At 41.6% G+C, this 72,089-nt stretch overlaps 1 protein-coding gene across 1 annotated transcript; it reads right to left on the reverse strand.

The window, feature by feature from the left end:
- Positions 1 to 2,904: 2,904 nt before the first annotated feature.
- Rgmb (repulsive guidance molecule BMP co-receptor b) lies at positions 2,905 to 28,955 on the reverse strand. Its single transcript, XM_085686854.2, has 5 exons — positions 28,824 to 28,955; positions 27,812 to 27,887; positions 24,155 to 24,414; positions 18,744 to 19,252; positions 2,905 to 6,185 (listed from the first exon to the last, which is right to left on the reverse strand). The coding sequence occupies exons 2-5, from the start codon at positions 27,814 to 27,816 to the stop codon at positions 5,526 to 5,528; spliced, it is 1,434 nt and encodes a 477-aa protein (XP_085542980.1). The 5' UTR covers positions 27,817 to 27,887; positions 28,824 to 28,955; the 3' UTR covers positions 2,905 to 5,525.
- Positions 28,956 to 72,089: the final 43,134 nt, after the last annotated feature.

Consider the following 72,089-nt stretch of genomic DNA (forward strand, 5'->3'; position numbering starts at 1 on the left):
ACATGGTTTAGAATGCATCAGGAGGCACAATGAGTAAAGGAAGTGTATTGAAATTTTATCCTTGGCATGCTGCCTCCCAAGTAGACTATATAAAAGTCTTTGGTCCTGCGGCTCACAGTAACCAGAAAGCATCCATATCTGCAATTTTGATCTGCAAGCTTTTCCTATCTCTTCCCAGGTAATCTTTAACCTCTTTCTTGAACTTCAAATGTCATTTAAATTTCCAATTTGATAGGAGCTAACGATCTTGTATTTGTACTATACTGACCCTTTTAGTGTTCTCTCTATCCCAACAAGAAAGTAATATTCACAAGACACAGGCTTGGTTTTTCTTTTGCTTAGAGCAAGGCAATCAACACCTCTCCTGTCTTCATGATATTGGTAATTGTCTTAGTTAGGGTTTCAATTGCTGAGACAAAACACCATGACCAAAAAGCAAGTTGAGGAGCAAAGGGTTTGCTTGACTTACACTTCCAGATCAGAGTTCATCATTGGTGGAAGCCAGAATGGGAGTTCAAGGAGGCCTGGAATCTGAAGGCAGGAGCTGATACAGAGGGCATGGAGGGGAGATGCTTACTGCTTTCTGTCTTCTGGCATGTGCAGCCTGTTTTCTTATAGAACCCAGGATCATCCTTCCAGGGATGGTATCACCACCATGGGCTTGGCCCTCCCCCATTGATCACTAATAGAGAAAAATGCCTCACAGCTGTATCTCATGCATTTCTTCAACCAAGGCTCCTTCTCTGATGACTCTAGCTTGTGTCAAGTTGACACATAAAACCAGCCAGTACATGAACCAATGAAATGTTAACAGCACCATTTCCCTTGGTGGTGTCATATTATTGACTGGAATGTTCCTAGACTTCTCTTACTTTCTTACTACTGTGAAGAGACACCATGACAAAGACAACTTATAGAAGAGTTTATTGGGGGGTTTGCTTACAGTTCCAGAGGGTTGAGTCTATGACCATCATGGCAGAATACAGCAACAGATAGGCAGATATAGTGCTGGAACAGAGGCTGAGACCTTACATCTGACCCATAAGCAGGAGGCAGAGAGAGCAAGAGAATGGAAAGGCCTGGGCTTTTAAAACCTCAAAGCCCAGTGACATACCTCCTAACTCTTCCTAAGCAGTTCCATCAGCTGTGGATCAAGCATTCACATGTATGTGTCTATGGTGGTCATTCTTACGTGTACCATCAGTTTTTTCTTGGTGTGTGGTATATGTAGTGTTCTGTAGATGTGTATGGACATGCATGTAATGACCAGAGGTAACACTAGGTGTCACCCTCTACGGCTTATTATCGTCATTTGCAACAGCATCTTTCACTAAACATGGAGCACACCAATTCAGTGAGGCTGGCTGGTCCGTTCAGAGTTAATCCTGGCCTCATGTCCCCAGAACTGGAATCATCAACATGAGCCACTGCATCTGATCTGAACCCAGGTCCTCATGACTGTGTGGCAAACACTTGACTATCTTCCCAGGCCTTGAAATAGCCCTAGTTGTAAAGATTGCTTATTCTGTCAGGTGCATTTTTACTTTGCCAATCATTTGTGGAGTTTTCATTTTTTCACTTGTGAAGTTTTAATTTTTGAATTAAAAAAAAAGACCACAGATGTATTACCCATTTAAAAAAATAAGTTAGGGGTTGGAGAGATAGCTCAGTCATTAAAGGGCTGGGCTCACAAACATAAAGAAAAGACCCTTCAATTAGGAAATATTGGTACATGTTTATTGTCTTCTAATGGTAGTGTGACAGATCTACATTAATATGTTTTGGTTAACAGAATCAGTTTGCTCAGTTGATTTGATATCATTCTAATGAAAACAGAGTGAGACCTGACCATGTGTAGTATGTCCTTCTGGCCCTGTTTGCCAGTCTCTGTTAATCTGCAAGCCATTCACAAACATCACCACTCCAAACACACTGGCAACACATTCAAAGGTGGAGGGGACACTGTATTATTTAGTTGACGGTTTGAAACATCTTACTAGAGGTTCTCTGGGGCGGTGGGTGGGGTGGGGAGAATAGTGAATTAAAAAAAAACACTATTGAATTAATTTCTTGTTTTAAGACATACAGAAAACAGAAGTAGAAATAGAATTTTGAACTTCTTTTGTTTACCTTCTTGGGGGTGTAGAGGCATTGCTTGATTCACAGAGAAACAGACATTTGGTTACAAGAACACAGGGGAAGTCTGTATGAATCAAAGACTGTTTTACCCTTGTCCACTCTAGGCTATAAAATAGCATCAATATACTTTTTTTTTTTTTAAAATAAATTAGGCAACTAACAGAATTTTTGGATTTTTTAAGGAAACTCAAAATCACTTGTTTAAGAAAATGGAAATCTGTCTTGAGTTTTTAAGAATTTCTCTAGTTTTGGTCTCTGGAAAGCTGGAGGTCAGATGTGAACGGAATTGTGGAAGTATGAACTCTTGTTATACAGATGGCATCTATTCAGCACCCAGAAACTGTAGCCCTGGTTTCTGTAGCTCGCATGATCCAGCTGACATAAGGCTTCCCATTTCCGTGCTCTGAACTGTTATACACACAGCAAGCACTCTAGTCAAGAATTATGTGTCTCCCTCCACCCTGACAACCCCCAGGTTTACTGCATTTAGGATACTGCCTAGTGAGAGCAGGTGCTTTCCTGAGTTTTTGTTTCCAGACTCTTCTACCCTCCATTTATTTAACACAATTAATTTATAATCACATGGCACCTCCCTTTAAAACACCCAGGAAGTAAGGGTTAGCAAGGTTTCAAGGACCAAAAATAGCCTTACCTCCCACATCTTTCCATCATGGTTAAGTTGTGCATCCCAGATGTTCAGAAGACCCAGCGTGCAGCGTCAAGGGGCAAAGCTACTCATTACAGACAGAACTTTAGGACGAGCGGTCAGTCTCACAGACACTGCTTTATTTGTAATTGCTTAAAAGTTATAAAAGGAAAAAAGAACTACAGTAGCAGTCAAATGAGCTACAGGGGCAAGGAGTCCATGTTGTCGAAAACTATGGGGATTTTAACTCCCTTACTCCTTGGCTTCTGCAGAGGCTCCTCAGCTCTTCCAGCAGGTGTCACTACCACCACAGAACAAACATTCGACAGCACGGTCTGTAACTTTATTTTTTTCTAGCATAATAATTTAAAGTATTTACACACTGCACACTCACTGTTTTTACAGATACTCATACGCCTACAAACCACGTCTACAGGTTTCTCTGGAAAGACTCGGCACAATGTGGGAAGTTTCCAAGCACAGTGAAGGGGGAAAAGGTGTTTTTTGAGTCTTCTCTAAAGTAGCCACATGGCTCTGTGAAAAACCAGTGCTGTAGCCCATTAAGCTCTCCCAGGAGATCTGTGGCAAGCTGTAGCCTATTCATATGCTGGCATGGTCTGTAGCCTATTCGTATGCTGGCATGGTCTGAAATTCTTTTGGCTAAGGACTTCACGAAGCAAGTGCAAGCAGTGTGTTCTTAGAAACCCCAAAGAAAACCTGGCCCTTCTCGACAGAAATACTTTACTTTTAAAAGTTATCTGTGGGGACTGTCAAGGTCATATAGACACTTATTATTAGGGAGAACAACGCACCAGACTCTATTACTAATACTACTGTTGTAGTACATCTCACGGGCACCCTTTCCCGCTAAGCAAACTTCCATTCCCAAACTATGAGTAGAGGTGGTGGTCTTGTTCTCCTCGCAAAAGGATAAGGGTATATCTATCAATCACACTCTAAAGCCAGACACTGTAGAAACTTCTATTTTTTTTCCTTTATACTATTTGCACAAAAATAGTGGTTAAAAGTAGCTGACATCTCTCCTTCCTTGTTCTACTCAATTACAAGTTACTAGCTAGTGATGGATTCTGGTTAATGACTCGACAGATGAACAAAAGTGGCCATGCTTTCAGGGTTGGAAGGTCCTAATCTAGCTTTCTTAAAAAGACCCCCCCCCCCCTTTTTTAAACAGGGTTAGATTCCAGCTCTCTGGAGTTCAGCTTTTAAGGATGCCTTCATAATTTCACCCAAGGTAAGGGTTTGCCGCTTCTAGATAAACACACAATCCCACTCTGTGACGATTATCACTTCTCTAGGAAATACAACTTTACAACGTGATACCCTTTCCTAATGCCAGCCTGAGCGTGTCAACAGGACATGGCAAAAGGTATCACCATGGCCTAAATCACTCCAGTATTTAAAGTTCGTATCTTTTGCTTGCATTAATGTAAACCTTAAATATTGGAACACAAATTGTATTACTTCTTGGAACCAAACACTCACATTTAGATATAATAATACAAACCTATCTATTCAGGAGTTAACTCTGCTACTCTCACAGCCCTTAACAGTTGGTACCAACAATGGGGTGGCAGAGGCAAGGAGAGACTTTACCATATGGGGATTTCACTAAGTGACTACAGGTGTTACGATGGCAGAGCTGAAAAGACAGAGGCTACTTGGGCAGTACAATGCCTAGTTAACAAACATCAGACTCACCAGCATCCACAGGCAAGTGGAAGATTTCCTGTTCTCAAGGCCCTACACTTGGACCTTATATCAGAGGAAGACTAACAGCCAGAGTTTAGAATCCTGAAGTGTGGTGAAGGAGACATTGGGGTGGAGCAGGAGAGCACCATTAGGATTTCAAGTAGCCAGGGAGGAGGGAGTTAAGAACATGATTTCTACAAGCTGCAGAGAGGGAGAGCAAGGCATGAAATCTACTAAGTTATGATTCGGTTTTCCTTAAAGAGTTAAAGGAGGGGAAATTACGATTTAAACAGGGATGGGGGCTAGATCGGGCGTAGCAAGATGCCTGGGATCTACTTGAAACAGCCATCCCCAGAACCGTGCTTCACTAACGGCAGTTTTAGAAGGGTCAACCTCAGAGGCCACATGTGCTCAAATGTCATAATCAGAGTAAGAAGGACTGCAGCTGTAGCAATACTGTCCCCATGTTCTGAGAAAGTGAGCTGCTAGAAACAGGGCTCTTAAGTGAGATCCGTGTTTTAAGAATCAAAAGTACTTACTTTCCTCTCAAATTGACACTTCAGGAAGGGAGACAGCTCCATCAGGAACTGTGTACCTTGGCAAATCAGTAGCAATGGGAAGTGCAGGAGGAACACCCAGAGTAGCTACAAACTGGTCACCTTCAAATGGACTGTTGTGGTGTCTGTGTATATGTACTGTACATATTAGCCAGGTACACACATAAATATTTAATATATAAAAAATAAAGTGCTTTCTAAGAGGTCCCTACGCAGGGACATTATAAAACATTTCACAAAACTGCAAAATAAAATTGATACAATCAAAAAAACACTACAACCAACATATGTGAAAACAGCCAAACACATAATGTACAATCTGGTGTTCCAGGACAAACATCTGTCATATACATGGTATATACATATATATACTCTTTCACTCAATATATTATGACAATATATATTTAAAATTTTGTTATAGACAAAAAAAACCAGAAAAAACAAAACAAACCAAAACAAAAAACAAACAACCCCTACAAAAACACAATAAGGACCAGGCATGTGAGTCCAAGACCAACAGACAAATCAGAGCGTCCTGCGCGGCTGCTGCTGGGGAAGATGTGCCAGCGTTCCTTCCTGGGGTGCAGGGCTTCCACGTCCGCCAAGGCACTGTGGGCTGCAGCAGTAAAGTTGGCATCACCAGTGGTGAGCAGGTCAAAGACACAAGACTGGAAGTAGATGTCCTTCACCGGCATCTTCTCATGGCATTGGGTGCTGGCAGTCTCCAGTGTGTAGCCAGGCCAGGCCTGTGCTGAGGTGGTGTGTGGCAAGCTGTGCCCCAGGATAGCAGACACCTGGCCTTGTCCATCATCAATGCATTCACTCGTGGGGCAGCCGTTCACACACAGCTGCAGGTCCTGGCTTTCCTCATAGGACATGGCCAAGTCTTCGGGCATTCGGATGGCAAGGGTTAGGTAGCGACCCAGCTGCCTTACAAACACTGTGGTGCCTATGTAGCGGGCATGCATCTCTACGTAACGGCCACTCTCCCTCTCCACGATGTGAAGGCTCTTGATATCACCATCCCCGCCACTGGTGGTGCCGTCCACAAAGGCCGCTGGCAGGTCATCTGTCACAGCTTGGTACACTTTCTGATCCGTACACTCGTGGTGTGCTTTGAAGATGATAGTGATCTGTGGAATGGAGGGCGGACAGGTTAACACGACTGAGGGGGAGGGGGAGCTGAACAGTGCACTCCACAGTAGCAGGGAGCTCTCCAAAGTTGTCACTTACCTTTCCCGACACAGAGAGCACCCCTGTTGGGAAACAGTCCACTTTTGTTGATAATTTTTATTTATCTCCCATATCAGGCATAGTGTAGCTGGGGTGGGGGCTGGGAGTTCCTTCTTAAGCAATACAGAAGCTCTGAGGGACTTCATTACCGATATATCCAAGTCTTACCGCTAAAGAGATCCTTCATTGGACCATGATGAGTTCCCAGGACTCACCACTATAAATTGAATATAAACACTGAGAGATGAAACAGGCTCAGGGGCTGGGGGGCATCTGCAACAACTACCAATCATGTGCCTCGTGAGAGATTTCTTTTAAGACTCTTAATCAAATGCTTTGCATCACTGGTTAATCCCTGCGACAGGGAATTACTGGCAAGCACAGCTCTCAAGCACTGGCAGAGATAACATGCCCCAGACCTAGTAACGAAGATGTTTTCCCAAACAGCACCAGGGGCCTCGGACTCCACATCTTTTCTCAGTCAGCTCTCAATTTTCCAAAGGAAGCAAACAGTTCAGGGAGAAAAAAAAATGCACTGATAATACATCAAACCTTCCTTCTGTCGGGCCATTTCCTTCCCTGCAGAATCCTTCCTCTGTAACAGTTATAAACACAACTGAAGAAGTAAGCCTGCTGCCATTTCTGCAGCCGACATGCGAAGAGGCTGAGGGAGGGGCTGAGGGTCTCTGGCCCAAAGTAGGAGCAGTTCCCCAGAGCCATCTGAGGGAGCAGCTGAGATCTGGCTTATTGTCTGTCAGTCATGTAACAGGGTTTTTTTTTTTTTTGTTGTTGTTGTTGTTGTTTTTTTTTTTTTCAAATGAAAAAAAAGAATAAAGGTCTGGGTGATTTGGGTCCAGAGGGCAGAAGGACAAGCCACACACTCTGTAAGTCACTCTGATGGCAGCACCTCTAAGCTCATGCAAAAGAACTAGTCAAAACAATGGACCCTTGTTAAAAAGCCAGAAATGGCCCCCCAAACCTCACTACCACCCTCAAGCTTATGTCTGAAGTTTTTCCCCAACCCAGTCAGCATTTGCTCACACTATTTAATTCCACACGTTCCCACTGGTGTTAACTTGACTGGAATTTTCCAGCCATTTCATTTTACTTCAGCCAGTTACAAAGCCAGAGCTGAGCCAGCTGCACTGCAGCGAGCGACTGGTTAGGTTCATATCCGCTGTTTGCAGCTGCAGCTGAAAGCCAGACAAAGTGCTGTGAAAACCCTGGGCTTTCTCTCCTAATTACCCCCGAGCCACAATTTGATTTCACTACCAGCCCTTCTCACATTTCAACACCTTCTTAACAATCCAGAGAAGGTGACCAGAGAGAGATGACTTCAGGAGAACCAGGGAACCTTCCACTGTGAGGGGTTCTGAGGTGGGTGGGTATCTAAAAGAGACTATAAAACGGATTTATTTGGTGGCTCTAAAGTCAGTTTGACAAGTCCTCCCTTAAGACATGATGGGATTGCTAGGACGTGGAAAGATTAATTCAAGTAAATTCTGCCCTGAAAACACAGGAGGAAGGTTAGAAAACACCAAGGGCCAACAATGCGGATGGCTAAAGTAAGTGTCAGTAAGACCTTTTCATAGTCGTCATCCTTGTAAAACAGAAGATTTAATAGCCCAGTCATGTGTCTTTCTAGTCTAACAAACTTCAAGTTTAACTAACTTGGCATTGCATGCAGTAACTGTGAACATTTTGTTTGCATTAGGAAGAGTGAAAAGAATTCACTTTTGTTGGGGCAACAAAGCAGAGATGTCCAACTGCAAACAAGTTACCAAAAAAGACACACGGGGATCAATATTAAGATGAGTGGAATAATTTCACCTTTAATCTGCTTTTTGTTTTTTGTTTGCTTGTTTTTTTGCATTGAACAATGCAGGACTCACTCTAACATCTTACACACTCTGCTATTCCGGACACACTTACACACTCTGCTATGCAGGACACACTTACACACCTTACACACTCTGCTGTGCAGGACACATGGGGAACTGGCGTCCTCAAGGATCTGCACCCGTTAAATATTCTCCTCTACTTTACAGATTTTTGTTTACTCATTGTTTGAAGTTGACTTCCTCTCTGATAAAACTGTAGTATTTCTTTCTTGGGGATGTGTGTAGAACGATCTGCTGAATCCACACGCGGAGAAGATGAGACAATCTCAAAGCACGGGTAAGGGTTCCTGAGAGGGCCTTGTATGTAAGCGTACAGAGCAGGGACCTAGATGTAGAAAACTCTGGGTAACAGTTGCACATGACTTGAGTTTTGAAGTGCAATGTCATTCCTCAGGACAATTCCAACACAAGCTCTTGACAAGCGAGCAGTCAGCCATGAACAGCATGAAATTCATTTCAGATTGTCTACCTTTCCAGAAAAGCAAACTCATGCATCCATAATAATTCACACTTCAAAAATATACAAAATTTCATTGGAATTTTTTGTAAATTCCAAACTTTAAAAATTTCCATCTAGCAGCCATCAAGAGCCTAAAATGGACATTTAAATTTGTACAGCTGTTCTCACTATGCGCTGTAAACACCGGCTCTGCTGTATGTTTCCCCTCCACTAACTGATCCATACGCAGTAATAACTCAATTTGGCACATCTGTTCAATGCCACACCATTTATTATTGATGGGTGGCATTTTTGTGCATTTAAAACATCAATGCCTTTTGTTAAACCTCCCCCACCTAGTCTCTCTCAATCCCACCTTAGACAAACTACTCTAGCTCTCCTCATTAATTTTTAATCTCACTCCTGAGATCTTTACCACCCACAGGTCTATGAGGAAGAGAAAGTTAGTCGTTACGACAAATCAACCTTTGCACATATGAACAGCAACAAGACCTTAAGATTTGTTGTAAAATTAAGAGCAGTGGTTCTCAACCTTCCCAACGCTGAAACCCTTTAGTAAATTATAGTTCCACATGTTGAGGTGACCCCCCCAACCATAAAATTATTTTGTTGTTACTTCATAATTGTAATTTTGTTACTGTTATGAATAATAATGTAAATATCTGTGTTTTCCATGGTCTTAGGCAACCCCTGCGAAAGGGTCATTTGACCACTGAAGGGGTCATGACCCACCAGCTGAGAACCACTCATTGATTAAGAGGCACTCCGCCTGCCTCTCCTTCCAACCAGCAAGAAAAGGAAATAAATGAAATTGAACAAGTCCATGAGGAAAACGCAGGCCCTGCCTCACCAGGATACAGAGAAAACTTCCCAAGGCACAACAGACTGTAAAACACCACACACGGGTTTTAGAACCCAACCCTCCAAAGACTTAGCAGTCGGCTCTCCGTATACACCCACACCATACTCTGTACATATTCTGGAAGGAACGTTTACCAGTGTTCAGTCAGACAGTTAGCACTGCAAGTGCAAAGAACTTTCTGGAATGAATCCTCAACAGGAGAACTGGACTTTCAGAGCTAATCATGGGGTTGGAAGCAAAGAAATGGGCTTCGAAGGCAACTTGATTTGTATCTGGTTAAAATTCTGCCCATGTACAAGGAAGTGAAAATAAATGTTACTTCATATAATCAGTTGCTATGTGCATACTGTCAAACTGTCTAGGTGTAGTTATGATGAAAACACGGCAGACCCTCAAGGACACCACGACTAGGCTGAGAGCCTCTTTCATGTCTGCACATGTAGGTGGAAGACAACCTTGACACTCAGTCCTCCAGACAGAACAGCAAGACCATCCCAACAGCTCACGCTTCACCACACTGGCTGTCTCCACCCCTAACACCTCCAAATTCTACTCTGGATGGCCAATTTTTCTAGATGTTGAAAAGCTGGCTGAGGAAGCTCTGAAACACAGCTTACTTCACCTCCAGGGCCACCAGAGTGTGGACTGTAGCTGGGGCAGGCCTCCTCTGTGCAGGCAAAGAGGAAACTGATCTTCGGTTATATAAAAATAAGGGTAACTCTCTCCCTTTTGTGAAACTGGGAAAAAATTCACACACACTTAGATTAATGTCTGTCTGAACAATTTTATGCAAAGCCCAGACATGACTTTATATGTAGCATTCTACATGCTGGGCTGGGGTACACATCGTCACTAACGACTTCCCCCAAAGTGTTGGGGAGGTGATCTGTTAGGAAGCTGTAAACCCAATAAGCCGGGAAGCAATTGTACAACTACTATTCAGCTTAGATAGAATACTATACTCACAGAAAGTATAAGAACTTGCAGAAGTGCAAGGTGTTAACTGCTTTTATTGGACTAAAACAGTGCACTACAGTTAAGACAGCACACTAAAAAGGTGAGCAGTGTATCAAAAATCTTACCCTGGACTCCTTTTAGCGTTTAGATGACACTAAGAAATACACCGCCTTCTAAACAGTTATCAAAAGTATGCTTCTCTACTCCCAAGTCCTTTCCTACAGAGTTCTGTGTTCAGAGCACTTAACAGAATGCAGAGAATTGGAATGGCTCATGCTCAAGTCTTCAGTATTGCCCTAGGTAATGAACACAAGCAAGAACAGGGGCTGTTTTGGCTGCTGAAGGGGTACTTGGCAGCAGACAGAGAATTAAGAAGCCAAACCAGAGAGGAAGGACACCCACAGCTCAAGGCTGCTAGGGTGGTCCAGAGAAGCACCAGGCCCAAGGCTGGAAAAGCTCAGAGAATGAAAGCAGTCTGGCCCAGGGATAGCACACGAGAGGGACAGGCACAGAAACGCCAACTTTCAAAAACCAGTTTCTATATAATTAAAAAAAGGAAGGCGGGAAGCATACACAGGCACAGAGACGGGGAAGCCAGCCAACTTCCTTCTGCACCCCAGCGAGCACCATGCTGAGCATGAGGGGGCAAGCCCTTCAGCCTGTACACCTCAGCAACTTCCCAAACTTTAAACTTCGGGCTCAGAATCTGCACGTCTCCCTTGGTTCAGGCTCAGACTTTGTGCTGTGATGAGGCCAATACGACCATGCTTTTAGATGAGAAAGTGAACCACTGTGGTTTGCAGACTGATGGAGAACCAGGAAACCATGGCCTCCCTGGTTACTTCTAAGCATTAGGAAGGGGATAGAAAGCTTCAACTTCTTCACAATATACACAGACCTTGCCAGCTCTAGGTTCAATTTCAAGTACCCAAAGATATAAAAAAGAAAAGGATCGACATGGTTAGAATTGGTGAGCATGTGTTTTAAAAACCAGTAACTGGCCAAAAATATCCATTTGCCTGGGCAGGAAAAGGGGAAAATGTTAGTATCTGCCAAGTGTCTATAAGTTCAGATTGAACCCTGAATCCCTTTCAGGAGTACTTGCATGGGAGATAAGAAATTTATGTTTAAATGCTGTGGCATCCATTCCATCGGCAGTGTAGACACTGTGTACTAACATGAAGGAACCACCCCGCCCCCACCCCGGCCCATGTTTTGGAATAATCAGTTCAGTGGAGCAGAAAGGGCTCCATTCTCTAGCAAGCGGGTTTCACTTGAGTTCTTCTACCTAGGATCCGACAGTATCATAGCTTCACTTCAAGGCTGTCTAGTTAAAATAAAATCCAGCTTAGGTGTGTTAGTTCTTGTCCCTCACCACTCACGGACAGGCTGAGCATTTTGTTAAGTTACCCCACCCACAAGAACACAAAATCCAAACACTGGAAGAGCAAGTTTTACTGCAGTCAAAACAAATAAAGACAAAATGGGAAGGGAGCATTTTTCATTGTTGTGCACTGTAGGTAACTCTCTCAGGCCACACTCCAGAGGCAGAAAGTGTTTGGCTAGCATTAACTGAAGCCAACAACAACAGTAACAACAAAAAAGAGCACCAACCACCCAACATCTCCTTCTCACCACTGCCCCTTAAAATAAAACTAAACGGGGGGGGGGGGGAGGGGAGGAGGGAGGGAGGGAGAGAGAGAGAGAGAGAGAGAGAGAGAGAGAGAGAGAGAGAGAGAGAATTTGGAAACCTGACAGGAAACAAGTTCTGACTCTCAGCTGTGTCTCTGACTCTTGGATTTCTGCCGCTCGCTGCCTTAAACTGTGGAGGAGTGTGGATTTGTTTTGAAGCAGCAGAGGCCTACAGCATTCAAGGAATCAAGGAACCCTGCCCGGTGTGGACAAGCCACGGGTTAATTTCACTTACCAAGGGGGATTTTTGGAAGGCCTCCTCCTTCCAAGGACATCTGGGACTCAGGGAGTTGGCAGTGTCAGGAAGATTAGAAGATGGTAAAGAATATTTTACCCAGGGTGTTTTAAGACATGTGGGAATAAACAAAGGGATACTGTATTTGAAAAGCAAGCATAAAGAATAACCAAGGAGCCCGTCCATGTTACAGAACGCTCTGCTCCTTCACAGTGTGGATCGATCATCCAGTGAAGATTTCCCTTTCCCCCTCTCCCTCAACAGGAGCGTGGAAATCTTTCTACCTCCAGGCAATTTACTGAAACTACCAACAGCAGTTCCTGGGCCTAACACTTTATAATCCAGCACAAACAACAGCCTTACAGGAAATTGAAGAAGACAACACACCCAGTCCCACCCAGAAGCAGAGCAGTGTTTTGTAAAACCCATTCTCTAACATTTCTGTGCTATTTCTGAAATAAATTCAGGGATGACAAAAATGTGCAACACATGACTTAACAAGGGTTTTAAAAATGGGACCCTGAAAAATTAATTAAGGCTGGTGGTTGTGGAAATACAGATGTAGGCGAGGGGGCACACTGACCGTGGGGGGTGGGAAGTTAAACCCTGGAGCAAGCAAGGCAGGAGGAACAAGCCTTGGGTGAGGGAGGCTGTGACAGGCTTCCAGGGCAGCTGTCCTCTCTGTATGGCTTCCTGACACCTGTCTCTTCCTGCTAACTAATGTCACTGGGAATCGATGCATTTTACCAAGGAGCTCTGAAGATGCACCAATATCCCACACTTTCCCACTACTGGGCATACCAGGTTGGTAGCTAAGTGCAGAGGTTACATTCCTCCCTACAATTCTGACATGTAGATTTTTTTATGTAGCAGCACCAAATTAATGACATTTAATCAGAATTATTACACCAAGGGAGCTACAACTATAAACTTCTTTCTTATCTGTGCCTAGTGTGATCCAATACCGACCAGTCTTAGAACTCTGTAGCACCTTTGTAGGAAAGAAGGACCACAAGGATCAAATCTCAAAGAATGGAGATATATATATCTCCAATGATGGCAAATCTCAGAATAAGGGTTAGATGCTTTTCTAGACAACGTGCCCCACACCACCACAAGCAGGAAAAGGTTCCAAATATCCAAACACAATTCAACCAAAGGGAAGGAAGAATATCTTCACTGATAAAAGATCACTATTGTATAGCTTACAGGTATCCAGCAGCTAAAACAGAGCGCTGTAAAAACTTCTCTGCAGGAAAAAAATGTACTAGGCATGAGGTGAAGAGAGGACAGATTTCCAAACCTCGCTACAGAGATGCACTCAGAGTAACAGCTGGAACTCTACGATGTAGACATGTCTAGATTCAATTCTTTCTTCTTCTTCTTTTTTTTTTTTTCCAAGACAGGGTTTCTCTGGAGTTTTGGAGCCTGTCCTGGAACTCACTGTGTATGCCACATTGGCCTAGAATTCACAGAGATCCACCTGCCTCTGCCTCCCGAGTGCTGAGTTAAAATGAAAGGCGTGCATCACCACCACCCAGCATGCTCCAATTCTATAAGCAGTAGAAAATGACTAGGGTGGTTTTCATGTTCACTGTTGCTGTACAAGTGTCTGAGGCGATCAGAAAAAAGTGACCACGACATGGTCCAGTACTTACAAGGACTGGTTGATTTTATCAAAATACATAGCTCAAGGATTAACCAAAGAGAAAGACAACCAAGCTGTCTCCAGCTCTGGTGGAACCTCTCAGGAACTCCAAGAAAGCAGTTACAGAATTTGAAATTTAGAGATATTATGGATTATAAAATGATAAACAAAAGTAACCCCGAGGGGCCGGGCATCCTATTACACTCTGGAGGGGCACTGGGTGCTGCCCACAGGGTTACAGGAGCTGGTAGCCACTATCATCTGGCCATACAACTCATCTGGGTCGGGCAAGGAGGGAGACTAGGATGTGTGGTTCCCAATTTTCCCTACTTCTATTTTGTTTTAATGAGATATAAGTATGGTATAGGAAAGCCAAAAGCGATGGGAAAAACATGATTTTACATAAAAATGAAAGGGAACACAAAGCAACAGGGTACTTGTAAAAATCATGATTAAAAATACAGCCATTGTTTTTAAACTGAAAGCATTTTGAAAAGTTAGTGAGAATGTACTTGAGACTGACTTACTTTTAATTTTTTCAAATTATATTTTATCTATGCATTGTGTGTTTGTATGTGTGCGAGCTCGTCTGGGATCAAAGAACAATCTGTAGAGTCGATTCTCCCCTACCACGTGAGTTCCTGGAACTAGCCAGGTGGTGAGGCCTGGCTTCCGTGTTCCACCAGCTAGCTGGAGACTAATGTTTTAAAAGCCCTACTCTCAATCTCACTGTTTTGTGGATCTGAGGAGGTAACTCAGTTACTCTCCTCACGTGGGGCAAGCCTTCTCCCACTGATCCATGCTACGGTCTCAGCGACCACCAAGGGAAAGGATCAATGCTTTACTCTTTAGCCATCTTTTGTGACCATGCATTTAAACATCCTCGCTAACGACCTTTATTTAAAAACAGAGACACAGCCCATTAAATGCACGGGTTGAGTCTGAAAGTGCCAAAGGAAATGTGGAAGCAGAAGCACAAGCAGCCATCCTCACAGACAGGTAACCTGGCTTCTTTGGCGCATGTGAGGTACAGGATACCATTGCAACATGTTTCTCTGGCACGGTCAGGGTGTGACTACCTCCTCCACAGTAGGAAAGCTGCCTTTCCACTGTGCCCCTAACACTGCCAGTTCTAATGAAGTTCCCCTCATTTCACTTTCTCAGTGTCTGCATGCCTGCATCTGCCTCTCAGCCAAAGGTGGGGAAGATTGTATCTGAGATGAGGTGAGGTGTGTAGGTGTGCCAGAAACTCTTGCAGCCCCAGGGGGGAGAGATGAAAAACTTGCCCTGGCTTCTCACCTTCAGTAACACATCTACCTGGCAAGCTGGCCTCCTAGTACAGACTCTTCCAGAGAGGAAGAGAATGGCCGGCGAAGGGTATTCGTGAAAACATGGAAGCCCCAAGAAAGCATACTTGTGCACACCATGACCATGTAGAAAAACAAGTCCTTCTTTCCCATGTGAAGGGGAGGGCCTGTGTGTGGAGAGGACAGTGGATAGGGAGATAAATCACACTCCAGGCCCATCTGTCCTAACTCACTCACTGCTTACACGTGGAAAAAAAGTTTAGTTAATAAACGCCCCTTGAGTCCAGTGACTTCATCTTGTTTTACTCTGTCTAGGTATCCTTTGGTGACAGGCTGGAAGTACTTTGGAACCGAGAGACCTCGCAGGAGCCTGCCTCAGGCTTCCAGAACCCAGCATTTCTCTTTAGGAGTGAAGGCGGCGGCACGCACGGGTGTTTCTGTATCACAGCTGGCCTTCCACATCAGTTAGTGTTTATGCACAGTGACGCAGCACACAGGTCTTTTGAAATACCTGACCGCGCGAGCAAGGTTCGCTATCGGCAACGTACAATGCTGAGGTTCTTGAGGTTAGCCCGGGTATATCCAGAAATTCTCAGTAAGAAAATAAAGTATGCCTCCAAAAGACTAGATGGATTCACAGTAGGACAGCATTTAGGGAGGAAGGGAAAGCGTGTGGGACCTAGGAAGGGGGGGTAGGCCACCTCCCCAGGCAGACACCTTGGCCTTAGTCTCCCCTCTTGCATTCTCTTTCTTTGCCTTTTTCTGGCCAGCCTGTGGTAAATACCCTCTCTGACTTGCTCCCACCATCCTGGTATCCTGCCTTGCCCCGAGGCTCAAAGCAAAGAACCCTGTCAAGCTAGGACTGATACCCAAGTTTTCAGACTGAAACCTCCTTTCACCTGCTCCAGTATTTGTCACAGATAAAAAGGTAAGGCAGCTGATGAGCATTGGGTGAGATTCACACAGAGAAAATCTTTCCAAAAGTTTTTTTTTCCTTCTGTGTAACAGTCCTAGCTGTCCCTGAATTCGGAGATTAGCCTGCCTCTACCGCCAGAGTGCTGGGACTAAAGATGTGTCCCACCATACCCGTCAACTGTTTTTATTTTCATCTCTAACTTTTTCCTGATGCTTTAAGTCCTCAAAGGTAAGATTTTGTAGCAATGTTAGGCCTTTGCGGATTTCAGCAACACATATCCTATAGCTCTTGAGACAGGTCATCAAAACCAGCCTTTCATCTACCTGAACACCCTGGAAATACAGATATAAATAAAGGAGTCTAGTAACTGCTGGGAGTGCAGGACCACAGAGGAACTCGCTGAGCGGCATGGCCAGTAGAGGAGGCAAAGCACAAATGTGCAATTAAAAAACCACACATCCCAGATGTCCTTTTGACTTCTTTTCTGAGGACCACCCTTTTCTCCATTTTGAAAGAACAAAATCTTTGAAGAAAACACACCTGTGGTTTTTTCTTTTTAATTAATTTTCTAATCTTAATGTGCTGTAAATTATTCCATATATGTAATTATATATAGCATATATTACTATATATATAATAATCATACACTATTTATACTTTAATTTGACCAAGAGTCTTCCAAATCCTCAACTCTCTGAACAATGGATAACTTTCCCATTCCCAATGGAATGCCTCATCGAATCCTCATAGAATCTTCAGTTATCCAGTAACTATTCCCATTTTTGAAGTGTCTGATGACTGTTATAATCCTGGATTTTTGGCAATGGTCTGCCCTACAACCTCAAAATCATTTATCTTAATACACACACACACACACACAAACACATACAAGTGTGTATAAATACACACATATATATGTGTGCACGCTCGTGCCTTGAGTTCATGGGCACCAAGTGCATGTGAATACACGCAAGTGCCTTTAGAACCCAGAAGGGGGCATCAGATCAAGGACCCGGAGCTGAGCAGCCATGTTGGTGCTGGTAACGGAACTCAGGGCTTCTGCAGGAGCAGGAGGAGCTGTTTAACAGCTGGGCATTCTCATAGGCCATAATTACGGATCTTTATAACCTAACTTTTACCAAGTACACACTCTGAGATCTACATAAGAAAAGTTATTTATAAATGCATAAGAACCAGGGAAAGAAAAGTTAATTCCAAGATGCAGAGTTTGCCAAGGCAGAAGGCAAGCCTGAGATTTTACTGGGTTGAAGTAGAAACATTTCGGAGACCCCTAAAATGTCTGCTTTAGTGTGACAGTCTTCTTTGTTCAAGAGCAATGGCTTCTATTTTTAGATTTGTGACACTCCTGGGTGTCTCCAGATATCTCCTGAGGTGTTGTAAAGTTCCCTTCACAAAATGCCAAGTAAAATAATTTAAACTCACTAAAAAATATGCCACACATTTGGAGGCAAGGGAGGGAACCAAATGAGCAGGCACAGGACTTCAAAGCCTGATTCTTGTCAATTATATTTAGTCTATGACAACGAAGGAACAGATTAATAAATACAGGAAATTAAAGCAAGATGAGACTGTGGGTTTGTGGCTGGGGAAGACAGGAAAGGGAGCAGTTTAGCTGGGACACCAGGGGAAACTCCTTTATTTACTAAGTTAAGTTACTTAGCAATGACTGGTAATTGGAAACCCACACTCTCCTACCTTGTACTAAAACATCAGTGCCTGCCTTATGGTTGGCATCAAAGGTCTCTATATACGATCAGTTTCTTCAAAATAAACAAACATAGAGCACAGACACTGGACCTGCATAAGAATAACTTAGTTTTGCCAACTTTCCTCTTAGCTTCTGGCTTAGACTGTTAATATGAGGGTGTGAGATTACACAGGTGTTATATCGCACTGCTCGGCAAGAGCCAATCCCTAACTTCCTTGGTTACCAAAAGGTTACTAACTAAAGCCCCATTGTGGGTTTGCCACTGGGAAGCTTGGCTTACAGCCATTCCATTTACTATAGTTTCTAAATCTCCAATAAAGTACGTTTCCTGATGGGCCACTGCCCCGGGCTTCACAGCTTGCTTCATAGAACACCCACTTCACTTATGTGATTAATCTGACCGTGGATCTCTCCAGGAAGAGTCACACACACACACACACACGAGCACTCACAAGACAGCGCCAGAGAAGGCACACATTTTCCTCATTAAACAGGCCTGCTGTTTCTCGCTGGAGAACTTGATTTCAGTGTTTACATTTATTCTTCATATCATTGCCTATTTAGAACCACATTTTGTATGCCAGAAAAATTCCTTATTAAATAATCTCAAACTTTTACCAACCCCGTTAAATAACTAAAGGATATACAAATGGTCCCTCTAAACGAAGCCTTTATAACATACTCCACAGCTGTATGAAGGACCAAACATGAAAGGGAGGGGGTAGAAAGAGGGACAAAGAAGCATACTTGCCTTGTTGGTGGCAGTGGCGCTGGATCCAGGGACCACCGGCACATTCGTCACTTGAACAGAAAGGTAATTATTGTCTATGAGGGGCCAGGCCCCTTCCACTTTGCATGTCTGGAAGTGGTCCTTGAAAGTTCTAAGATGAGGGTCTCCAAATAAGCCGCAGAAAAGGTAATTGGGAGGGCTCTGGTCCCCTCCCCTGTGTTCTCTGACTCCTCCGTGGCCGTGGTAGTTACAAGGGTCATGGGTCACTTCTGGGTTGGTAGAGGATGTGGGTCCATCCTTGGAACAGTTCCGCTGGCTCATGAGGTCACTGATACCTAGCACAGCAGAGTGGTACACCAGGTTGCCGCGGCAGGCTTTTGAAGTTCGCTGGGTGCAGCCGGCATAGGCACGGAGGGCCTTGCAAAACTCGGAGTCAAAGCCATCAGCGGCAGAGTTCAGGTGTGAAGTGAGGGACACAAAATCCGTGGTACATTTCTGGATTCGACACTGAGCTGGCTGCTGGCAATCACCTGTGGGAAAAAAGACCAAGCACGTAAACGCTTCATCACTTCCAGGTATCATGAGAAGATGCCATTCTCCCCTGGGAACTGTCTAGTCTATCTCAGACTCCTATTTAAGGCTGTAGTGAGTTGCCATGTCTTGCAAATTAAGCCACCAGGAGAAAAACTGGATATGGTTAACTGAAAACTTTAAAGCTTGGGGTTTGGTGACTGAGCATGAGTCTAGTCTAGGAATGTCTCTAGGTTAGGACTGCAAATGAAATAAATATTGTTTCTTGTTTGCTATTTATTTATAGATTTTTGACAAAGATTCCTCTGTTTTGATTTTTAAAGCTGTATGAGTAATTTGCTTTGGAAAGCACTGGGAGAGATATACTTATGCACATAGCTATGATTAAAGCTTATACAACAGAAGAAGGGCTAAAATTCTAAATTATAGTATGTTTAAAGTATCTCTACCTGATTCTCGTATAGCCACAGGGTATGAAAATCAAGGGGAAAAAATCCAAGTAGTAAGTCATTCTTTTTCCTGAGGTACATTACGAACAAACTACATGCACAGCCTCAACACCCTAGCTTCTGTAAAACCCAAGTACTCTGCTAAAAAAGTGATTCACTTGACCAAGATCCAATTTTACTTCTCTTAACATGTCTGTCATACAGATCTCAAGCAAACCACAAAGCATAAAAAACTTTAAAAAAAGTATGCAACACAAATATATTTCAGAACATGAGTCAGAGACCTATAAAGTCAAGAATTCCTAGTGTGTGTGTGAACACACACATACACACATGCCTCACTTTCTCTCTTCTTAACAGCTCAGTTGATTAACAGCTTGAAGAAAAAGCTAAAATGAAAGCTCAAGGATGACTGTCCTGTATTAACAAAATTTCCAAATTATCTTGTCACTTGTCTCTCATGACAATTCATGAAACCTCCCAAGTACAAGACAATGGGACAAAACAACACTAGGCCAGTCATGTGTAGCCATCGACTTCATGCTGTATCAAAAGGCGAGACTAGGTTTACTGAAACACTGATTGGGTATTTCAAGTTGGGTAAAATGAACTGCAGTGTACACCTGAGATTCCTTATAGGCGCCTGACCTATGGAAAAGTCTTATTGGTCTTTCACTTTTTAGCAGCTTCCTCTTCTGAAAAACGAGGAAATTGTTATAACAGTTTTGTGGTTTTTCTTCAGGCATAAAATATCTCACATTGTGTATTCTAGAGGGGGGAAAAAGACATCAACATTGCTGGACCATTCATTGACTTTTGGCTAGTTTTTGTGTGTTTGTTATATTATGTGTATGAGGGTTCTGTCTGCAGGCATGTCTGTGCACATGCATGCCTGGTGCCCTCAGAGGCCAGATGATGGTGTTGGATCTCCTGCAACTCGAGTTACAGAGGATTGAGCCATTATGTAGGTGGGAATCAAACTAGGAAGCTTGGACGAGCAGTCAGTGCTCTTAACTGATGAGCCATCTCCCTAGGTCCTATTTTTTTTGTTTGTTTGTTTTTCTGAGACGAGGCAGGTCTCATTGACCTGTAGCCCAGACTGACTTTGAACTTGCAATCCTGCATCAGCTTCCAGAATGTTGGATTGCAGGTATATGCCACCAACTACGTCTAATTAAAATCAGTGGGTTATTTAAAAACATATAACTATTTCAATATGTGGATACAGTAAACTTTAGGGTATCGACACCTAAAACTTCATCTGATAAAAGATATCATGTAGTAATCCCTATATTGACTTAGAAAGGTGATTCAGAATGGATATTTTTAAATTTTACTGAAATGGTAAACTGTTTCTCGCTTTAGTTGGGGAGAAGTGTTGGGAGATAGCAGCCTGACATCTTTGTGAGATTCCAAAGACCTGGAGAAGGAAAAGAATCAGTTGAATCTTCATTTTTCACTTTTACCAGAATAAAGGAGATTAAAATTACTTTACTATTTTGGAGCCATGGACTTATAGCAACCACCAGACCACTTTAGAAAAAAAACATCTTCATGTATTTGATCCATTTAAGACTTGTTCAGTGCAACGCTAACCAAGGAAGCTCAATTTATAGGACTCCTTTCCCTCAAACAGATTTATTTACTTTCAACTACTTTTACTGAACGACAAGACAGATCAACAACAATAATCAAGCAAATTCACTCTCCCAGAAGCCTTCAAGCCATTTATCAAGGGAAAGGTTTACAAGACCTTGCCTTGTCCTGGTGGGATTGCACACAACTAACTAGTGTTAGTTAAGGTCCTTCTCTTCAATTCCTGACTAGCACAGTAATCACTGATAGCTGGAAAAAAAACCAAAACAACAATGGGATGACAATTATACCACTATTCTTCTCAAATCAGACGCACAGCAAGCACAGAACAAGAGGAGGGTCAAGATCACTCAGTAATGAACAGCTAGCCCTTGGACTACAAGTAATGACCGCACTAGAACTTTCCGCTAAACTTGTGGGGCCTATTTGTTCTTTTTATGGTCTATAAAATCTATCCGAGCATACAGTTACTTATAATTATTTCAAATAGCCATAAAATATCAAAAGTAAGAAAAGCACGGAGATGCACCATGCGAGCGTGGAAGAGGGAAGAGATGCAGCATTTATTCTCAGTGGGTTCTTTCCCCAGCCCCTGACTCTTAAGGGCTCCCCTTTTAGTGGAGGTAGGTGCTGACTGCTTTGAGAAATCACATACAAAGCTGCTCTTTTGCTTCGGATTAGGGTCCCAACAACCCTTGGCTGTAGATATGATCAGCGGGAGGGAGATAACTGGAGAGAAAAAGCTTTGAGGTTAGCATTCTCAGCCTTACTGCAGGCTCCTGTATAATGACTAATTTGCAGCATACACCCAGAAATATCGAGGCTTCATGAATTAATAAAGACAGTGCACACTTTGCCTGTGAGAAGCCGTAAAGTGAGCCTCTTGTCAAAATGCCAAGACAAAGCAGAAGAGAAACACACTCCAGGATGTGGCCAGTGTATGAGTAAGCAAGAATTCCCTTACTTGATATCCACTCAGGAACTGCAAAGGTCTTAAAACACGATAAAATAAAACACATATGAGAATAAACAAATGCCATTTCCCAAGGGCAGAATTCAAAAGATGCACTTAACAATGAAAATGTTTCTACCTTTGGGGTCAGATCACCTACAACTGGTGTGTGACATGTATTTTCATGCCAGTTACTCTAAGTGCTCAAGGATTCCTGGTCTAAAGCTTTCATCATTTTTGAATGAATCGGACATAAAAGACTAACTACACAAGACAGCTTCCTTCACGCCAGGACTGTGAATCTGCAGCCCAGCCTCCAGTTTATAATAAAGGAAATGAGATATGAAGCCGAATTGAGCAAACTATAGAGCCATATGGGGCACCGAGGCAAATGATATGGGCCCAGACGTAAAGCATATGGCGGTCCATCTGCGGGCAGCACTTGCTAGGCTCCCTGGTCTGGAAAAGAACCCCTGCATTTCAAAAGCACTCGTCTTCAAAGAGATCCCTCAAAAGGAACTCCACTTCAACAAGTTCACAGCAACGAGAGCCGTGCAAGACCTTTGGGTTCAAGCTAAGTGTGAACATATACTGAGATTCTGAAAGGGACCTCATGTTCCAAATTCTTTACTCCAGTTTCTTATGCCTTACACAGGGCCAGGAAGGAAATCTTCAGGAACTACTCTCCAATCCTGTCACGGCCCTAGAGCAACCATATCCAAGCTGCCAAAGAGACGGGAGCTCAAGATAGCATTTCAACTTCTCTTTCACGATTTGACACACAATGGATACATATTTTTCTCCCCAACACTCCTGAATACTGACTGGCACATTAGCAAAAAGTTTCCATGAAACCACATGCAGACATTTTTCTAAGGTTTGAAAGCTACTAATTTAAAGCCTTAATTATCCCACAAGTAGCTATTACATTTTTAGTACGACCAGTCCATTTCCGCAAGCGACAGTGTTAAAACGCAGCCGTTACACCACCTCGAAGGGCTGCCTCTTCAATATCACTTTACTCCAGTCCATAAAAAGACCTCCCGGCTATTTTAGCATGGTTGGTATGCCTTAACAAGTAAAAATTTCTCAGTACAGCTGAGTGACATTAAACTAGCTTTCTCCAGAACAGAGCGTTGTGAGTTGTCATCATAAACACAGGGAAAAGGCCTCCAAGGAAATCTATCTAATGCTCTCGTTTTTCAAGCAGAAGGACAATGATTCTTCTGATTTTTTTGTATTAAAGGGGAAGTCTAAAAAAGAAATTGTACTTATTTGTAAAGAAAACAAAAATAGGCATCACATATCACAAGGTTCAGGTTCAGGTTTATTACCAGAGGAGCACATTCCTCAGTGCTTCGTCGTCGGCAGAGGCCCTGCGGACCTCCACACGCAAGCACACATCTGTCAAGCCCGCTAGGAACCGAAAATACGAGGCTAGCCTCAAAGCACCTTTTCAGTCGGCCAAACTCTGTGCCGAGAGCAGCTTTGGCAAAACAGAAAGAAATCCCGGATAACTTAAGTTCCTTCGGAATCCACCCCAAACTCGGGTGAAAAAAATCTTTGCACGGGGTGCGATTCCCAGCCTCGCCACCACCCACAGCAGCAGAGGAGCGCAGCACAAGGCTCTGTTCTCCGCTCGCAGGCGGTTAAGGCAGCGGAAACCCGATCCGCAGCGGGCTCCAGTAAACACCCCCGCGGAGAGCAATAAAGCCCCGGAGCGTTGGTCCCGCACGCGGCCCCCGCACGCTGGGATCCGCTAAGCGACTGTCGCTGGCGGAGGCCGGAGGCGGTCTGGCAGGACCCGAAGCCAGGGAACGCCGTGCTCGCCCGCCAGGGCCGTGGCGTCCCGGGGACCCAGAACAAAGCCCGCGCGGCCCGTTCCCCACCCGGCCGGCGCCTACCTGCGTGGAACAGCCCAAGGCTGAGCAGCAGCAGCAGCAACAGCGGCGGGGGCGACGGCGGCCAGAGCCCGGGGCGGCGGCGCTGCTCAGCCCCGGCGGCGGCGGGGGCGGCGGCGCAGGAAGGTGCTGCTCTCACGCCCATGCCCGTCCATGCAGGTCTCGTGCGCTCCGGCGAGGGCGGCGGCGCGGGCGCGGTGGCTGGGCCGGGCCTCTGGCTGCGGCATGGGCCGGGGGGCGCGCCTCGCTTCCTCCTCTTCTTCCTTTCAGGCCAGCGTCCGAGAGCAGCCACCGCCGCCACAAGGAACGGGGCGTCGCGGGCGGAGGGAGGTGGCCACGGAGCGCGGACACATCGCGGCGGTCGGACGCAGCAGGCAGAGCGGGGCGGGAGGAAAGATACAAAGATCGTGAGCGAGCGCCGGAAGCAGCCGCGGGCGCGCGGGCAGCCGGGCCCCCAGCTGGTGTGGGCTCGGCGCGTGTGGATCGGCCGGACCTCACCAGCCGTGGCAGCCAGCGGCCCGGAGAGCTCCGCGCCCGTGGCCTGCGCGGTCAATCAATCTCGGTCCCTCACTCTCGCCCCGCCCCACCGAGTTTCACCAATCCGCGCAGGCCCCGCCCCCCGGCCGCACTCCTCCTCCCCTTCCCATTGGCTGCAAGCGTGCCTCCCGCCCCCGCACCGCCCTTGTGCGTCTCACTCAAGTTCCGCGTCCGCCGCCCGCGGGTGGGGCAGCTTCGTTAGGGCCCAGCCTCCTGCCGGCTTCCTTGTGCTTTTTCTCCTCCACCCCTTTTCCCCCTGATCACGGCTTTCTGGTACCCAATAGAAATGGGCGACAGCGACTTTCGCTTGGCCCGCGTTCCAGGAGAACCGGCCTTTAACCTCTCCTTGAATTAATGAGCTCAGGTTCAGCTTCCTCCTAGTTTTTTTGTTCGTTGTTGGTTTTTAATGACCTTCTCCTTCTCTTCCCGGCCCCGCTGGCTCCAGCCGCTTGCAGGAAGCCAGCACTTTCCCTGAGCTCTGGGTAGCAAGCAGGTCGCCCGCCCTCCCTCCCCCCCAGCCAATCACATCTGCTGAACATCTTAGCAAACTTGTCGGGGTCTCTAGGTAAAACAAGAGTCCAGCCGAGCCGCCTTAGATACTCAAATGACACCCGAAGTCCGCAGCAGATGGATGAAATGAGAAGGTACCTGCGTGCTCCCGGCGGAATTCGCCGGCAGCTGCGTGAGGCGCTGGTGTTTTGGTTTCTTTGACAACCCCCTCACCCCCACTTCAAAGCTGAGAGCGGGAGTCAGGGATTGGGCAAACTTCAACGTGTTCGGTTACAAGGTAATTAGATTAATGAGAGTGGTGAGTTTTTATGCAGTGCAATTATTGCCATGATTTCTTGTTGCTCAGTGACTTTTCCACAAATATCCAGTCTATTAAATTAAGCCAATGGTAGGTCTGTTTCTACTTGAGTTGTCCTCCAAAACCAGGGGCAAAACCCCACAAACAATCGCCAAGGGTTAGGAAAGGGCTTGTGGAGTTAAGGACAGGTACCAATTTGTTATCAGTTAGTGTGAAGTGCTATCTCCTCTGGAATATGGCGTCAGGGCTAGGAACCACTTTACCCTCCCCTTGCCTCTGCCATTCCCCAAACGGTTGAGGATTGCCATTTAAAATGCACTTACTGCAATCTAAATTACAGTTTGCAACTTTACCTGCTACATTACTCAGAATCTCTAATTAGAAATCTCCTATCAACCACAGACACATTAATATTCCACATGCTACAATGTGCTAATCAATGGACCACGATAATTGGGGGGCAAGCCTTTAGGTCTCACCATCTCACTCATTAGACACATTGTGAATTCTTCAAACCACTAGGTCCCTAATGAAAGAGACCTATCTGTTTTTACTATAATTTTTCATTACTTATTACGTGTCGGGATGACTCAAGTGGTAAACACACCTTTCACTACCCAAGATATAATCCAAGCCTTATGTCTATCTTTAATATGCTTAATAATAGCTTTAGCGTTGCCTGGAGAAATGACTTTTCACCGGGGGGGGGGGGAGGGTTGGAATATCTCTGACAATTTTACTTAATGGTGTATACTAAATGCTATCAGAGCAAATTTTTTAAAATCATCTTGCAGTTACTACATGTAATCCACGAAATGCAGTTCAGAAAATACTAATAAATATCTTTGAAAGAGTGATCACATGATACTCTTCTTAAAAGTTCTTTTAGCTTGGGGCTGGAGAGATGGTTCAGTGGTTAAGAGCAGCTTGGGGCTGGAGAGATGGTTCAGTGGTTAAGAGCACTGAAAGATCTTCCAGGGGGCCTGCATAGTCTTCCCAGTGCCCACTGGCAGCTCACAGCAGTCTATAACTTTAGTTCCAGGGGATCTGAATTCCCTTCACTTTCATAGCCATCAGACACACACAGGGTGCGCAGAAATATATACAGGCAAAACATTCTTACACATAAAGATTTTTAAGTGCTTTTAGCTAGCTGACTAACAGCAAAAATGTAGTTTTCTTACCCCAATATTTAATTATACCCCACAAAGGTAACTTATGTTACTATCAAACTTCATATAACCAAAAAGTTAAGGATCAATACATTCAGTTTGGTTTGGATCTTTCTGCTGATGACTTTCCTCTGCACTATTCGATTTTTAGAAACACGTGGGGCTTTAGATAGTCTTATCAGTAGAGGGCACCCTCGAGTTGCTGAGAATCCTGATTAAAGAAAAAAGCTGTTCAGAGGAAAATAGTCATCTCTAAGGTGTTTTATTGCTCCTCTGTTGTAAAATTTGACAAGCTTAAGACTTGTATGCCTAACAATTCACTTTTTATTACTGCGTAAGTGTTCAGCTGCTAGAGAATATATATATATATATATATATATATATATATATATATATATATATATATATAAATTAATTACAATTAAACCACAAGGTGGTTTCTATTTTTATGACATTAGGTCCATCGACACACTCGGGGGGTGAATCTGGACTGTTAGCAAGATTTGAAATCAGCTTCGAAATCAAGGGCATGTTGCGTGATTGTTTATAGAGCCGTCACTTTTCAAGCTTGTGTGCGGCAAGTTTAAGCAGAATTTGCGACTGTGCAAAGAGAACACCCAGGGAGGAAGCTAGAACAAAATTTTGATGATTCTAAAAGTTTTACATTTTAATTAGGAAAAAAATGAGGTGATTGGCAACTCGAGCAACCCAAAAATCCACCCTGTGTCTTACCACTTGAATTCTTTCTCTCCCCCCGCCCCCCAAGAAGGAATGATGAAACCAGAACTGTACATCCAGAGGACCCAGCAAAGTATACCACGCCATGGACATGCAAATGGGTAAAATTAAAACGGATGCCAGAAACGTTAATAGATTCTAAACACGATGAAGTCTCATTTCCTGAACCCTTACGTGGTGTCTTAACTGTTCCCCAGGTATTGTATCTCCATATTCAGAAACCTAACATGAGGATCTCTGCTTAACAGCTCACCCAGGACCGAGAAGCCTGCAGTAAGAGATTTGTGCAACCCATTCTGGAGTAAGGGTTCCCCTGCAGCTCATTGCTCCACAGTGTTTGAAAATCAGGCTGGAATAGCCCAGAGTCAGGAGCCCAGAGGCGTGTAGCTCCTGGCTTGTACTTACATCATTCTTAACCCTTCCGCACCTGGAAGGGGCTCAGCGGGATCAGGATGCCCCCGAGCTCCGGAACACGCAGGACCTAGGTGTAAGAGAAGAGCCCGAGGGCTCTGTGTAAGCGCTGAGCCCCAGGAGACAGAGACCGCAGAGAGCAGAAGGCAGGAGGTTCATAACCCGCGCTTAAAGCCGAGGCCCCTCGATCCCTACAGACTCCAGTGCGGCTCGCCTCTGGCTCGCAGGGCTAGAGAAGCAGCAGGTGCAAAAAGCATTTGGGAGCCGCTTGCCAGTGCTTGGAGGTAATGCGCTTCCTGTCCATTTATCTCAGGAAACCAGCGCAGCCTTCCCTTCGAAACAAAATTAACCTCTCATTAGCCAGCCACTCACTCCCAAGAAGGCCTTAAAAGCTTTACCCTCTCACTAATGTATTTAGGCTTTTCTTCCAGGCAAACGAAGCTGAGGCTGTGACTAACATCAGCCCCAGGGGTTCCTACGGGCTCCCTCAGGAGCCAGTCACTAGCCCTCCACCAGTCTAATCTGGGAAACTGGCCAGCCCAGGATCCCAGTTTGTAGAAGCAGGCTGATCCAACACCCCTGAACGAACTTCACACCAAAAAACCCCAGGACAAGTTTTCTCTCTCTTCTTGTTCTCCTTTCACATCAAATCCTCAACTCCATTGCCCTCAAGAAGTGGGAAAGGGAAGCTGGGGAAACTTCAATGGCCAGCTGTCCTCGGGTCAGGGGCAACGACGGTCCCTTGGGAAGAGTCCATAGAAAGCTGGGGGTCGGGGGTGGCAGCCTGCGTTGACTCTAGTCAGTTCCAGGCACTGCGAATGAAACGTGGTCAGGAGCTTTTGGAACGCCAGGGCTTTCTCACCCTGGGCCCCACCACCCCGAGTCTGGCAGATTTATACCACACAGGTGGACCGAGACCTAAACAAAACAGTCCCCGCCGCTGCCTGCCGCTCGCCCCCCACGTCCTCCTGGCCCACCGCAAACTTCAACAAAATAAACAACTCACCACAGGCATTCCCTTGTCTGCAGCGCGACGCTTGCCAGCTGGGAAAATAAGCCGCAAGCCACGCGGCCGGGGCGCAGAAGGGAGGCCTCGCCGCGCCCGCCCGCCGCTCTGCCCCAGGTGGGCGGCAGGCGGGCGGCTCCACCCGGGGGCCGCTCTCCAGATGCCGGTTCCGGAGTGAGCTCCGGGGCCAGTGGTTGCACCCTGCTAGCCAGCGGGGCCTCTGCCACCTAGGGGGAGAGGGCGGGGAGACAAGTCCCTCTCCCCAGCTTCCTCGAAACTGCTTTCTTCCCACTCCCGGCCCTGGCCACCGCCTCAGACCATCTCCACCGCGCTACCCGACTATCCTGCTGGAGATCCGACGGCTGAGTACCGGACGCCTCTGTCCCCCGACTCCAGGTCTCGGTCAGCTCTCTCCTCTCCCTGGGTCCTACACCCGGGCTTGCACAAAGGCGCCTTTCACGCCGCCAGCGCCGCCCTCTGCGCCGCCCTCCAGGCCCGCAGCGCTGCCTTTACCCATCGCCCGCAGCATCACGGTCCCCGGTGGGGGACTCAGCCAGTTGTCACCCGGACAGGGCAGCGGCAGACGCGTGCGGTGTCCGCACTCGCGCCACCACGAGGGCAGCAGACACTCTCGATTTCCTTCTCGGTTTCTACTAGCTGTGCGCCAGCGCCTCCAAAGGCACGTGCCCCCGCCCCCAACCTATCCTCGAGGGTCTTCCCACTGTGTGTAGCTAAGAAGGGGTGGCAGGGATGGTCCTCCGGACGTACGCGAGCATAAGTGGGTTGTCGTCCTGTCCACATAAAGTGCCAGTGTGGCTTGGCCGCACGACGAGAGAGAGAAAAGGTGGAAAGGAACCCCTGAGAGGTAGATGAGAGCGTCTTTTGTAAAAGAGCCCGCTCAGGATGTTTTAGGGTGACAGACCCTTCCATCAGAGGAACGAGATGGGGGAGGGGAGATCGAGCTATGTTTTCGAGAGCGGTCCTTGAGTTTCGTAGGTACTCAGCGGTAGCTATTTAGCTCTCTCATTTTAGAACAAGAGTGCTGATTTTTTTTTCTTTTTTTCTTTTTTCTTTTCAGTTAAAACAAAATTTCAAGCAGTTGAACTCAGGTTCAACTCACGACATTACCCTCCCTAATCCACTGCCTTCTCGCCTTTACCTGCAGTTTCCCCATCTAACGGTAGAGGCAGCACAGGGCAGTGTAAAAAGGGCGGGACTTCAGAGGGTTTAACATCCCAACCTGGATTCGCTATCCAGAAAAGTGTGGAAGGTTGAGGACTCAACTTCTCCAGGTTCAGAAATTACATGACAATAAGTCCCTCATTGCATCCTTTGCCTGTATTTTCCCTTTTTCTCGTCCGTTATCTTCTCTAAATGGCAATGAAACTGGAAAACAACAAACAAAACAATGCCCTGAGACCATTTAAGGCGGCCGTTCTCAAACTTCTTAATGCTGCGACCCTTTAATACAGTTCCTCACGTTGTGTTGACTGACCCCCAGCCATAAAATTATTTCTGTTGCTACTTCATAAGTGTAATTTTGTTACTGTTATGAATCCTAATGTAAGTATCTGTGTTTTCTAATGGTCTTAGGTTATCCCTCCAAAAAGGTTCTTTGCCCCTGTGGGGTCTTGGCTCACAAGCTGAGAACCACTGATTTAAAGTATCTGCAAAATACACTGAAACCTGCTCTGTTTACCACTGAGAATTACAAAAAAGTGACGGTAGTGGTGGCGGGCCCAGTTCGTGGTCTGTAGAAACAAGGAATTTTAGTGTTCCCACTTGTTTTGCCTCTGAAAAGCCATTTGAGCAATCAGCACAGCAGAGCTTTAATTTAGAAACGAAAGACTGGTTTCCTGTGTTTTTCCTTTCCCTTCAACCAACACGAAGACAACTACTGCATAAAGTAATGATGAAAAAGAGTTCAAAGGAAATCCAGCGGGCCCGCACAGAAGACATGAGTGCCGCCCAGTCCTTCAATCTTCCACATGCTACCTTTGGATTGTGCGTAAGCACGAGCTCAAGCCATCACCACTCCCTTTTCCACAATACACATTAATGCAAACTGGATGCCTAGTCGTTTTGTGGATTACTCCAGCATCCATTTATTTCAACCACACACTTAACTTTTCCTTAGTCGCGTGATAGTTTGGAACTCTGAGCTTTAGTTCCCTCTGTGGTCAACTATATCTTTCTTCCTTGTAGAATCTTTGAAATTAATGCACAAAAGACAGATATTTCACTACGAAATGCTATTTTGAGGCTACATTCCCGTTTTAACAATAAGACTTAAAACCTTACCTTTTTTTGCTAGCAATATTTACTTTTAAAAGATAGCTATTACAGGATGAGCCATAACAACCTGATACATATATACATTGTTAAATGATTAAATCAGGATAGTTGACATTTCCATCTTTGGTTACATATTACATTATGTAAATATGTATACATATTTATGGATTAAAGCATGATAGTTCAGTACAGAGATTCAACATGTACTGATCAAATCAGGGTAGTTAACACTTCCATCTCATCATTACTTTGTGTTTAGGTGCTCCTTTTGTTAGAAAATAACCATTTTCTTTGATAATTGTAATGAGAACTGTTGTGAACTTTTAGAATTCTGTTGCTACTATATAAAAAATTTAACTTACAGATTGCGTCTATTTATCACAATAACACAGTGCTTTGAAATAGGTATACACTGTAGAATGCCTAAATCATATATTCCTGATAGGCTTAGGGAATTTTTTTGCGGAGGGTAAGAGCACTTACCATCTATTCTCAGGGATTTTCAAGAGTTCTTTTGGAGTTGGCCTGGTTTATTCATTGGTGTTTGGAGAGAAGCATGAGGATTAAGAAAGAAATACACGCCGGTTGTTGGTGGTGCATGCCTTTATTCCAGCACTCCGGAGGCAGAGGCAGGCAGATCTCTGTCAGATTGAGGACAGCCTGGTCTACAAGAGCTAGTTCCAGGACAGGCTCCAAAGAACAGAGAAACACTGTCTCGACCCCCACCCCACCGCCAAAAAAAAAGAAATATACAAGAGACAACTGATAGAGTTGGGAGGGCGTCCTGTAAGTACTGAGATTTATCCGCATTTATTTCTCATAGGCTTTATACACCCCAATCCAAAGAGGAGAGGAAGACAAAAGTCATCTTTATCTTGAAGCAAGGAACAAACCAAGTAATCAGCTTCTTAATACCTAAACACTAAGTCAGCACACCCTAGGTCAAAATGTCCTGTAGTAGCCACACCTTGGGTCAAACCTTCTGTCGGATAACCTTGAAGGAGCAAGAGTAGGTCTGAACTCTCTGACCTTCCTTTAGTCAAGGTGGAGTGAATCCACTTCTGTGGGTTCCCACAATTGTTATTATTTATAGTCAATTATATTTTACAACGGTATCATCTTCAACAGAACCACCGACTCATTCCTGTAGACTAAAATATTTATATGTTTAAATTAGACCTTGGATGTTTTGTTAGTAAAAGAATATGACTTGTGTTTTTCTTCCTCCCAAATCCTTTTTCTTGCATAAAGTTATATGATCCTTACACTCTCAACTCATTCCGACTCCTTCCACCTCCTTAAATCAACTCAAATAAATTGAACACAGGAGTATAAAGAATACTGAGGAGATAAGACATTTCATTTCTATGTTTGGTTTGTAAGCATAAGGACCCAGGTTGGATCCTCAAAATCCACATAAACACACACACACACACACACACACACACACACACACACACACACACAGAGAGAGAGAGAGAGAGAGAGAGAGAGAGAGAATAAGAGTCATTTTTTCCATACAATTTATTTATTGGTTTATTTATTCTGGCGACTATTAAGAAACTTTTACTGATCTAGTTTTAGGAATATTCCTTCAAAGGTGACAGAAATTGAAATTGCAGTAAGCTCTGCTAATGCATCTAGCTCTCCAGTTGTGGATGCCACAGTTACTTACTTTGGATGTTCTCTATTATCAAGAAACATATAAGGAGCTGGAGACATGGCTCAGTAGTTAAAATTGCTTCCTGCTCTTCCAGAGAACCCAAGTTCTGTTCCCAGCACCCACGTCAGGAGGCTCACAACCTCCCAGCTCCTGGGGATCTGATGCTCTTTTCTGGCCTTGTGGGCACTTGTAAACATGTGGCATACATTTTTGGAGCCCATATATGTGGATTCATTCTGCCATGACCAAAGGTCAGAGAGTTCAGGCCTATTTTTGCTCTTTCAAGATTACAATAAGAAATTTGAGTCAAGATGTGATGACTACAGGATGCTTGACCTAGGGTGTGCTTGCTGTCCGTCTTGTGCAAACAGCAGAATCCTTACCTCAGGATGCTTCAGGTATTGAAGAGGTGATTGCTCTATTTGTTCTTTGTATCTTGGTAAAGAAATTTTTTTGCCTCCCCCTCCTCTTTTGGAGTGGGGTATATAAACTGAATTGCCCTCTGGACTCTGTTCTGTGTCTCTGTCCTTTTCTTTCATATTTCTGTTCCTTTTCCCTAACATTTCTAACCCGCATGCCCCTACCCTGGAATGTGCAAACCCTGTGGAGGCTGGACCCTGACAGATGCTGGACTCCGACAATACTTGTAAAAATGAAACACATGGACCTTTTTGCTTTTCTTGTATTTCTTTTCATACGTATGTTGTATGTGTGTGTGTGCACTTGTACATGTGTGTACCCGTGTGTGGAAACCAGAGGCCAACCTCAGGTGCTGTTCTTCAGATGTCATCTGCCGGGTAATAGCCTCAGGTCATGACGACTTGAGTCAGGATGTACTGGGCAATAGCCCCTTGACAATAAAGAATTGCTTGGCTCCAGCCTGACCCCTCGGCTTCACCTGCTGAAACAATATGCCTGAGGATGGAAAATAACCCACCCTGCTCCTAGTCAAACCACAAAAAATAGCTATAACTTCCTATGTATATAGATATATCTCCCAGCCTCTGTAAATGGGCTCAACTTTCATCCTGTGGAAAGCATGGAGCTGCTTACTGTTCCAATAAAGAAGTTGAAATCATGTCTGTCTGCTTCTCTGCTTCTTTTTCTATATCTACCTCTTTTTGCTTTAATGAGTCAGGATCTCTCATTTGTTGAGGAATTTAATAATTGTGCTACCTAATCCTGCATAATCTGGCTGAGTTTGAGAGGTCTGTGTGTCTCTCCATGGAGCTTTGTGGTTACAAGTGCACACCACCATGATTGACCTTCTAAATGTGTGTTGTGAGGATTTAATTCAGGTCCCCATATGTACATAGCAAACCCTCACTTTCTAAGCGCTCTCTCTAGCTATCTTTCTTGCTTTTCCCTGCTTGAATGTTTTGTTGAAGATCAATTTTCAGATTGATGCCCACCCCAGAAATCCAGTTGTTTACTCATAGTATTTGAGAATAGTTATTGCTAACAAATTAGTCCACGCCAAATAGGAGCATTTCTAGTAATATGACTAATAAGGCATATAATACTTATAAATAATGGATAAAATGCTACTTGAAGTATGATTTAATAAATATTTTATTAAATATTATTGAAGTTTATAATATTTTTGTTTTATAGGTTCACCGTTTAAACGGCAGGAAAAAGGTAGACCTTTCTTTAGATTTAAGATGGCAAACATTTACTTTGTTTTTTTGTCCTACTGTATAAGGAGCTGAGACAGCTTTCTTGAGGCACCTTTTATTATGGTTAAAGTATGGAATTCTGGGAAATTGTAACTGTGAACTATGAAACTTCTAACCACAGAGATAATGAGCAAAGGAAAGATGTGTTGAGGGCAACTCTGTTGGAATGAACTTGCCTCGCATGTGTGAAGCCCCAAGCTTGATTTCCCCAGCAGAAAAATAAAGTAATAAGCAAATAAATGATAAAATTCTATCAGTATTATAAGCTTTTTCTCCTCCTTTTCCCCTTATATTCAAGGGAAATTTTACCATGCTAACACATTCCCACAGAGGTACATAATGAAACAGGTAAGCGGATGAATATTCAAATAGTAAAGTCATTATTCATGAGGGAATCTGTGAATAAAGAGAAAATTGACAGTAATTTCTTTGAAGTATCAGAAGAAAATATTTTTGGGTTCTTTTACTATTAGGAATACTTGATGTGTTGTTTAGCCATACAGCTCATTGGAAAATAATAGAAGAGCAATATTAGAAGCTTTTTCTACTGTGTTTGTAGATTACAATTGCAGACTTTAATTAGACTCGCACATGCATGATATTTTAGATCTTATAAGTCTTGAGGAAAATGTGTCCCCAAAGCATTCACATATTGCATTTTTTTTCTATGACAAGTGAACTCCAAGAAGCTGATAAAGAACCTTGGCAGGGAAGTGAATAATGGTGAAGTTGACCAGATATGAAACAATTTAGACCAATTAGTAGACTTTTTAACTATGTTTAAAGACAAAATCTTTATCCCAACATTCACCTATATTCATAATGGCAAGAACATTGAAAAAAAGACAAAATGGAATATGCTACCATCAGTCTTTAAAGTACATGAAATCTATGTGAGATGGAAAATTGGATACCCTTTATTCTAAAAGCCTATTATACTCTTTAAGACTTTAAATTAGGAAAAGTATTGAGTATATTTTAATATACAGATGAAATGTACTTAGACCAACACTAGAAAAATTGCAAACAGTATCACCATAGAACTTTCATTTGGTGATAGATGGAGATAGAGACAGAGACCCAGAAGGGAGCACTGGACTGAGCTCCCAAGGTCCAGGTGAAGAGCAGAAGGAGGGAGAACATGAGCAAGGAAGTCAGGACCACGAGGGGTGCGTCCACCCATGGAGTTAGTGGGACTGATCTAATGGGAGCTCAACAAGGCCAGCTAGACTGGGACTGAATGAGCATGTGATCAAACTGGACTCTCTGAATGTGGCTGACAATGAGGACTGACTGAGAAGTCAATGATAATGACACCGGGTTTTGATTCTACTCCATGTACTGTCTTTTTGGGAGCCTAGTTTATTTGGATGCACACCTTCCTAGATCTGGATGGAGTGGGGAGGGCCTTGGACTTCCCACAGGGCAGGGTACCCCGAATTCTCTTAGGACTGGAGAGGAGGGATGGGGGAGTGGGGGGAGTGGGAGGGAAATGGGAGGAGGTGGAAATTTTTAATAAATAAATAAATTAAAAAAAGAAAAATTGCAGGCATATTTTAAGTCCAACTTGATAAATTATATTAAAAGCAGAGAAATCAGTGTTCAAGTTATTACAGATATAAAAATATTAAGTATTTCCCCTTTTCTTCTTCTAGTTCATCCTTACAAGCTCTTCCAGCCACATAGAAGCCTCAGGTAGTATTTAGTGCCAGAACCAAGCTGGTAATGAACAGGGTGAAAATAGTGCATGCTAACAAGACTTTTACAAAGAAACCTGCCTGAGTTTAGGAGGAGAGCTAGGTTCAAAAGAGGACAGAGCTTGGGAACAGGAAAGGCCTGCCAGAGGCCTGTGTTCTTGCTATTGAACTGTCAGTGCTCTTCAGCTGCCACAGCTGGAACTGTCCATCACTGAAGAATGTGAGCAATGCTGATTGGGAGGGCTTCTACTTGAAACAGAAATTTTCCTTTCTTCAGGACCCTCAAGGAGTGGGGTTGGCTGCAGAGATGAGGAACCATAACTTTCCTGGAAGAGATTCCATAGACTTCATATGTGTTCCCCATGAGAGAGGGGATCTGATACATGCTTCAACAAGCCGATAACCGTTTTACAATCCTACTTTTGCTTCAAAAGCATTGTTATGGCTACTTGTTATGACTGCCTCTGGTTATGAATACCTGGTAATCATGTCTTTGTTTCAGGAGGTTGTTAACACTAACTTGCTATGCTTATCTGCTTTTGTAACCCTGCCTATTTTGCCCACCAAATGCCTCATTTGGAAATCCCTATGACTGAGTCATAAAAGCTTTGTCTTTTTCACATCCAATGTTGACCTCTCAAACCCCATCTTAGGGGAAGGCAGCTAGTGTACACTAATAAAAAAGCTTGCTTTAATTAATTTGGCCATGATGACTTAGGTGAGCGGTCTTCCCCCTTCCACCATTTTTGGCGTTAACAGTAGGCCAGATTGGGCTTGAACTGGTAATAACTCTTCTGACTTAGACTCTAAAGTGCCAGAACACCTCTAACCAAAAATTTAATTTTAGTTCCTTTTATTTCCAGGATCTGAGATAAGAAAGTTGTAATAAAACTTGGCAGTAATTTCCAATTAAGTTTATTTAGGAGTCAATAGACTTTGGTCACTGTCTTAGTTAGGATTTCTATTGCTATGAAGAGACAGCAAGACCATGGCAACTCTTATAAATGAAAACATTTAATTGTGGTGCCTTGTTTACAGTTTCAGAAGGTCAATCCATTATCATCGTGGTGGGAAGCATGGCCGTGTACAGGCAGTTGTAGTGCTGGAGTAGTAGATGAGAGTCTTGTATTTCTCAGGAAACAAGAAATCTATTGAGACACTGGGCAGTATCCCGTGCATAGGAAACCTCAACTCCCACTCCACAGGACACACTTCCTCCAACAAGGCCATACCCACTCCAAAAAATCCACACTTCCTAATAGTGCCACTCCCTAAGGAGCTTATTGGGGCCAAATACATTTAAACTACCCCAGTCATCTTCCCTATTAGCTAGCAGAACTCTAATTGTCTTCCAGAGTTGTTCTAAAGTGTAACAAGAAAATAATCAGAACGTGTGTGTACTCATAATATCTGAAAATCTAAGAGAATGGATTTCTAGCCATCGTTTTGGTAGCTGGTCAATATTATGGAGTCTGAATAGATGACATCAAGAAGTCAAAGTATTGCTGGACTCAGAGTTTAAAATTTATGCTTCCGGACCCGGTTATGATAGCATAGGCCAAATAATCCCAGTACTTGTGAAGCAAATTATAGCGCCCATAAAGAGAACTTATCTCAAAGACACAAAACAAAACAAAACCAAAAAATTTTCCTTTCTAAAATTTACCCGAGTCTTTGCATATTGATGTAGGCTTCCCCTCTGTATTCTGTGAATATGTCTTATCACCATTGGTTAATAAAAAAGCAACTTTGGCCTATGGCAGGACAGAACATAGCCAGGCAGGAAATCCTAACAGAGATAGAGAGAGCAAGTAGGCAGAATCGAGGAGACACCAAGGTAGCTGCCTAAGGAGTAACATGCCATACCAGTAAGTTACAGCCTTGTGGCGATACACAGATTAATAATGGGTTAATTTAAGATATAAGAGCTAACTAGGAATATGCCTGAGCTGTTGGCCAAACAGTGTTATAATTAATATAGTTTTGGGTGATTATTTGGATCTGGGTAGCCAGGAAACAAAAAAAATCAGTCTCCATTTACAGCATATATATTTTGACTTTTTTGTGCTTCTCATGGCATTTTAAGATGCTTTTTTTAGCTGTAAAGTCTGATGTCAATCAATTCTCACTTTCCAATGTATAATTTCTATGTCTGTTTAAGGTTCAGACTTTTTATGTCTTAAAAGTCCTGCCTTTGCTTTCTTAAAAATGCCAAAACTGTGACTATGGTAATATATACCTGTAGCCTCAGTGCTTAAAAAGCAAGAGGGTTGAAAGTTCAAAGCCAGCCCGTGTAACATAACGATACATTGCAAACAAGCCAATACATATGCAATCAAATCATTAACCATCTCAACAAAATAAAACTTGAAGTTTTATTCTTTTCTCTATTTCCTCTCTTTCTGTTATTATTAAGAGAATATTTCTAATCAGGAGGGTTAAAATTGATGCGATACATTTGAAATTGAATGGAAGAAAACTGTGACCTTTCTTGTTACAACATTCATACTATTCTTTGTTCTGAAAATAACAGGTAATTGACAGAATATTTGGAGCTTTGCAATCATCCAACCTTTGGCCTTTGGTTTGACAGGTATAAAGTCAGCATCTTTATGCTATAATTTAGAGATGTATAAATCTACACTGGTTTCATGAATTTTAAAAAAATGACTGTGATTCTATTATCACTGTATGAATTCTTAACTGATTCATAGCAGAGTATTGGGTACTTTTCTTTTATTGAAAATAGATTTTTTTCACATAATGTGTTCTGATTAAGGTTCCCCCTCCCCCCTGCTCCTCCCAGTTTCTCTTCCCCTCTCCTCCTATCAGGATTCATCCTTTCTGTTTCTCATTAGAAAACAAATAGGCATCTAAGGGATGATAATAAGATAAAATTAAATATAAGCTAGAACAAAAGCAAACACATTGGAGTAGGACATAACAGACAAACAAACAGAAGGAAAAGAGCCCAAGAAAAGATACAACAAACAGATATAGACTCAGAAACACACTCATTGTACATTCAGGAATCCTAGAAAAACAGAAAACTGGAAGCCATAAAATATATGCAAAGGACCTATAGGGTAAAAATATTAGTCAATGAATAAATATAAAATGAAAAAGGTAACATAAAAAAAGAAAAGGCCCTGACATGACATTATGAGACAAGGGACCTTCAAAGATGCTCTTGAGTTCATTTACTGTTAACTGTCTATAGCTGGGCATAGGGTCTACACTTAAGAGTAGTTTGCTTCCCACTGAAGACTCCCTTGAAGAAGCTAAATTTTCACTTGCAAGTAGTTATCAATTGGAGATAGCTGGGGTTAGGAACTGGGCATATGTCTGTTGTGGGATAATATTTTAACTATGTAAAGATTTGTTTAAGCTGAGGAATATTACTTCAACTATATGAATTTGTGTTACATTTGTTTATGATGCATTTGTTTAATGATGTAAAGATGTATTGCATTTGTTTCACCTTGCCTGCCTAAGGCACCTGATTGGTCTAATAAAGAGCTGAATGGCCAATAACTAGGCAGAAAGGGACAGGTGAGGCTGGCAGGCAAAGAGAAGTGATAGAAGAAATCTAGGCTCGAGAGAGAAAGGAGAACAAGGAGAAAGAGGGACACTCCAGGGCCCAGAAGCCAACCAGCCACCAGCCAGCCAGACACAGAGACAGCAGGAACGTGAGATATAGAGAAAGAAAGAAAGAAAATAAAAAGCCCAATGGAAAATGTAGATAAAGAGAATTTAGGTTAATTTAAATTAAAAGAGCTAGCCAGAAACAAGTCTAAGCTAGGCCGAGAATTCATAACTAATAAGTCTTAACATCATGATTTGGGAGCTGATGGGTGGCCCTAAAGAAAAAGCTTGGTACATGTGGCCACTTCTCAGTTCTAGGACCCCTTCTGGTACAGACCCATGTAGACCAGTCTTTGTGAGTATATGCCTGTTGTGTTTAGAAAGCCTTGTTTCCTTGGTGTCCTTCATCCTCTCTGGCTCTTACACTCTATCTACCTCCTCTTCTACAGAGTTCTCTGAGTCGTGGAGATAGGGATTTGATGGAGACATCCCTCACACTCTCTGCATAGTGTCTAACTTTGGGTCTCAGTATTTGTTCCCATTTCCTGCAGGAGGAGGCTTCTCTGACGACAGCTGAGCAAGGCACAGATCTATGAGTACAGCAGAATGTCATTAGGAGTCATTTTAGTGCAATATTCTTTTGTAGAACAGTATTATTTGTTTCTTCCCCCAGGTGTCTGGGCTGTCTAGTCATAGGTTCTCAGTCATCCAAGCAGTGTTGGGCATGGGTTCCAACTCATAGAATGGATCATAAATCTAATCAGATATTACTTGGTTACTCTCAGAAGTACTTTGTGTCTCTATTGTACTAGTATCTTGCTGACAGGATACTGTTTCAAATGGAAGGGTTTGTAGCTGAATTGGTATTCATGTTTCTCCTTTAATAGTGTGCAAAGTATCTTCCAGTACCAATAAGATAAGCTGGTGAGGGTGAAAACTCTTGGTAGGCACCAATTGAACTTCATGTTCAATGAGTTATGTAGGTCTTATTTTCAACACCAGGGTTTTGATGTAAGTTTGTGGAGAGCAGCCTATAGCCTTAGTAACAGCCTGGTTTGTTTGAGGGTTCCCGTGGAATGCCTTTGGTCAACAACTCAACTAGAATTAACTTATTCCTGTGGCTGAGACTTCTTTTGATGTTCTTTTAGAGCTTGTGGAACACCTATCCAGACCCTTGGCTTTTAGAGTCTCCACTGAAAAGTAAGATGTAATTCTAATAGGCCTTCCTGTAAGTATTATTTGATTCCTTTCCCTTGCAGCTTTTCTTTTTTCTTGTTCTTTATGTTTAGTGTTTTATTTATTATGTATCATAGGGAATTTCTTTTCTGATCTTTTCTATTAGGTGGTTCTGTGTCCTTCTTGGACCTTGATAGGCACTACCTTCTTTACATTGGGAGATCTTTCTTCTATGATTTCATTGAAGGTATTTCCCGAGTCTTTGAACTGGATTTCTTCTTCTTCCTCTATTTCCTATTATTCTTAAATTGGGTCTTTTCATAGTGCCCCGGGTTTCCATGTTTTGTGCGTGCATATATTTTTAGATTTAACATTATTTTTGACTGAGGTATTCATTTCTTCTATTTGTTTTCAGTGTCTGAGATTCTCTCGTCTATCTCTTTTATTCTGTTGGTGAGGCTTGCCTCTGAAGTACATGTATGAGTTCCTAAACTTTTAATTTTCAAATTTCCCGCAGTTTGGGTTATCTTTTTTATTTCTATTTTCACTTTCAGATCTTGACCTGTTTTCTTCATTTCCTGCTGTTGGACAGTGGTTTGTACTCTGTCAGTTGAATTTTAATAAAACGCTGATTGGCCAGTAACCAGACAAGAAGTATAGGAGGGACAATCAGGCAGGAAGTAGAGGCAGGGTGACAAGAACAGGAGAATTCTGGGAAGAGGAAAGCTTGATCCGCAGTTGTGACCCAGCCATAGAAGAAGGAAGATGTGACTGCCTCGCTGAATAAGGTACCGAGCCACGTGGCTAACATAGACAAGAATAATGGGCTAATATAAGTTATAAGAGTTAATAAGAAGCCTGAGCTAATGGACCAATCAGTTTATAACTAATGTAGACCTCTGTGTGATTTCTTTGGGACTTAAGGATTGCGGGAACCCCGACAACAATTTCCTTTCACTGTGTGTTTGTGTTTTCATAGATTTCTCTTAGGGATTTATTCATTTCCTCTCTAGGGGCTTCTATCATATTCATAAAGACTATGTTAGGGTCTTTCCCAGGGTCTACTGAAGTAGGGTTGTTGGGCTCCAGTCAGGACTCATTGTCCTGGTTATTATTGACTGTGATTTTAAGCTGCTGTTTAGGCATCTGAGTTGGTAATATTGTAATTCTAGGTGCTGATATATGGCCTTGTCTTTGTTGAGTGGCTATTTTGTTCTCTGACTTCTATTGCCCTCTGTGATTCTTAGGGAAGTGTGGTGCCTATGTGGACTGGAAGGGAATGCTCCTGGGATTCTGCTAGATGTGGCCACTGGGGGATCCCTGTAAAATGTGTTTTTAGGAATTGAGAACTGATACTTAGGAATGTGATAGGCCAGTAGGATTGGACAGAGAGAAGAAAGTTGTGTTCCACCAGGATCTGTTTATTTCCCTGGGAATGGGGCAGAGAGTGAGGAGAACCATGGCAGGTGGTCTGCTACAGATCTGGGGGTGAGACTATGGCACTGGCTTTGGAGGAGAGAAGGGAAAGAGGATCCAAAGCTTCTCTGAGAGGTGAGGCTGGTGGGTCCCGAGGGAATGCCTGCTGGAGTTGGAGGCTTGGACTATGGGCTAAGTGGGGAGCAAGGTTGGAGAACATCTTCATGATTCACTGGTGATGGGGGCAGAGAGAAATGGAAAGCCACAGCTGTGATCCCCTGCAGAGCTGGACATGAGACTGGGGCATTGGATTTGGAGAAGAGGGAATAGCTAAGATCTGCAGTTTTCCTACTTGTGAAGTAGAATAAGGTGTAGAAAAGACCTATTACTAGATATTGCTTTGTTGACTTCCTTAGTGATTTACTGAAAGAATTGCTTATACTGCCCATTAGTCAGTTGATGTAGGAGGGTCTTCTGTCTATTTGTTACTTTCATTGGTCAAATAAATAAACTGCCTTGGCCTTTTGATAGGCCAGCCCTTAGGTGGGTGGAGTAGACAGAACAGAATTCTGGGAGAAAGAAAACAGAGTCAGGCAGACACCATGAAGCTCCGGCCTGAATTGGATGTAGTTAGAATCTTCTCGGTAAGCCATGACCCCATGGCAATACACAGATTACTAGATATGGGTTAAAGCAAGATGTGAGTGTTAGCCAAGAAGAGGCTAGATATAATGGGCCAGGCAGTGTTTAAAAGAATAAAGGTTTCTGTGTAATTATTTTGGGTATAAAACTAGCCAGGCGACTGGATTCCAGGAACACAGCCCACTGCCCCTTTCACTACAGCCAATCATGACTTCACTTGCTACCTGGAATGGAATGACCTGGAGAAATAGCTGAAACAATGGCCAGGTGCCCTGAACAACTGCCATGCAGGCTTCTGTAAACTCTTGCCTACTGGCCTGACCTACCTTGTGGTTTTAGAGTATAAAACAAGAATACAAACTAGACCTGGCATTGAGGCTTTCTGATATATTCTGGCGTACGTCCACTGATGTCATTGCCTCTCTTCTGCTTTCATTGGTGTAAGAATGCTTATTCCCAAAGGATTGTGAAAGCGCCTTCTTTCCTGACCCGTGTGTTCCCTGGGAATGCCTGTTAGTATAGGGGCCAAGATGAGCAGATGAGAGGGAGCAGGAAGGGAGGAAGAAAAAAGCCTGTGTGATCCACTGAGGATGGGGGTATGGCGAGGGGGTGGTGGTGGAAACACAGTTGGTCTGTCATAGAGGTGACATAGAGGCAAAGGCGAACATCTTCAATTAGCCTTATCTGCTTCTTTACTTTTTATTTCCTCTTTACAAATAGCTAATTAAATGTTATTTTGAAGATCCTGGTCATCAACAAAACTCTGATTATTTATTAGATTAAAATGTGTTTATATAGGGAAAATCAATGCTTCTTCATTTATTGTTCGGAATATGTTTTATTATTTTGTGATGGGAATTGTACCCAGGTCTTCTGAGTATATTGATGTAATTGTAGATGGAATTCAAGATGAGAAATGAAAAGCAATAAAAAGCCTTCAGGGTAATAAAAATCAAAATTATATACCTATTCTCCAGCTTCAAATATATTTTTATTAATAAAATAATTTAAGCAATTGTCCTGGAATAATATAGAGAAAGAGAATGAGTGCTATATCATCAGAAATATATAAATGGCACATGAAGTACATGTCACCTTTCCATATGCAAATAGTCGGTCAGAATGATTATTCTGGGAATTTTACTGAAAAATATTTTTTATACAGAGCTCAACTCTTCCCACTTTGATAGTTTACTCTTGCTTTAGGTTACAGTATGTTCACAAAAAGGTACAAATGTGCTTTGGAACACAACACACTTGAAGGTACACATACAATGGAAACAGGCATTCAAACATTAAAATTTTGTCCAAATAGGGAAATAGATTTGTTGTAGGGAGGCTGCTTGGTTCCCGGCTGCCTGGCAGCTCAGACCCCCTAAATAATCACACAGAAACTATATTATTTAAATCACTGCTTTGTTCATTAACTCTAGCTTCTTATTTGCTAACTCTTCATCTTAATTTAACCCATCTCCATTAATCTGCTCATCACCACAAGGTCGTGGCCTACCAGCAAAGTTTCAGCACATCTGTCCCCAGTGGCAGCTCCATGGCTTCTCCCTCTGACTCCTCCTTCTCCCTCCCAGCATACACTTTAGTTTTCTCTACCTATCTCTGTTCCCCTATAGCTCCCTATAGACCCAGAGCAGTTTATTTATTAAACAGTGGTATTCACAGCATACAGAGGGGAATCCCACATCACCTTTGTGCTATACCTAAAATCTATGAGAAAAAGATCATTAAAAATTTAGCATAAGTCTCAACTAGTCACATACATCCTGCTCTTTTCCCTCTTCTCTCCCAAAGCACATTGCTGGCCTGTCACTCCAGTGCTCCTCTGTATACAGTGCCTTGTGGCTAGCATTCTTGGAGAGATTTGCAATAATACTCTTTGTAGATAGAACTTCAATGAAAGTTAAAATTACAAAATCTGTGTTCTGATTTTAGAGTTCATTTCCTGTCTGGGTAGCCTCCTGCATGTAGTTCATGTGTATTTCCTGTCTAGGTATCCTCCTACATGTAGTTCATGTGCACTTCCTGTCTGGGTATCCTCCTGCATGTAGTTCATGTGTATTTCCTGTATAGGTATCCTCCTGCAGGTAGTTCATGTGCACTTCCTGTCTGGGTATCCTCCTGCATGTAGTTCATGTGCATCTCCTGTCTGGGTATCCTCCTGCATGTAGTTCATGTGTATTTCCTGTCTAGGTATCCTCCTGCATGTAGTTCATGTGTATTTCCTGTTTAGGTATCCTCCTGCATGTAGTTCATGTGCACTTCCTGTCTGGGTATCCTCCTGCATGTAGTTCATGTGCACCTCCTGTCTGGGTATCCTCCTGTATGTAGTTCATGTGCACTTCCTGTCTGGGTATCCTCCTGTATGTAGTTCATGTGCACTTCCTGTCTGGGTATCCTCCTGCATGTAGTTCATGTGTATTTCCTGTATAGGTATTCTCCTGCAGGTAGTTCATGTGTATTTCCTGTCTGGGTACCCTCCTGTATGTAGTTCATGTGCACTTCCTGTCTGGGTATCCTCCTGTATGTAGTTCATGTGCACTTCCTGTTTGGGTATCCTCCTGCATGTAGTTCATGTGTATTTCCTGTATAGGTATCCTCCTGCATGTAGTTCATGTGCACTTCCTGCTCTGTAGCTCTGGCTGTCCTGGAATTCATTGTGTAGATCAGGCTGGCCTTGAACTCACAGAGATCCACCTGCTTCTGCCTCCCAAATGCTGGGATTAAAGGCATGAGCCATCATCCCAGGCTAGCAACCTGCATTTTAAGAAGTTCTCCAGAGAATTCCTGTGTAAACTCAACGAATCTTTGGGAAAACCTCGTTGCTATTCAGTTTGGTGTGTAAATCTGTCACAAAAATACTACCTGGAAGATATTGATAAACTCAGATCATTGGACTCTACAAGATCCACTAAATCAGAATGAGCTTTAGAGATTTTAATTAAATTTTTATATGTTTATTTGCGTGTGTGTGTGTGTGTGTGTGTGTGTGTGTGTGTGTTTGTGTTTGTGGTAAGAACATATCTAGTGGGAGTTTGTTTCAGCTTCCTACAATATAAGTTCTGAGGATGCAAGTCAGGTTGTCAGGCTTTTTGGTGAGCATCTTTAGCAGCTGAAACACCTCACTGGTCCCAGAGTCTGGGTCTGAATAACCTATCCTTAGATAGTCCTTCGCACACCAAAGTTTGAGTAGCACATGGTTAGCCTTTTTGTTGTAAGTGTTGCAAGTGTTTGGCCTTGCATAATGAATTATCAGGGACAGTTCTAAAATAATATCCTCAGAGACTCTGATAATTCTAAAATATCAGCTGCACATGGGCAGTGATGGGCACAAAAGTCCCACAGGTCTTTCTGAGAGGCAGGAAAAGCTGAGAGTCACTACACCTAGACAGTCGTCCGGTTTATTTTTGTCCCCAACAAGCTTAACAGGCTTTAGTTAATGTTGTCACTTCTGGCTCTAGGGTTGAACCTGGAGCTTCACACATACTAGGTAGGTGTATGTGAGCCCTGCTGCAGAGGTCTATCTCCAGCGTGAGTTCCACCTCCCTTATGTTCAGATTAAGAATCTTAATCTTGTTAAATGAGGAGCAATCTAGCCAAGAGATGATTATTTCAGATTCTGTAAATGATTAGATCATCCTCAATGTGCTCTCTTTAGTTCTCAGCTCCTTTCTGAAGAAGAAAGTAAAAAAACTCAAGCTTGTTCATCATCTTCAGAAGTTAAGCTGGACATAGGGAGTTTTCTTGTTCAAATATTTAAGGATTTAATAAATATTATTTATATTTATAAATGAAAAACATTTTCACTAAAGAATCACATAAGTAATTTATTTGAGAAAAAAATTCTATCTAACTGTAGAAAAGAGTATGTAATAGTATGAGTGTATGACCAAAGTATATTATATATATGCATAAAAACGTCACATGAAATCATTTATTTTCTATATTTAATGTATGCTAATAAAAAGAAACTTCAAATTTTTTCAACTAAGAAATTTAAAAGTGCTTAGGTATATACAGTTATAAAGTAAGCCACTCAGAAAAAAAATCCATCTACCAAGGCTTCCACAGCAAAGGAGGCTTACACTCTCTGTCTAAGTCTGTGTGCAGCACAGCTAATCTACAATGGGCTTTGTCAGTAGGGTCCCCACAGCGGTGGAAATGTGTTGCCGTAGAGTTGTACTCCCTTGCCCCTGAGGAAGAGATTCGTGGCTACGATGCTTCTCTTAATCTGTAGTATCTATGTCTGGAGTAGATGTCCTCCACTTCACTCTGATATTTACATCAATCCCTGATATTTCCAGTCCTCAGACCTCATCAAAGGGATCAGTGGACATTTTGTGTGAAAGCCTGGGACTGTAAGGAATTACTGAGAGTGTGGTCATCAACGTACTAAGGCAATTTCTAGCTCACTGTGAGTTTCAGCAATTTCTTTGTGTTGCTGCTCTCTCCAAGTGTTTTCATTAAATTGCTTAGGAATGAGCTCAGTGCTTACAACTCATTTGGGCGATTACTTACAGGAATTGCTGATGAAGTCCTAACAGAGCAGAACGTCTGGCTAATTAACAACTTCACAGTTGTTAGATTATAGTTTACCGTTGCTACCGTCAGTTACTTACATTGCTGGAATTTGGAGGAGAATTTTTAACAGGTGAATAACATGGCCTGTGCTTATTTCCTGATCTACAGAGGAAATCATCATCGGTGTCCCCACACTTTAATCTTCTGCTACATTTAATTTTCTATATTTTTTTTACTCTAGTTAGTACTTTGCCAAAATTTGTTGTTTCTGGACTTCTATAATTTACTCAGTTTTGTCTTCCTTATTGCTTGTAAGTACATTTCTGTAATGTATTTGTATTGCCTGTTACATAGTTACATACAACTTATATAATGTTAATAGGGAATGGGGTAGAAAAAAATCTAAAAGAAATTGAGAATTTTCCTGGTAGCCATTATATAGACTTGTTGCAAGCATGATTTCATTTTCTCAGCAGTTATGGATGACACAGTCTTATGCTTACTTTTTGTATTAGGATATTGAGGTGCCAACATGTCTGCAATATCTTTGGTATGTGAGGAGGCTCATATCAGGCCCCAATTTCAAGCAGTGGGATTCACCTGTATCCCAGTTTGCATGGTTTTAGTGGAATAGAAGAGTTAGAAAGTCCATAAACTGAATGACATCATTAGAAGCTGCAGAGTGAGCCAGAAAAGAGTGAGGAAGTCATATGTTTGGGAATTTGCAGAAATTCTAAGGCGAGACCCAGGATTCTATAGGGATTGGAGTCTATCGTAAGAGTTGGGCAACTTTATCACAAATGGTTACAAAAATGAGTTCAACCATGTGAAAAAAACACAAGGAGTGCAATCGGCTGAGTGTGTGTGTGTGTGTGTGTGTGTGTGTGTTTGTGTGGTGGTATTTAACATTAACTTACAGCAGCAATGGGGTCGTGATTAAGAGCACCTTAAGGGTCTGTTGCCATTATCAGGTCATCTGGCCATAAGCTTTTATAGTTAATTCTCATTATTAATAGTGGTTTCCTTTACAAGTTACTATAAATACGGAGCTAAAGAATATTCAACCAGGGAAAATACAGGGCCCAGTCCTCCTGTGCGGTCACAAAACTTTCATCAGCCAATCAATACATGACCTTGTCATTTGTGTATTTCTGTTTAATAACACCTTACTTAACACATATTATTGACTGATTAACACTGAGGAGCTGGTTGTCAGCATTATAACTCAGGTTCGAATTATGCTTATTTAACACACGTATTTTCTCTGTAAGACACATCGCAGCCTTCCTGTGTTCAGGAGACTTCAGCTCTTCATTTGAAGGACGTTTGAAACAGCAAAGTCACCAAGGAAAAAAGTTATTAAATTTGAAAGAAAAAAAATGGCATTGAGTAGATCAAGGGAAAAACTAATTGTTGTAGCTCACAAAAGTAAGCAGAAATGAGAAGATAGAGTTTCACCTGCCAACCAGTGCCTGGTCAACTTGCAAAGGCACAACACTATCTCAGACATCTTCCTTCTCTACACAAAAGCACAACAAATGCAGTAGGGTTTTAGTACGTAGGCAAATCATCGATATGGCATCCCTAAGTGAAGACGATCAACGGCACCCTTTCCCTAGCGGGTGTCAACCTGTGCTTAGGATTGGGCAGCCCCTGCAGAATCTTCAACTGCATTTCCAGTGTTGCAAATGAAAAGGGAAAAGCAAAACATAACCTCTAAACACTTCTATTTAAGGCAATGTTAGAGAAAGAAGATGACTTCAGAATCCCCTCTGGAGTTTTGATTTCGTAGCTGCAAAGATGTATCTGTAGGCTGAGCAGAGAACTGGAGGAAGAAGTCACTAAAAACTCAGAGGTCAGTTGTCCAGCCATAGTCATTCTTTCCTTAAGAACATTTATTGACGTGTGTGTGTGTGTGTGTGTGTGTGTGTGTGTCTGTGTGTGTGTATGTGTGCGTCTGTGTGTGTGAGAGTGTCTGTATAGGCATGTGTATCACTGTTAACTCCTGGTGCCCAGGGGACACCTGGAAGGTGGTTCTCCACTTTCACCATGTGGCTCCACAGAATTGAACTCAGGCCGTCAGACTCGGAGGTAGGCACCTTTACCTTCAGACCCATCTCACTGTACTACTAGTCCTTCCTACCTGAAGAACAGCTGTAGAAAAGCTTGAGGTTGTTCAATTTGGCTCACAACATTTGTTCTACATTCCAAGATAATGTTGGTGTTAAATTCCAATGGGTATTTTTGTTTTCTTGCTGAGGCTCGGCTCGGTGATGTAACACTTGTCTAGCACATATGAAGTCTAGAGTTTGATCCTAGAGCTGAAAACAACAGAAAGATAATAAATAACATTTATATATGACATTCATCAGTGGAGGCGCAGAGACGAGTAAGGTTTATTAAGCATTAGAACAGGAGTGAGTGAGACACAGAACTAGAATGCCAGCTGCCTCTGAAAGGTTAGGAAAGAAGTCCCGGGAGGTTGTGTCATGCGGGCCACTGTTAAAAATGTGTTAATGAAACAAAAATACTTTAAAGCTAATGACATCTTAAGAAGCTCAGAATTATAGGCACTTAATTCAAAAGCTGAGCTTTTCTATCAGATGTGAGGTTTGGGGATAATGTGATGGAATTCTCTAATGGCCTGTATTCTTGCTTAGTTCCCCTTTTCTCTGAGGAACGGTTATCTTTAATTTTCAAGTTCTAGGATTAGATAAGCATGGTGTGATAAGATAATAGAGTTGTATTAATTGAATCATTCTGGAGCTTAATTTTCCAAACTTGAATTCGTTGACACCACACTTAACCTGATAAATTAATTATAGCCTCTAACATTCAGTCTTGTACATGAAAACTCAATGGGTGCTTACTGCTATGAACTAAATTGAAAAAGACACAGTCTTCTAGATTTTAAAAAAATCTAGTTATTTAGATTTTGTTTATTTCACACATTTCACGTCATTCCACATTAGAGTGGGTGGTCAAAGGGCAGGAACCGTAATAAGCAGGTAAGACATGCATTCACTTAGCACTGCTTGCCTCCTAGAGCTGGGATCATACAATGCAAAGTTTTTGAGATTTTAAAAAATGTATTATGATGAGATGACTCCACCTTAGAGAGAAATACCCATGCAAGCATGCACAGATGCAGCATGCCATAGAGAAATACGCATGCAAGCATGTGCAGATATAGCATACTGTAGAGAAATACACATACAAGTCTGTGCAGATGCAGCATGTCATATAGATAAATACTCATGCAAGCCTGTGCAGATACAGCATGCCATAGAGAAATATTCATGCAAGCATGTGCAGGTATAGCATGCCATAGAGAAAAAAACTCATGCAAGCATGCACAGATATAGCATGCCATAGAGAGAATTACACATGCAAGCATGTACAGATATAGCATGCCATAGAGAAAATACTCATGCAAGCATGTACAGATATATCATGTCATAGAGATAAATACTCATACAAGCATGCACAAATATAGCATGCTATAGAGAACCACTTTGACATATCTATGCTTAATAAAACTATACAAAAGTTTGTGACTAACTCCTTTACCTAAAGGCATACATAACTCCTATTACGTTAAAGTAGCTTAAATGCTAAAAGATCTCAAATACTTTGTTTCTGGTCTAAACAGTTGCTTTTGTCTATTTTGATGGATTCGAGTTGGAGCTTATGAGAACTGGGCCAAGGAACCTAAAGATGGTTAAAAAAAGAGTAAAACATGACATGGTTAGAGATAGCTTATAACGGTATTCACATCCATATCATTTGATAAAATTACCTCCTTGTGTCATTTCAGTATCTGCCTAGTTGTCAATACAGAGAAAGCACTTGTGGTACAGTTTGTTTTCAGCTTCCCTGGGTTTTGCTTTGACTGACAAGTGGATGCAGCAATTCTAATGTTCTTCGATGGATAGAGAATCTTCTAGGCAAGAGTCTTTGCTTCCCTATCCTGAAAGAAAGGCAAACTCATTAATATGGGACTTGATGTTACAACAAAAACACTTTTATAAAAAGAAGAGGTCCAGTTATTCATATAGTAGGTCCTGTGTCCTGTTTCATAACTTATGTAAGTTTAGTATTCTTATATACACATGGGTACGATCTACTTTCCTGGTCATGCTTAGCTCTGACTCTCTCTCAGTTATCCATAGAAAGATGAAAGTCAGAAAAGGGAAGGGAATGGCATAATGCCTCACTAAGTGGGTACCACCTGATCATGTGTTAGACTATTCTAAACACATTATCATATTTGATCCACTAGACAATTTGTGACAGTAGAAATATGTTTATAGTGAAAGGCTGAAACTCCCAAAGTTTTCATTGCTTTGATTAAAATTATATATGGACTGTTGATGGACAATGAATTTAGACTCAACAGGACACTGAGAAAGTCTAGGAGTCAGAGACCCCTGAGCTGGAAATGACCTGAGTACCTCCTCCTTGAGGTACTAGAATGTGCCATGTAATAGAAAAAATGTTACACATTTCATGGTACTAGAAGGTGCATGTAAGGTTCCAAAGAGGAAGGCAAATAACAGTCCTACTCAGCCACGACACCTATGAACCACAACAACCAGCTTGCTACTAAGGGTTCAGTAGAGGTTTGCATACCAAGGTGAAGACCAGCTTTCTAAAGTTAAGACTCACTCAACTTTGGTACATGGCTGGTACTGGAAATTTAGCCAACGACTCAGGGATAGTGAAGTCATGGATCTTGGAAGAGAACCTACAACCACCACTTTGCTAAAGCAGCCTAATGCCTAACTTCATTCTAAATATTTGTTTTTATATCCAGAGACAGTGTAGTCTACAGCTCTCATCAGGGAACCTCTTTGCATTGGATAGAGACCATGACACAAAAATCACAACCAATCAAAATGCAGAGTTATGGAGCCCAGTCCAAACTGATGGATCCATCTATAAAACAGCTCCCATACCTAAGGCTCAGGAAACCTCTCTGAAGAGGGTTCAAAAAGATTGCAGGAGTGGAAGGATAAGGGAATCTGCTGTGAAATCGAGGCTTTTAACAATTCCAGAAGCCACAAAAAGTCTCATCGACATGATTGCCTAAATATGATCAACATGTTTTTGTTTATAGGATGACAACTATAAATGTGATAAAGTGGATGAGGAAAGCTCATGAAACCTCAAGCCTACATGAAGAACTATAGGCAACTAAGGAACGCTGGGAGTGAGAGAGATAGTCAGTCCCCAGGGAAGAGGACACCAGTTGGTTATCTATTACCATATGGTTAACCCTAAGAACTTATCTACGAATGACATTATACAGTCTGAGCAGGCTGTATTTAGGAATATGTATTTGTATGTATATACATATATGTGTGTAACAATTATGAAAAAGAAGAAATGAATTTGACAAAGATCAAGGGGACATATAGGAAGATTTAGAGGGACAAAAGGGGAGGGAAAATGACATAATCTCAGAAGTGGAAAGAAGTCATTTTAAGATGTCAACAACAACAATAATAATAAAAAAAATCTAGGATTGGCCAACAAGATGGTTCAGTAGATAAAAACCCTTGACATACCCTGCTAACCTGACAACCTGGGTTTGTACCTCAGAACCCATGGTGGAAAGAGTCTTGAGTTGTCCTCTGATTACACAAAAGTGCTGTGTCACATACATTCACACACACATGCATGCACACATGAATGCACAACACACATCATGCTACTACTACCCATAAATAAATAAAAATCAAACAAAACTTAATTAGGAGGGTTAGGAGAAAGCAGAGGGCAAAGGACGTTCACTTTGGAGATGGGACCCTGGGAAGGTTGATAGTAACACAGGCAGTTTGTAACATGAAGGGCAGGCTTGTTGGGGTTTCTCTCCCACCCAGTACCCTACAGCTGACAAATCACAAAGAAAATCACACAGAGATCTCCATAAGTTATAAAACTGATTGGCCCATTAGCTCAGGCTACTTATTAGCTCTTGTCACTTATATCAACCCATTATTCTTATCTATGTTAGCCACATGGCTCTGTACCTTTCTCAGGTGAGCAGGGCAGCTCACATCTTGCATCTTCAGGGGTCTGGACAGAACTGCCAAGGGAGCTTCCTGCTTCCCAGAATACTCCAGTTCTCATTGCCCTGCCTCTACTTCCTGTCTGGTTGACCCTCCTATACTTCCTGCCTGACCAATCAGCATTTATTTAAAACATGATTGACAGAATATAGACATTTCTCCCACATCACTTCCCCCTCTTTTTTTTAACAAAGAAAAATATCCATAGTCCATTTGTTGGGAATGTGGGCATAGTATTCCAGGCTTCTTCTGGCTGGTTGGGGTGCCGATAATCTTATGGAAACCTAAAGAAAATTTAGAATTATCATCAAGTCCTGACTGGAGTATCCTGTGAGTCTTGATCATCTCAGGCAGCAGTCCTAATCTGTTCTGTATGTAGAACTTAGACATCTGGGCCATCTGTTCCAACCAGAGATTTTTCAGATGGTTTTCCTTGATCAAACCTGATTTTTCTTAACTCAGAATGAATCCACAGCCTCTAATTTCCTGTGGAAACAAAAGCAAATCCTCTTCTCCAAAGTAACATACCTTTTGAATTCAATTTTGAAGCCAAGGTATTTTAAAAATACCTATCTTGGATTAACACAGCAGCATTTATAAGCAAATATCTTTTAGCAGCTGTTGTTCCTTTCTCGGCATTCAAACAATTCAAAGAGAGCATAACATACAGTATCCAGATTCTCTGTGTATTCTTCATCTTTACATGGCTTTACTTTATAAACTCTATTTCTTTTATTTTTATTTTTAACTTTTGGCTCTTTGAGATAGATTCTCTGTGTATCTTTGTCCTGGAACTCACTCTGTAGACCAGGCTGTCTTTGAACTCAGATCTGTCTGTCTCTGCCTCCCCAGTGCTGGGATTAAAGGTGTGTGCTACACCTTGAAATCACAGAGATCTGTCTGTTTCTGCCTCCCAGACATTGGAATTAAAGGTCTGTACCACCACACCCAACTAATCTCTTTATTTTAAGATTTTTAACATTTTTTTCAAGTCTGCATATATTTTTAATACACTGTAATCCATTTAGAGGTTTTTTTCATCTTTGAATCTCTCTTTACTGTATCTCTCTCTCTTTTTCTGACCACATGAGTCTTTAATTTACCAAGCAATATGGGTAGGATTAAAGTTGTGTCTTTGACGACTGGATCCAGCCCATTCCTTTGCTTTCTGTGGTTCCAGCCTCATGGCAGAGGTACTGCCAGAGCCATTTTTATTGCCTCAACTCTGTGGCTGTTCAAGGTCCCTGCCAGCAAGCAAGCTGCAGCATTCTGCTCACAGACCACATTCAAAGGCTCTGTAGTCAGACTGCCTGCCTGAAAGAGTCAGAGTTTGCCCTGGCAGGACAGCCCAGAAAGCTGGCATTTTAAAATGGTGCAGCTTTTTTCCTGCTACAGCTGAAAACCAAAAAGCATGCGTTCAGCTTTTCATCAACACCATTTAAGTGTTTCGTGGCAGGACCTCTTAAAAGAGCTACAGGGTTTTGTAACTAAAGCTGAATCAAAAGCCTCTCTTAAATGAGAGCGTTTGCTTGCCTCTAGCAAGCAGAGCAGACCTGGGAAATTGCTGTTACCAAGAAAACACGCTTTACTCTATTCTTTCCCAAACTTTCTCAGGCTTTCTGTGGATGCAGTTATGCACGTGGGCTCCATTCTGTAACATGAAGGGCCGGCTTGCAGTAGTGCTGGAGAATTGTCTGGATTCTGTCAATCATATTTTCAATAAGAACTGACTGACCTAGCAGGAAGTACAGGTGGGTCAACCAGACAGGAAGTAGAGGCGGAACAATGAGAACCCAAGTATTCTGGGAAGCAGGAAGCTCCCTTGGCAGTTCTGCCAAGACCACTGAAGAGCTGCCCTGCTCACCTGAGAAAGGTACCGAGCCATGTGGCTAACATAGATAAGAATAATGGGTTGATATAAGTGACAAGAGCTAATAAGTAGCCTGAGCTAATGGGCCAATCAGTTTTATAACTTATGGAGATCTCTGTGTGATTTTCTTTGGGATTTGCCAGCTGTGGGGTACCGGGTGGGAGAGAAACCCCAAGAAGCCAGCCCTTCATGTTACAGCAGTTTATGACTTTTTTAAAAATTAAGTTAAATCCCTTCTCACACCAGGGAAAACACTTGCTCTTCAAAACTTCAAGTTTTAAAAGTTATAGATACATAAGATCTAGAGTTATGGTCACATTTTTTCCTACTTCAAATATTCTGAATAACCAGAAAATCTATTCTCTATCATGTTACTGTGAAACATTGTTTCTCTCCAAATGAAGGTAACTCATGGGAAATAATATATACTGTGTTGTGACATATTCCTATTTATGGTACAGGCACCTGATATGGTATGTCTCTACTATGGAGTAGAAGTAATTCATATTCTTATCATATTCTTAGCAAATAGGCTAAAACCAAAACCAGACAAAACAGGGTAACAAACAGCATTAAAATCATTAGATAAAGAGAAGGCAACTGGATTCAGAAGGAACACTCCCTGGGGCAATTCCAGACACAAGGGCAGAAAAGGACCCTAGCAGACAGGGTTCTTCAGTCATAGAACCATTTCAGTAGCTAAGGTCACAGTGTGCATGAAGAAAGCAAATTTGGCCTTGAAACGGGAGTTAGATGGGAAGAATCACATTTATAGAATTTCTCTCCAAAAGATTTCTTTAAAGTCATCCCTAGTAGAAGCTTAAGGGACAAAGTAAAATATTCACAAAGTGGTCCTCTTATTTCCTCATGCATGGTGTGGCATATGTACAGCCCCCATTCTCTCTCTCTCTCTCTGTCTCTCTCTGTCTCTCTGTCTCTCTCTCTCTCTGTCTCTCTCTCTCTGTCTCTCTCTCTCTGTCTCTCTCTCTGACTGTCTCTCTCTCTCTCTGTCTGTCTGTCTCTCTCTCTCTCTCTCTCTCTCTCTCTCTCTCTCTCTCTCTCTCTCACACACACACACACACACACACACCTCATGTGCACATACTCACAAAGAGGTAGACTGATGTTTTACCTCTGATCATTTGAAGTCAATAGCTGTGGGATGAGCTTAGGTCTCATCCTATAGAGCTCTCACTCAGCACATAGAATTCTTCTGCAGGAACTACTCAAACAACCAGACACTACGGGTATAGTGTGATACTTAATGCATACACTAAAAAAATGTCCCAGAGGAGTCAGGAAGTCATACAGGCATGGTCATGCTCCTGGTGATCCAGCTGTCTTACAGTTCTTCTTAGGAGGTACCAACAACGGCAGAGCTAGCGTTGTCTATGCAGCTTTTGGTAACTTTGGAAAAAGAGAGAGGGTGCTGAGACTTTGTTAGAAGACACACAGTCTTTGTCCAGCAATGAGCCCTGCTAAAGTCTTCCTGAGAGTCATCTCCATTCTAGGAGAGAGAAGAGAGAACACATAGGAGCATACACTCAAAGTTTTCATGGGATGAACACGCAAAGCACATACCACTTTTGCTCACATTCTGTTGATTAGGACCTAGCCCCATGGCCATATTTAATTCCAAGGAGAGCTGGCAGATGTAACTTAGGTCTGTTCCTAAAAGAGGAGATTGGTTCCAGTGAAATCTAGAGGAATTATGTACCTTACTCAAAGTCACACTGTTGAATTTCCCCCCTTTTTTTTTCTCTGCAAAAAGATGAGCTCAGGCTTTGTCTTTAACACTCATGGCCAATTGTAGCTACAAAGATTGTAGCTAAATGTAGCAAGTTGTAGCAGTTCGTATGCGGGACATCGGCCAGCCGGCTGGGCTACTGTGTAGTGTGCAGTAAGGCCTTTTCTGCTGGAGAATCTCTTCTGTTTTACTTTTAGAATTAAGAGGGTAAGAAGTAATGCCCAATTTAAGGATAATTTTAGCTTATTTTCACTTAAGTACAGGTAAGTTAGCTAGGAATATTCCTAAGAATTCTATCTCACAGGCAGCTGCGAGAGCGGTGAAGAAGGCTGTTTGGCTTGCATAAACAACCAAGGGAGGCAAAGGAGACGTGTGGGCTTGGCAGGAGGAAAAACAATACAGTCTGTGCCAAGACAATGCCAGCTGGCCTCCTGTGGGTTTTGTTGTAGATGAGAATATTCAAAATCGGGTAAGTTGGGTATTTTCAATTGTGGTGGCAGCTTGAATGGTTAGCAGCTGCTTATTCTTGACCAAATCCTGAACACGTATAACTTATGTGTTATTATTTTTCTGCAGTACTGATATTTCAGGCTAAAACTTCGGCAAGAATAAATGATCTATTTTTGGCAATTATGTTTTTTTTCTGCCCAGTTTTTCTGTTGCTATAAGGATGAAGGAAGACAAAAATTTAAGTGGACTTGTTTTTATGCTTATGATGACTTATGTCCTCAAAAATGTAAACTATCAGGTCTTAAAAAAAACTTGTTTAATGTTTTCCATTTGCCAAATGTCGAAGACAAGTAGACTTTGGTTTGAAAGGGTTTTTTGTTATGTTTTTCTTTAGGGGCACATATAAAATTCCTCTGCCTTTTAGACTTCACTACTAAAATTTCTTCAGTAATGCTGATTCTGAGGCTTTCACTTTCCTGATATAACATTCTCTTATTTTTCTAATTATTTATTTATTTGGGAGAGGATGCGTATGCTATGGCACCTATGTGGGGGGTTGGACAGAAAACAATGTGCAGTATTCAATTCTCTTTTCCTACCCCCAGCTGGGCTCCAGGGGTTGAACTCAGGTCAGCATGCCTGACAGCAAGGGCTTTTACCCACCGAGTCATCTCATCAATCCTGACGTCCTCTTGATGTTTTCTGAAGGTGACATCCTAACAATGCGTGCCTAGGCGTGACGTTCGCATCTAGTGTGCTCATGTTATTGCTGATGTGCATTGTACAAAAAACTTATTTCGCTTGGTGATGCATGCAATGTGGTAGTTTTGTTTGCTACAGATTTGAATAATATACTGACAAAGTGTGTAGAATTGCTTCCTGGGGTAGATGATATGTTTTAATAAAATGAGTGATATTAATTATTTTTAGCTCCACGTCTCTGCTACCAATGCAGCATATTTGTTAGACTATGAAAATTCAATGCCTTATATATTGAGAAGTTTATCAACACTTAGTATCGACGGTAGCTGAAGCATTCTTGTGGAGATCATGGAATGAGCTCCATTCTTTGCCATGGATGTCCCTGGAAAGGGAAGCACTGTGTTCTTCTGAACTGGAACTTCCAATTTCCTGGAACAGGTAGGGAATGGCGCAAAAATATTTTCTGAGAGATGAACAAGAAATTATTAAAAGTCATTTAGAAAACAAACCAATGGTGAACAGCTATCAGCAAAGACTCGGAGAGCCAGGAAAGCTGAGGGAAAAATCTGCTATGTATTTTGATTTAGTACTAAGTAAAATGATAGTTATTTCAGGCTAACAGGAGTAATTGCTCTCCTTTTTATGTTTTCCCTAAAGTAACTTTAAATAATTTATAAGAATATCTTAATAATTAGCTCTCTACCTACCTCCATTTTTTGGTAGCACAAATCATAGCTTCTTGTCAGTAAAAGTACCTCAGTGTGAGAAATTTTGACTGCTAGGAATCCCAATTTGGTATTAGCTTGGTTGTTTTTATGCAGATTGGACAAGTCTAGAAGTTTGTCTCCTTGATGTTGGCACCTACAGACATGTTTATTGATGAAGCTGATTTTTCTTCAACCCAGGTATTTCCTGGGCAAGTGCGAAAGGAGATCTTTCTGAGTATTTACTTCAGGGTGGTTCAACGTAAGTTAGCAGTAGGAACTTATTAAAATGCCTTGAGTTCATGATCCTTTCCATAATGATTTAGGGTATCTGTGTGCCTAAAATGGAGCTAGGCTGTTCTTCTATCACAGCTTGCACATAACTTTGAAGTTATAACTTCTTTCTTCACTGCCGTGTTACGCTGCTGTCCTTTGGTTTTACCCTGTTGTGAATGAAGGCTGATGACAAAGACCTGGCCGACGGCTTGAGTATGCAGAGATGTCACGGACTTCAAGACAACTTTAGGTCAAGTTGAGCTTTGCACATATAAGGGAAAAGAAGAAAGCGGGAACTGGAGTAGGGACCAAGAGAGGCTGGAAACTGTAAATGTTAGACAAGGTGTCCCTTCTCTATAACACAGGAAATAAATTTAAATTTACAGACTATATTTGACAGAAGTAAAAATTTTGCTATGCTTTGAATAATGAAGTTCTACCTACAAGTGGTCTGCATGTCATATACAACTTGTTGCATAATATTTTCTGTTGTCTTTGAAAGAGTCGGCTGGTTTATTCTTAATGAGTTACATGGAATAATTTTTTATTTTCCCACCTTAGGAACATCTGAATATTTAATTCCTAGCCTCTTTAGAGATACTGCCTGATAACTATCCTAATTTTTAAAAGTTTTTTTTTTTTCAAAATCACTTTACTAAAATGTAACTGAAGTAGTCCAGGTTTAAGCATGCTTATGGTCTACTATTGGCTTTACCTAGATAAATTGTAGTGATTAGAAGTTTGAAACTGTGACCTTTGCTGAAAAAGACTCAAATCAACAAAGCTGCTGCTGTGGAATTAAGCTTAACTCTGATGGCTTGGAACATAAAAAAAAAATAACACCTACATTCCCACAACAGATTAAATTAAATTACATTCATTTGTCTTCTAAGTGACTAAGACAATATGGAGTTCCAAAAATTTGTAAGTATAACCAGGCATGGTGATGAGAAGAGATTTGTTTCCAGGTCGGAAGCCACATTTCCTGCTTTCTGGTACCCAGACTCCTCACATCGTGGCTCACTCTCCAAATCGTGACACATTCCCATCATTCTTTGGCATCCTAATCACTAAAGTGTCTGGATCTGTGTAGTATACCTGTCTCATCTTCAAGTCAGACTGTTGCAACCCTACTCCCCAGTTCCCAGCATCTTAGTTTTTTTTTTTTTTTTTTTTTTTTTTTTTGAGCATCTGCCTGCTCCTCAGGTCAGAAGGTACAACCCCTGGCTGCTCACGCCTGTCTCTGTCAACTCACACAGAATACCTAATAGTGAGGTCAGAGGCCACACCTTCCCTTAACCAAGCTGGGACAAACTAAGATCCCATCACCTCCAACTCAGTACTGACAGCCCCACAAATGAACTTCAAGCATCACCAAATTGATTCTAAATCAGCCCAACCAGGGTAACAGCAAGCAGAGACCTACCCATACACCCACACAAAAGAAGTGGGTCAGAAATTCATACCAAAAGTCACAACTAATAAAAAGTATTCAATTCCAAATATACATGCACCATGAAAACCGAAGTCAATCTGTCTGTCACCTTTATAGTTCCTTAGTAATGGTCTCAGTGAGATCAATTTAGATGAAATTACAAATAAAGAATCCAAAAGAACAGTTATGAAAATGTTCAGAGAACTCAAAGGGCATGAATAAATGCCTGAGTGGATTTAAAGAAGTAATAAAAAAAGGAGCCATGAGGTGTGTGTGTGTGTGTGCGCTTCTCGGAGCTAGACCAATAAGACCCTTGCTGAAGACAATGTCCATTCCAGAAACAAGACTCAGAGAAACCAAGCTAGAATTGATCTGAAAGTTTTCTCTCTGCTGACTAGCATTCACGGTGCTAGAAGGTGATATTCAGGCCATTGGGGAAGAAGTCAGGAATGATCACACCCAGCTGTAGACCCTACATGTTATCATCCTGAACTGCCTGGCAAGATATGGCCATTAGTGCAATAGCGGCATGAGAGTTCTGGGTGTAACCAACCAAATATCTTGATTGGATCTGGGCTGTATTCATAGGAAGGAATAATACATGTTTAGTGCTGTGGGGAATTGACTACTGATGTTTGACAAACATAAACTGCCTTCAAAATAATTACGTTTATACCTGTAGGTAGTGCAGTTCTCAGTCTTGTTTAGAGAAACCTCCTTGGGCAGTTAGACGATGATCAAGGTGCGGAAACAATGACTGTGAGTGCAAGGCTCTAAAATGAACATCTATTTTGCTTTTAGAGGCCCAGGGAATGCTGTAAAAGACAGGATGGAAGGACTTGGGGAGGTCCATGAGGGCATGAAGAGGGACATGGTGGGACACTCTCATTTGGATATGACATTGTAATCATGAACACAAAGGAGCTGTGACTGCTGGCATGGGGTCAGAGGAGGGGGAGGGGAGGAGAAGGAGAAGGAGAGGGAGAGGGAGGGGAAAATGGAGGGACTTGAGGGCAGGAGGAGCACTGTCTGGGAAGAAGAAGGTTGATAGGAGTGGGAGGAGGGTAAGAGAGGGCAGTGGGAGCCAACTGCGAACTCTGCATTGTTTATATTATTCTGTAAAAAACTTCAAAATTAGTTACAAAAGAATCTCTTAAACAGCCTTTTTCTACAATGAATTCTTTTGATCCCCCATTTCTTTATGCTTTTCTATGTCCCTTTCACTTAAATTGTGATAATTTTATGGTTTTGTTAGCTAATATGTTACTGCAAGCAGTAGGATGTTGTATCTTACTACTCTACCAACAAATAAGATGTTTATGTCGTGTGAATAACCTCTGTTCCCATCATTTGTATACTACTTTACTGTTGACTTAATGGAACTTTATCTTTAAAAAATTGTCAAGGATGCAGTAAATATTGTCCAATTTATATTTTAACTATAACATCTAATCACTTACACAGATATTAAATGGCTACTATACTTACAGAAATGAATCTGCCCAGCTTACCCAAACATGCACCCTTTCATCCATCTATTTAGGGTGTGAGTTATATTCTATATATACACTAATATTTATACATATATTCTAATAATCAAGAGTGTACTGTGAGGATATAGCTCAGTAGGTAAAACGCTTGCCTATTATGCTCCAAGTCCTACATTCTGTCCCAAGTACTACATTAAACACATACACAAATTAACAAGAACCCATTACCACACACCACCTGTGACCTCAGTACTCAGGCAGCAGAGGCAGGAGGGACGGAAGCAGCCTGTTTGAGGACAGCATAGGCTGCATGAGATCCCTCTTAAAAAAGTATCATGAATACTATGGTAAATACTCAACAGTTTTTTGTTAACTCTGTTTTGTGTTTACTTTGGCCTGGAGAGTGGGCTTAGGAAAGAGTACAGATTGAAAATGGTGAACTCAGTTTTGTTATGAAGGAGCACGTGGAAGTGAGGAATTAAAGGCAAAAGGCCCACAAAAAAGTGCTCAACTTTCCAAAAGATGGGATGGTCCTTCAGGGCTTCTGCTTCACAGAAGAAACTGCCAGACATTCTGCAGGACACACACACACACACACACACACACACACACAGAGAGAGAGAGAGAGAGAGAGAGAGAGAGAGAGAGAAACAATGGATAAAGTTTGCCATTACAAGGTAAACCAGGTCTTCAAATTTTCTGCTTCATTAAAAAAAAAATCTGCTAAACACTATGGACCTGTAGGATGAAGATGGATGCCCCAAAGTTACAAAAAACTTTGGGTGACTGTCCAGGCAGTAAGATGTCTTGGTCAATTCTAAAACTTTGGAAGTTGCTTACAGTGCACTTCCTGTTTACTTAGGTAATATTATATCCTTCTGGGGTCTTTAAAGAGTTGAAGACAGATAGTTATAGTTTTCCTTAGTGATAATAAAAGATAAATTAGATATAAGAGTTTAGATTCACAAAGATAAGATAGATGATAGAATATTTTCCTTAATTTATCAAATGTAAATGGACTAAGTATTGTAACTGTAATTCTTCCTTGTTAACTGTATATGTAAATTTTTATGTTAAAGTTAAAACATTTTTTTTGATTAGACAGAAAAGGGTAGATGGTGAGGGATGTCCTTCTGTATGTGTGTTGCTTTTATTGAATAATGAATAAAGCTGTTTCAGCCAATGACTTAACAAAGCAAAGCCAGGTGAGAAATCTGAACAGAGATATAAAATTTGCAGAGTCAAAGAGATGCCATGTAGCTGCCAAAGGAGAAGAACCTGGAACCTTTCTGGTAAGTCACAGCCTTGTGGCAATACACAGATTAATAGAAATGGGTTAATTTAAGATGTAAGAGTTAGTTAGTAATAATCCTGAGCTATTAGGCCAAAGAGTGTTGTAATTAATATACTTTCTGTGTTATTATTTATGTCTGGGCAGCCAGGAAACGAATGAGTGGCCTCAGCCTACAAATCTTTAAATTAACTTTAGTGCACAATTAGCAAGAAGTTGATGTAAGAAAGTAGCTGTAGGTATCTATGACATGAATAATTATTTCAACTATTCTTATGACTTTCTTATTAATAAGACAAAGAGATAAAGTGTTCTACTTTTGGCAGTTGAGAAGTCCTCACTGCAACCTCATGGTTTAAATGCTATGCCTGTGGTCTTGCCAAGTAATTCTGGTAGGTGAGCTAAAAACGAGGCTGTATGTAAATTGACTGCCTCCAAACTTTCTTATTTACTCATGGGGGAAAGCGATGAAGGTATGTAAGCAAAGAAGGCAATACCAAGTTAATCTTAAAGTATCTACAAGACAGCTTCTTTTTTGCTTTTTGTAAGTCAATCTTTGATAATTATCTCTTCCAAGACCTAAAGACAACTTAATTATTTTGATCGATTTTGAGGTTCACCATGCACTTCTTGGTGTGTAATGTATCAATAACAAAAGGAAATTCTGAAGATTTTTCCATGCCTTTCTTATATTCACAATTAAAGAATTTTGAGGAATAATTAAAATAAAAAATTGTTTTTTAGGCAATCAAGAATTTTGCATTTTGTCACAAAATAAAAATGATAATTTCATTAAGTATTTTAAAACTAAAAGAGTTAATTTTATGCTGCCAGCAAAAATAAACTTGGTAACAGCCTGGAACATGCAGTGACATCACATTAAATACTTGAACTGATACATACCTGCTAAAGACCTTTTATGCATGAATGTACTGAACCTAAGTTAATTCCTATTTTTTTTATGGCAACAGTTTTCAGGTGACCATGGCTCTAAGATGAATATATTTTCATACTTTTATACTTAGTACTTTGATATTTTTCTATGAGGTATGGTTGTCATCATAGTGAGTTACATTTAATGGAAAGAAAAATTGACTCATTTTCCCTTTACACTAAATGAATATGATGACAAAACTTTCCTAAACTATATTTTACTATCTATAAAACAAGTTTATAATATATAAAGACCTTTGGTAAATATAACAATAGATATGGCATAAAGCCTGGAAATGTAACTAATAGCTTAGGATCTACCAACTAGTTCTTTATATAGTCTTTTTTTGGCAATAACAAGAGTGTTTTATTAATCCCAACATTGGGGTGGCATTTGGCAACCCTCAAAGGTCACAAGCACTTTTTTAAAAATATTGTTTTTATTGAGTTATATGTTTTTCTCTGTTCTGTTCCCTTCCTCTCCCCTACCCTTCAACCCTCTCCCATGGTCTCCATGCTCCCAATTTACTCAGGAAATCTTGTCTTTTCCTACTTCCCGTGTAAATTAGATCCATGTATGTCTCTCTTAGGGTCCTCTTTGTTGTCTAGGTTCTCTGGAATTGTGAATTGTAGACTGGCTTTTCTTTGCTTTATGTCTATAAGCCACTTATGAGTGAGTACACATTATATTTGTCTTTCTGGGTCTGGGTTACCTTGCTCAATATGATGTTTTCTAGATCCAACTATTTGTCTACAAATTTCAAGATGTCATTTTTTTCCACTGTGTAATATTCCATTCTGTAAATGTAGCACATTTTCTTTACCCATTCTTTGGTTGAGGAGCATTTAGGTTGTTTCCAGGTTCTGGCTATGACAAACAATGCTTCTATGAACATAGTTGAACACATGTCCTTGTGGTATGATTGAGCATCCTTTGGATATATACACAAAAGTGGTATTGCTGGGTCTAGAGGTAGGTTGTTTCCTAATTTTCTTAGAAATCACCATACTGATTTCCAAAGTGACTGAACCAGTTTGCATTCCTACCAGTAATGTAGAAGTGTTCCCTTTACTCCACATTCTCTCCAACATAAGTTATTATCAGTGTTTTTGATCTTGACCATTCTAAAGGTGTACGATGGAATCTCAGATTTATTTTGATTTGCATTTCTCTGATGACTAAGGATGTTGAGTATTTCTTTAAGTGTCTTTTGACTATTTTAGACTCATTTGTTGAGCGTTCTCCATTTAGGTCTGTACCCCATTTTTTAAATTGGATTATTTGTTCTTTTGATGACCAATTTCTTATGTTCTTTGTATAATTTGGAGATCAGTCCTCTGTCAAATGTGGGGTTGATGAAGATCTTTTCCCATTCTGTAGGCTGCTATTTGTCTTGTTGACCATGTCTTTTGCTTTACAGAAGCTTCTCAGTTTCAGGAGGTCCCATTTATTAATTGTTGCTCTCAGTATCTGTGCTACTGGGGTTCTATTTAGGAAGTCATCTCCTGTGCCAATGCATTCAAGTGTACTTCCCACTTTCTATTCTCTAAGATTTAGTGTGATTGGTTTTATGTTGAGGTCTTTGATCCATTTGGACTTGAGTTTTGTGCATATCTATAGATATGGATCTATTTTCATTCTTTTACATGTTGATATCCAGTTATGTCAGTATTTATTGAATATGCTTTCTTTTTTCCATTTGATATTTTTTACTTCTTTGTCAAAAATCAGGTGTTTATAGGTGTGTGGATTGATATCTGGGTTTTCAATTCAGTTCCATTCGTTCTTCCTGTCTGTTTTTATGCCAATCCCAGATTGTTTTCAGTACTGTGGCTCTGTAGTAGAGTTTGAAGTCACGAATTGTGATGCCTCCAGAAGTTCCTTTATTGTACAGATTTTTTTTGGCTATCCTGTTCTTTTGCCTTTCCATATGAAGTTGAGTGTTGTTCTTTTTAGGTCTGTTGTTGGAGGAAGGCTGCTTGTTGTTTACCAGCTGCTCAGCCCTGAAATAATCACACAAAAACTATATCATTTAAACCACTGGTTGGCCCATTAGCTCTAGCTTCTTAATGGCTAACTCTTATATCTTAATTTAACCTGTTTCTAGTAATCTGTGCGTCACCACAAGGCTGTGGCTTACCTGATACAGTTCCAGTGTCCATCTCTGGTGGGGCTCCACGACTTCTCCCAACTCTGCCCTTCTTTCCCCCAGAATTCAGCTTAGTTTTCCACACATAACTCTGTTCCCCGATAGGTCTGCTACAGAATACAGAGAGAAATTCCACATCAGTCTGTGAAAAATTTTGCTTGGATTTTGATGTGTGTTGCATTGAATCTGTAGATTGCTTTTGATAAGATTGCTATTTTTAACTATGTTAATTCTACCTATCCAAGAGCATGGGAGATCTTTCCATTTTCTGGTGTCTTCTTCAATTTCTTTCTTCAACGACTTAAAGTTTTTGTCATATAGGTCTTCTACTTGTTTGGTTAGAGTTTCTCCAATATATTTTATGTTATTTGTGGTTATTGTGAAGGGTAATGTTTCTCTGATTTCTTTCTCAGCCCACTTATCTGTGTAAAAGAGGGCTACTGATTGTTTTGAGTTAATCTTGTATCTTGCTATATTACTGAAGGCGTTTATGAGTTGTAGAAACTGCTTAGTAGAATTTTTAGGGTCACTTTGTAAACTATCATATCATCAGCAAATAGTGAGAGTTTGACTTCTTCTTTTATGGTTTGTATCCCGTTGATCTGCTTTTGTTGTCTTATTGCTCTAGTTAGTTCTATATTGAATATATATGAAGAAAATGTACAGCCTTGTCTTGTTCCTGATATCATTGGGATCACTTTGACTTTCTCTCCATTTAGTTTGATGTTGACTGTTGTCTTGCTGTATATTACCATTATTATTTTTAGGCATGTTCCTTGTATTCCTGCTCTCTCCAAAACCGTTATCATGAAGCGATATTGTATTTTGTTGAAAGCTTTTTCAGCATCTAATGAGATGACCATGTGAGTTTTTTTAAAAGTTTGTTTATATGGTAGATTACATTGACAGATTTTCATATGTTGAACCAACCCTGCATCTCTGGGATGATGCCTCCTTGATCATGGTAGATGATTTTTCTGATGTGTTCTTGGATTCGGTTTGCCAGTTTTTTATTGAGTATTTTTGCATCAGTGTTCATGAGTGAGATTGGTCTGTAATTCTCTTTCTTAGTAAAATGCTTGTGTGATTTGGGTGTCAGGATAATTGTAGCCTTGTAAAGAGAGTGTGACAAGGTTTCTTCTGTTTCTATTGTGTGGAAAAATTTAAGGAATATTGGTGTTTGTTCTTCTTTGAAATCTTGTATAATTCTGTGCCTAGACTTTTTTTGGTTGAGAGACTTTTGATGATGGTTTCTATTTCTTTAGTAGTTATAGGTCTATTAAATTTGCTTGTCTGGTCTTGATTTAATTTTGGTGATACTTATCCAGAAAATTGTCCATTTCCTTTATATTTTCTAATTTTGTGAAGTATGATTTTTTGATGTATGATCTCATGATTACCTGTATTTCCTCAATGTCTGTAGTATGTCCCCCTTTTCATTTCTGATTTTGTTAATTTGGCTATTCTCTTTCTGCCTTTTGATTAATTTGGATAAAGGTTTGTCTATTTCATTGATTTTTTTCAAAGAGCCAACTATTTGTCTCATTGATTCTTTGTATTGTTTTCTTTGTTTATATTTTGATGATTTCAGCCCTCAATTCGATTATTTCCTGTCATCTTGTCCTCCTGGGTGAGTTTGCTTCTTTTTGTTCTAGAGTTTTTAGGTGTTCTGTTAACTCACTAGTGTGGGATTTTTCCAACTTCTTTATGTAGGCATTTGGTGCTATGAACTTTTCTCTTAACACTGCTTTCATTGTGTCCCATAAGTTTGGGTATCATTAAATTTTAAGAAGTCTTTAATTTCTTCCTTTGTTTCTTCCTTGACACACTGGTAATTCAGGTGAGCGTTGTTTAATTTCCATGTGTTTGTGAGCTTTCTGAAATTAGTGTTGCTGTTGAATTCTAATTTTAAGCCACGGTGTTCTGATAAGGTACATTGGGTTATCCCAATTCTTTTTGTTTCTGTTGAGGTTTGCTTTGTTACCTAGTATTTGATCAATTTTTGAGAAGATTTTTGAGGTGCTGAGAAGGTATATTCTTTTATGTTTGGATGGAATGTTCTATAGATGTCTGTTAAGCTCATTTGTGTCATAACATCTGTTAGTTCCCTTATTTCTCCACTAAGTTTCTGTCTGACATGATGTGGGATTCTCCTCTGTATGCTATGGATATGTTTTTTTTTGCCATTGGTTAATAAAGAAGCTATGGTCAATGGCTTAACAGAATATAACCAGGCTGGAAAAGATGTATAGAAAGAGCAGGCTGAGTCAGGGAGACATGATGTATCCACCACAGGAGAAAGATGCCCACGAGCTGGTACTGGTAAACCAGATGCCTTGTGGTAAAATATAAAATAAAAGAAATGGGTTAATTTAAGATATAAGAGCTAGCTAGCAATACACTTAAGTAATTGATCAAGCAGTGTTTTAATTAATACAGTTTCTGTGTGATTATTTTGGGTCTGGGCAGTTGGGAATGACCTAACAGCCTCTGCCTACACCAGCAGATCTGTCCAGTGGTGAGAGTGGGGTATTGAAGTTTCCTACTATTAGTGTGTGGGGTTTAATCTGTAATTTAAGCTTTAGTAGTGTTTCTTTTACATATGAGGGTGCCCTTATATTTGGGGCATAGATATCGAGTATTGAGATTTACTCTTGATGAATTTTTCTTGTGACTAATATGAAATGTTCTTCTTTGTCTCTTTTGATTGATTTTAGTTTGAAGTCTACTTTGTTAAATATTAAGATAGCTACACCAGCTTGTTTCTTAGGTCCATTTGATTGGAAAATTGTTTTCAACCTTTTGCTCGAAGGCAATGTGTGTCTTTGAGTTTGAGATGTGTTTCTTGTATGCAGCAGTAGGATGGATTCTGTTTTTGTATCCAATCTGTTAGCCTGTGCCATTTTATAGGCGAGTTGAATCCATTTATATTAAAGGATATTAGTAACCAGTGATTACTAATTCCTGTTAATTTAGTTTTCATTGTTGGTGCTGTTATCGTGTGTGTTTTCCCTTATTTGCAATTTGCTGCTGTGAGATCATTTATTGTCTGTGTTTTTGTGGATATAGCCAACTTCCTTGGGTTGGAGTTTTTCTTCTAGTACTTTGTTTAGGGATGGGTTTGTGGCTAAATATTTGTTAAATCTGGTTCTGTCATGGTGTATCTTGTTTTGTCCGTCTATGGTGATTGAAAGTTTTGCTGGGTATAGTAATGTGGGCTGGCATCTGTGGTCTCTTAATGTCTGCATAGTGCTTGACCAGGACCTTCTGGCTTTCATTGTTTCCATTGAGAAGTCACGTGTAATTCTGATAGGTCTGCCTTTATATGTTCGTTGTCCTTTCTCCATTGTAGCTCCTAATATTCTTTCTTTGTTCAGTATGTTTAGGGTTTTTTGTTTTTATTATTCTGTGACGAGGGGACTTTTTTTTTTGATCTAGTTTACTTGGTGTTCTGTAAGCTTCTTGTATCATCATATGGATATCTTTCTTTAGGTTGAGAAAATTTTCTTCTATGATTTTGTTGAATAGATTTTTTTGTTTTGAGTTGGACTTCTCCTTTTTTAATCCCTATTATTATCAGGTTTGGTCTTTCCATGGTGGCCCATATTTCCTGGATATTTTGTGTCAAGCTTTTGTTAGGTTTAATGTTTTCTTTGACTGATAAATCTATTTCCTCTATCTTATCTTCAGGGCTTGAGATTCTCTCTTCCAGCTTTTGTATACTATTCTTTATGCTTGCATTTGTGGTTTCTGATCATTTTTCCATATTTTTCATTTCCAGAATCCCCTTGGTTTGTGTTTTTTTTTAATTGTCTCTATTTTGGTTTTCAAGTCTTGAATTGTTTCTTTCATCTGTTTGATTTCTTTTTCTTGGTTTTCTTTAAAGGATTTGTTGATGTGTTCCTATTTTTTTGTTTGTCTTTCCCTCCATTTCTTTTAGGGCATTTTTTATTTTCTCGTTAAAGGCCTCAAACATTCTCCTGAAGTTATTTTTTAGGTCATTTTCTTCTGTTTCATCTATATTGGGGTTTTCAAGTTTTGCTGTTGTACAGCCACTAGTTTTTATTGGTGTCTTTGTGCTGTTGTGTTCTTTCCTTGTCTATCCATCTTTTCCTCTGATTGGTGTAGTTGGGACTGTGATCAATCTTCCAGGTGCCTATGTATCCAAGGCTGCTTCTCATGGTGCAATCAGGTCCATAGTTCACGTCACCTTGGAGGTCATTTGGTGTTCTTGGAGGTCACTTGGCATTCCCAGGGTTTTCTCTGCAATCCTGGAGGTCATTTGGGCCTTCTTCCACAGATGTATCTTGCTTGATTCTCTCCTACTGAGGTTGCTTGCTTGGGTTTTGTGCAGTAGAGGTAGCTGATTTGGGGCTGGTCCCACGGAGGTTGCGGGCTCTGGTCTGGTTCCATGAATACAGATGGCTTGGGTTTGGTCCTGTGAAGGTTGTTGGCTCTGGCCTGCTCCCATGGGGGTCCCTGGCTCGGGTCTGGTCCTGCAGAGGTCTTTGCCTTGGGCCTGCTCCCTCAGCATTTACTCCCTCAGACCTGCTCCAGGGGGAGGTCGTTTTCTGGGGCCTGGTCTGGTGGAAGTCTCAGTCTCAAGCCTGCTCAAGGGAAGGTCACTGACTCAGGCCTGATCTGGAGGAGGTCACTGGCTCCTCTTTATGTAGTCTTAACCCATTAATGGAAGACCTTAGACTACCTGTGCAGGGCTGGGGCTATCACTGTAAGGATGTGCTTAGCATGCACAAGACCCTGGATTTACTTTGTAGCACTAAAAATGCCAGAACAAACAAGATCCATTTTGTGTCTATTATTTCTGAAGTACACATGTGTGACAATTTGTATAACACAGATTATCTTATTAGAATTCAGTAGAAGGTACTAACATTTTATAGACATGACCAACTATAACACACAGACGTAATCAATAAACAAAAATTTATGACTGCCATCCCGTGGTTTTCAGTGAATTCTTGGGGAACACTGTTTTGCATGCAGTCATGACCAATGGCAGCATCAAGTAGAAAGATGATGCTCATGTTAATGTCCTCATTACTGGAACGTGTGGTGCTACCCTGGACTCCCTTCTAGGGTCCCTCATTGTATCACTCGTGAGATGCATTTATCTGAGATTTATCTTTGACATTAACATTTTTCTTTAATTGCAAACATTTTGAGGAATGGTGAATTTTATTTCTAAAAGACTTGACATTTGTTTTCAGGGAAATATGGTGGAAAATGAAAAGTAGGCAGATTGGGAAACAGGCTGTGGAATTCTCAAGCAGAACAGCGAAGAATGTTCCATAGTGGCCTTTCCTAGCTATTGGTAAATAACATATGGGAAACTTCTAGAAGGGCTCCTAGCTGAAGATCAGCCTGCTTTACTTGCTGGAAACTTGTCATACTTTTGGCAAAAAGTAGTGGATTTCTAATGTGATTTCCTGTGTATGAG

The sequence above is a fragment of the Myodes glareolus genome, chromosome 1, assembly GCF_982192425.1.
Source record: "Myodes glareolus chromosome 1, mMyoGla1.1, whole genome shotgun sequence".
In the NCBI taxonomy this organism is placed as follows: domain Eukaryota; kingdom Metazoa; phylum Chordata; class Mammalia; order Rodentia; family Cricetidae; genus Myodes; species Myodes glareolus.

What these genes read in the sequence shown, in the direction of transcription:
- Rgmb (XM_085686854.2), bottom strand. An exon ending in CCTTGGGCTGTTCCACGCAG is followed by an intron (nt 19,253 to 24,154) that starts GTAGGCGCCGGC and finishes TTTTTCCCACAG; the next exon opens with GTGATTGCCAGCAGCCAGCT. An exon ending in GCGCCACTGCCACCAACAAG is followed by an intron (nt 6,186 to 18,743) that starts GCAAGTATGCTT and finishes TCCATTCCACAG; the next exon opens with ATCACTATCATCTTCAAAGC.